The following is a 61,098-nucleotide window of genomic DNA, read 5'->3' on the forward strand; positions in this document are numbered from 1 at the left end:
AAAATCTTGACAAACCGTCTGTCTGCCTGGGACATGGTCACCATAGGACCCCCGCTTGTTGATGAGATGATGTACAACACAGATGACCACAAGTTTATTTTTTTAACACATACGTAGTCCAAGTCAGAAAGACAGCCACATTTATCTCCACAATAATTGAACCTGCTCCCATGCCATTCTCCCAATTTATCAAAAGTCCTGACAGCTACTATCATGTAAATGGGCTCTCATGGAGTAGCTTGCCTGCTGGTAAGTCTGTTTTCATCAGACAATAAAGTCAAACGCATAAAATCCAGCTTTGTCTCCATCGAAAAATATTTCTGTTCCATATCACTACTCAAAGCATTAGGATCACTTTCAATAAAAGGGGACTAATTAAATTCTCACCACATCAGTAATTACCATATAATTTTCCTGATTGTTGCCGCAGCTGAAGCAGGGACTGGTGCAGCGCACTCACAAGAGCCTTCCCTTTGAGGCAGCCCTCAAATATCTAAGGCCAATTCAGCATGACAATAAGCGGAGAATTACCATGGAAGCACTCCTGCTTCAAGCCCTTTAGGTTTCTTCCAGCAGCTTGTTTACAGTAGGGCTCGGTGAAGGTTGACCCCAGCTCTTGTCAACCTTGAGCAGGTCTCTGACTCCAGGCCTGTCCCGTCCAACGCCTCCGTCCATTTGTGGATCTTGGAGGGCTGAGGGGTCAGCTCCATTCTTACACCGTCAAGCCCCTTGCCTGGATCCTCACTCTGCCAACTCCACTTACTGTCTCCTGCCCCGTCTCCTGCTCCCTCTCCAATCTGCAGCTACCTCCGACCGACCCTGATACATAGCAGCGCACTACAAGACATGTTTCCCTCTCAGCCAGCAAGGAGGATTATGCGTTGTGTTATCTTTCACTATCTGTGCCTTTCTCCATTTTTTTTCCCCTAACTGTCTACTCACATTGCATTACAGCTGTGTGCAATAAGACTCCAAGCCATTGCAAAAGATCAGCTTCTATTAGGGCGCCTATTATCATCCCAAATCAGTCGCATTTTAGCATTTAAGTGTCGAAAGTTCACGCTGAATTTTCCAGCACCGTGCCTCAAGGTATAGAAGGCACATCAGGCAGCCGCCGATAACATGTGCTCTCTTTTTTTTTTTTTCCTCTCAAACACGCTGACTGTTTGTAAAATTACAAGGGATTTCACAGGGCCAGAGTCGGGTGTGATGAAATGCTTGCTGAAAGTGCCTGGCACTAGCAATAAATGTTCACAATGTTCAGCCAATGTTGCATTGTGCAACAAATATTAAGCTAATCATCAGTCACTTTTGTCTTCTAGGCAACACTGGAGCCCTGTTATAATCCTATTTACCATTTCCAGTGAAACCACCCCCTCCCATACCCACTGCCCACCCCCTGCATACACACACATACCCCCTGCCACCCCCCCCCCCCCCCCCAATCCCACCCCAGGCTGTTCATCTCTAATGAAAGAGAAGATAACGCACAGACAGTCGGGATCACACACTAAGATGCCTGCCCTACATAGTGCCTTTTCTTCCACCAAATACTTCACAAGATGTCACTGACATTATTTAAAGTGATTACATTTAGCAGAAGTGAATGTCATGGAACAACACAATTACTCTCATGGCAAATTTAGCCCTTTTGACAATCTCCCCTACAGGTTACCCCCACCCCGCTCCACCCATCACCACGCACATTCACGCCCACCACCTTTGGATCCCTTTTTTTACACACAGACAAACACAAAATGTCCTGTCATCCATACCATGAAAACTGTGCATCTGAAAACAAAGAAAATGCTGGCTTATGTTTCAACCCAAGAGGAAACATTTGCTGTCAGGCAGCTTCATTTCAATAAAGAATATTAGGCACTGGCTCTATCACTGCATGTTTACAGCACATTCACACTTTCAGCATCATAATAATAAGAATATTACAAAGACACAGCACAGAACAATAAAATAGTAGCCTTCATTTTTAAATATTACTTTGTGCCTGACTGCGTATATTAATCTGCATTTTTTTTTTAAAAAACTGCCTTACAGTACCTTTCACAACATAATACCATCTAGACATAATTATTTCGTGATTGGGGTAAAATCATATACAATTCCTTCAGATTAATGCTCTAAAATACATTTACTCACTATAAGTCAATGATCATGAAGCAAGTAATTATATTTCTGGAACACTAATAAGAAAATCTGTTTGGTGCATAAAATGAAAATACTAATTTTCAATGTAGAAAATCTATCTGAGGCATAGGCACGTGTACGCGTGCACACACACACACACATTCATTCTCACTCACATTTAACACACACACACACACACACACACACACACACACACACACGCACACAAATAATTGAGATTTTTCACACAAGGACATGCAGAGCCTGAAGCCAGTGCTTAATTGCACGAGCTATCATTACACGGAAAATCAACAATTTTAAAAATACACCGAACACCTTTCATCTTCACCCTCCTCTAATCGCACCAGTAAGAGCCGTCTGGAAGGGAGCTTGATGTAGTCAAACTATCTAAACAGCGCCAGCGGGTGCCTCACAATCAGCACCACTGATGCAGATACTTTTGGACACGGCAGAGTGCTGCAATGCTGCCTCGCACTGCTGCCATCCTCTCACCATCTCATCTCCAATAGGGAATCAGATGTGACCCATGTGCCATGTTTGCCTGTTTCGCCCATGGTGAACAACAGACAAATGAACCAGAATCTCAGACACCAACACAAATCTCTACCGTTCCCCACTGCGCTAGTCTCTCCTTGTTTTTGAAAAGTCATTTGGAGATTGCTGTTGAAACCAAACTGTTACTCGTCTCTGTCTTTGTGTAGCAGCGAGGATGCACTTGTCTCCTCCTTCTCAACTGAAGAGCTGGCCTCAGCCCTTAGGGAAATGATATAATGAGGATCTCTATGCCTACACTCTGTCTCATTTCAATTGTAAACGCTGCACACACCCTGCACTTTGGACCAGTGATGGTTGCATTATGGGCCGCGCTCGGAATATGACAGTCCATCATGTTCACACAATGTGCCACTTCACTTTTCACTTTTCACTGCTGTCTCGTTCAGTCTATTTTACATGGGCTCATTCTACGCTTTTGTTGTATTTTGCTTATGCTGCTTTGAGGGAGTTTGGAATTTATTAATCATTGATTGCTGGTATATCACATAGTTTTTCCTTAGATTTATGTCTTTAACTCAACATTGTGTGTGTGGTGAAACGGCCAAAATATACACATACGTGTGGTGCATATTGTGCAGTTAATAGTCTCATTCTGTTAATGAACATTAACATAAGCCAAGCTGCTTGTACCAAAAGCAGCGGCCCACCAGCAACCTATTTAGAAACAGCTTTGGACAAGAGTTCGGCCGAATGCATTCTACGGCAATTAGTAAAAACAAGGTTAGCGTATGAATGACATGATAGGTCAAAGGTCAAGTCACATTTGAGGCAAGGAACGGTGGCAAACTCCCAATTTACACACACTGGCCCAACCTCTTAGCCTTAATATTGACAAATGCATAACAGCAGTGTCAAGTGCTCAAGGGTGATCTACTTTTTTCCTGATGCGGGGCTCCCTTGAGTACGGTGCAGAAACATATTCTCTTCAAACAATCCCAATGACAGCCAAATAGCCTGCTTGTCGCTTGTAAAAAACCTTCTAATGATGCGTGTCGAGGGAGCGCCCTGCCTTCTTGTAGCAGACGACTCCCCTGTGTACGAGGAAAGCAGAGGGAAAAATAATCATGTTTCCCAAATCATTCTTCCTCATGAAACCCAACGACACCGAAGCATCCAAACAAACCTCTCCTCCTCTCAGGATTTCCAACACTTCTTTCTTCCTGCTTTTCTGATCTGCAAAGTCAACATTCATTACAATAACCATTAAATTTCCATTTTCCAACGGTTTCTCCACCTATGCGTTGACTTGAATATCTATTGGAAAAAAATTGGACATGATAGGTACAAGAGCGGAAGCAGAGAGGTCTTCCTCCTGCTATTGCATCAATGTAACACTGTAGCAACTGTTCCCCCGCATACATTTTGGATTCCCCCTATCACTTAGGCATTTGATATTATAATTAGAACCAAAAATGATAGAAAGTTGGATGTTTGGTGTCTGGGGCTTAATATTTTCTCCATGAAATATTGGGGAAAGAACACAGAATCACAACCATGTACTGCTAATGTGATGTCTTGTTAAAGACTGCACTCTCTGCCACCAGTAAACTGCATCATTTAAATCAATTTCTCGTGAGTATTACCGCCACATTATTAAATAAGTTCATTCATTTTATTTATTCAGGGAACATTATTTTATGATCTAATTTTCATGAAATGTAACTGCTGCTATATCTACATTCCATTTTGTTGCACCTAAACTAACCCCAATTAAGATAACGAGTACGTATCATGATGGTTGTTTAAGAGAAGCAGCCTAGAATTTTCTAAAACAATAATTTACCAAGCAATGGACCAGTTAATAAGATCATTAGAGAAGCAATAGAATAGTTTCTTGATCTTGAGGGACCAGGATAGTTCATTGTCGGATCACAGAGCCTCTATTAAAAACATATCTTTTTCATGTTCACTGAACAGATGACAGGGCAGCCAATGAGAGCAGGAGGCTTCGTGTCTTAATGCCAAGAAAGTGGGAGTGCTAACGGGCCCTGATTAGCTCCGTTTATCTCTAATTAATTACCTTTACCTAATTAGATGCTCTGTTTCGGCTAGACATGGAGTCAAGTAGACTAGATTATTAGTGTGCTCATCGGGCCTTTATAAAGGGCTGAAATTAATGTTACGTGCAAAAGAATCCGCCGCTTTAATTGCACAGGTGTTGCCTTATGGCAGCACTTCATCATCCACTGGCTCCCCAAGATTATTAGCAGGGTTTCATACAAAGGGACTATTCTGTGAACTGCACCGTGGCAACAGCTCATTAGTTAGGCTTGTTATTGTATTATTTATTACATTTGGCCTTCCCCCATTGCCCATATTGATTCATAGACCCTATTTTTTTTACCTCCTCTTCTCCTTGGCTGTCTGTTATTTCATATCCAGTTAGTGAGTCTAATCTCAAAGCCTGTTTTCATAGAACACCACTAGCCATAAAGAAGGAAAAGTGGAAGAGTGGGTTTTCACTTTTGCATCTCTTTTATGAAGCAAGAAAGCCCCAATACATTTTCAAATAGCCTCCCTTGATGCCATCAGATAAACATAACACAGATATTGGACAACATTCATTTAATCACTACTTAATAAAGTGAACGTTGATAAAATTACATATTTTTAAGCCCCGATGTGGGTTTTGTTGAGTATATTGTGAGTATACACATAGATTGGTGAAGGGTTGGGCTTAGGGATGGAAAACAAGCTCGTTGCATCTTCCTTATATCCTTATGACCAAAATATCAGTCTATTTTACATACATTGCAAACATAAACATACCTTTGACTGCTGCAAAATGTGTTTACAAATCATCTTTACCGTCACACTCTGTCAGTCATTGAATCAAGGACTCTGTCAATCAGCTGTGTATGAGAAAATGCCCGCTTAACATGTTTTGGCATTTGGTGGATTACATTTGGATTACAGACTGAGCCTTAAAGGTAATTATTGTCAAGCTAGTTCATGAATACGATATGAACACTAGTAAACAAAGGCATCCAAAAACATCAAGCCCACTAGCTAGTATTAATTGAAAAACTGTATCATTTGACCTACTACACTAAAGCCCTGTGCATTTGAACCCCTGTCCCCCGGAATGGAGCTTGTTCAGAATAATGAAATGTTCAGAACAGTGAAATGAACCTTATTCAAGATATGAGCCTGCATGCTCATAGATTTTGAAGCGCTCCTTTGTTTTGGGGAAAGCGGGTCTTGGCCAGCGCGCTGCAAAAAACGTCAAGAATCCATCATGTGCATAAAGAATGATATCAGAACAAGAATGATTATAAAAATTTGACAAACATATGTCAAGGTGCGCTGTCAGTTTAAAGATCTTTAAACTTACAAAATAGCCGTTTTGAGAAACAACACAACAAAAACACTGGAGCTGGTTCTGACTGCAGCATGGGGGTGGGGTATAGGGAATAGTAAAGGTAGGAAGAAGGTGCATGATACATATAGGTCCACAACAGCCACAAAGAAATCTGCCCTTGATTGGCAGTGGCAGCGGCTGAAGGTAAAACAGCTACGGTCTTTTTAGATTTGATTGCCGGGGTTTCTCTACTCATCACCCTCCAACTCCACCAGCTGTTTTTTTTCTTTTTCTCATCCAATCTCACATCTTGTTGTTCCAGGGGAAAAGCAAGGCTGACAGCTTGAGGAAGTTTGATGTCCTGGCACTTATAGCCCGGCAAAGAAGCAGATAATGCAGTGAAGTGAGGGATGCAGAGAAAGAGAGAGAGAGAGAGGGAGCGAGCGAGCAAGCGAGCGAGAGCCTGAGGGAAGCTGTCTACTGGACATGCATATGGTCCCTTCCTGGTTAGCTACTCCACCTCTTCCTCCTCACCACTTATGGCCCCTTGCAACGCTGTCTTATGGCACCTTTGCCAATAAGGATGGGCAAGACAGCTGTAACCAAGCATGCTCAAGGCCACTGACCTGGAAACGTGGCTCAACCTAACAAACCCACTCACTAGCCCCTACTGGAGCTATATGGCCGGGAGAATGCGAATCCCCCTCCCACCTAATATCACATTGCCCATAACACTCAGCTTACTGTCAGTGTTATTATTGTTCTACAATAAATGCGGAAATGCTCAATCTAAATATGTGTACGAGAATGACATGGCAGATTACAATGTCAGCGTCCTCCAACACATTCTGTCATGTTAGCGTCACGTATTTGAGCGTCGAGTGTCGAGCTGTTCTGAATGTTTCAAAGGCGTATTAAATCAAAAGTCTTGGTCTGAGGGTTTCCTTTAAAGTGCTCTTCTATAATTGTCTTTAGTTAGCTGTGATGGATATATTAAGGTACCGGTGAAGATAAAGTTTTGACTGCATCCCCCCACCGTCTTTACTTTATTTCATCACACGTCTGTAAGATATCACACAATGTGACAATTCCTTAACAAGGACCACTTCAAATTTATTCAACAATAGCCCATCACTTCAGAGCAGATGAAATTTCTCTCGGAGAAACGGGCACGCCATGTTTGTTCAATGGATCGGAATGAGTGAAATTAACAAAAATGATGTGACACTATCTGTCATCAGCCATTACAAATCAATCGGCTCTCCACCCGCCCGGCATATTCCCAATGGTTTTATTTTCTTAAAAGTACAGCAGGTATTTTAATGTGTGATGAAAGGCTCGTTTCATATCGAGCATGAAATATGAGGGACATGTGACGACTAGAATGTGACCTCCTGTCTCAGAAGCTGCTTGGAGAGATAAGAAAAGAAATCAAGCATCATTTTTGAGATGTGAAGATGGGCTTTAAACTGAAGTATCTAACTTGTGTCACGTTTAGAAACAATTAGAGTCCATTGATGTATGATGATGGGATGGGGACTGCTGATTTTAGACGTTTAGCGTTTCAAGTACACTGACATCTCCGACTGAAGAGAAAAGGGTGTATTCGACTGATAGTGCGTAATGATAGACATTGCTTTAACTTGTCTTACACCTTGTGTCGTAATAAACTTACTTCAGCATAAAACAGGTAAAGGTGACCTAAATTTGTTCTATATTGTCAATTGATGTTATTTCTTTCATTCTATTATGATACATAATACATACATATGACAACGTGGCACTGACTTGCAATCCAAGTGGGATGGTGGTGGTATAGTATGCGCGATCATTTTATTTTTGTACTGTAACTTCTTTAAAACCGATGAAAAGTTGGATAAGGGCCCTCTGCCAGACAAAGGTCACTCAGCCAAGAGCACAGAGAACATTCTCTTACTTCCCACCCCATTTCTTTAGAAGAGTGGGTGAAGTGTGGGTGGAGCATAGGGGTGTCTCTCACACTCTCTCTCCCTGACACACTCCCGCCGCACTGCTGTCCTCAGCATCTCCGTGGGGCGGTGACTAATTGCCCCCGTAAATCACTGTGCAGGCCGCGCGATCCTCCGTTTATTTTTCCTGACAGTAATTTAGTGCTTGCTCTTTTACACACTTGTCATCGCGTGTTTTTCCTCACATTAGAGGCTGGTGGAAAAAGGACGGTAATTAACGGTGCGACGCGCACTCGCCATGGCTCTTTCATCATAGTGTGATAATTGTGCTCCTTGTCTGTCACAGTAACCTCTCAGTTTCCCCTGGAACTTCCTCACCGCTATTTGTCAACCCTGAGAAATAGGAAGATCCAGGGGCCTAGCTGCAATTCGGCTCGCCTTGCTACTGGTTTTCCTATTTGTATCGAGACTAGGTCATTTATATCTCACACAAAACTTGTCAAAAATATTAGCCTTATCCTGCACAAGAAGATAAAAGATACATGGTAAACACACCTGAGTGCTTGATAGCTGAGGAGTTGCACGCCCCCCTCCCCTTTATATTTCCTTATTCTTTTTTATTCTTGAAAGGAGGGGAGGTCGCAAAGGAGTTGGCAGGGACAGCCTAATAAACAGTGCCTCCATTCATAGTGCTGAGATGCAAAAGCCGGGACAGTGGGGATGCACAGAACAGCTGAGACCATAGAAAATCCATTCAATGAACTAATCTATTTACAGGAAAGCCCAGTTCACTCATCTCTTTAGAATTTACAGTGGAATAATACAGTGTATATGCTGTAGAGCATGTCATATTCTATTTTTATCAGCTGTGGGCAGGTGATTCACTGTCTACCTTGTTATCCTCTGCTGTTCCATGCTGGGGATGCACAGTATCCATCACCCATAACCTGCACCCCAGAGGTTAAGTCATCAATAACTTTGCTGCTGAAAATATTGCAGAGGACTTCAGGTTTGCGTAAGGTCCTTTGACTGGCTGTCCACGTCCCTCTCTGTGTCCCCCTGCTCCTGTGCACCCCCTCTCCAAGTTCTCCTGGATTTTTAATATCTTTATTCTCCTGTCACAGACAGGGGCTAATGGGATGTGTGGTCAAGATTTCAGGATCCATCACTGGCTTGCTGAAGAATTAGCATGGGCCCCATGCATCACCTGCCAGAGCTGTCAGGCCTGCCGTCTACCGCGCTTCATTATAGCACTGGCACTGTGCTGCCTGTCTCCCCTCTGCGCTTGCTTCTCCCCAGCCAGAAACCGCGGCTGAAAAAAGGCCCTACCACGCCCCTCAATGTCAGCCCTGGTCACCAGCCACTAAATTAGGATACACTGTCGCGCTTTTAGAAATTAGGGAGTGGAGCGGACATACCTTCTGTCTGCCGAGGATGCTCTCGGAGACAAGCGGTTCTCCCTCCCTCCTCTTATCCTTTCACTCCTCCTTCTCTCAGCGACATAGCTCTAAGTGAGTGTTTTTTTTATCAGGAGTAAAAGTCTTTAAAAACTATTAGGGTAATTAAGCAGCATTTGGCCCCTGTCGTGCTAGAGGAACTATTTGATTACTCATGTCCCTCTGGTTGGGAGTAGGGGGTATTGCTCTCATTTTTGGTGGCTAACCCCCATGTGCCTCATTCAGAGCCTGGACCCAGAAACCCCCTCGAGAGCCATTCTTTATGTCTCCTCTGCAGCACAGATTAGACCAGCAGTGCTAAGAAGGTCACAGTGAAAATGAAGAGAGCAAAGCAGGACTACAGCTGGGGACCCTGCCCCGGTCCTTTCCCTCTCCCTCTTATTAGCAAATCAAAGCTGCCTCCAGAAAGATTCACACTCCTCACCTGATTTTGTCCTTTTCCGCTAATCACATAGCCACTTTGCCTTGACTGACAGTTTTCTTTATAATTGGCCCATGATCTGGCAAGGATCTAATAACCAGAAAATCCCCTCTGAGGGTCCGACGGGCTTGGGCGACCTGTCTACACACACTCCCTCCACCAGCCCCACCATCCCCCTAACACCATCTGCAAGGGCCGTTGCCATGCCACACTGTTTGTGCACGGCAGCGGCAAGCTAATCTTAACGTTCAATAATGGTGTGAATATTCAATGAGCAGCCTAGGCAGAGGATCCACAGTAGCAGACTCTAATTACTGTTCATTTGCCAGAGTATCAAAGCCTAATTACTGTTCATTTTAATGCTCTAGAGGAAAGGGGGGAGAGTCAAGGCAGGGTTAGAGGAAGACGCCCTCGAGAGATCAGTCAGTCAGTCTTTATCCGTCTCTGTCTCTCTTTCACTCTCTCTCTCTCCACTACAGCAGGTTCATTGTCTATGTGTGTGTGTGCGTGCGCGTGTGTACGTCAGCATGTAATTGTATGTCTGTGTCTGTGTATTTTATTGTGCAAGCAAACATTCAAAATTTCTTCAAACAAACACGTTAATCAATCTCAGAGACAGCTTAGAAGGGAGAAAAAAGAGAAGACATGAGAGCACCAGAGGAAAGCAAGAGACAGGGTCCATAATCCCAAGCTTATTGTTTCTTTTCTCTTCTTTGTCTTTTTAATGTGTTTTGGGTAAATATCAGACAAGGGAAGGGAGGGGACTGCCGTCATTTTTTCCTTGCCTTCACTAGAAGAAAGCTCTTTTTTTCTCTCACCTAATCCTGACAGAAGCCACCACAATCACTATCTGCCACCCATTTGACAGTTTCTGTCACCAATTAGCAGCTAAATCAGCATCACCCCAAACAAGAAAACGAAGCAATTTATATGTCTATTATTTAGCGCTTGTCTAAGTGGGTTTTCTTCTCTTTTCCTTCACACTCTTACTCCTTCACATTAGGAAACAGAGGGCTGCAATGAATTTGGCTGCTCACTGGTCTTCTCAGATCTTCAGGCTCCCTGCAACAGAGCAGGAGGCCCCTATGGGCGGGGAATAAACCCTGTCTTCCCCTATCAGGAAGTTTGTCTTGTGAATTTTCTGCTCCATGCTCTGCAAAATTTACAAGGCATCGACAACCCCTTTAATGAGGCACGCCAAGCTGTTCGCCGGCTTTCCCCATGATAGGATGCTAAATGAAAAGCTGCATGCAACATGCGCGGTTTGTTATCATTCAATCTGCTTGAGACCGCAAACTGGTCATTATCCAGCCATTATTTTCCTTGATTTACAATCGCAGGTGGAGGAGGCGATTGCCGTGGCTTGTTCTCCCCTCAGTGGGACGGATGGGAACCAGCTTGAAAATTTGCATTTACACGATCCGGCTGAGCAGCTTATTAGATCTGGATATTTATTTTCCACTTAAACCGATGTTTGATTACACTTTAATAAAGAACAGGAAAACCACTGAGCTGGCTGAGACTAACTGATCCTGCCCAGTGGTTTCTTTGGGATTTTTTTGTAATGAAATGAGAGAGACAAAAGATAAGAAAGCTTAGGCGCTTTATAACAGAGACGCAGTTGAAGATGATTTGCAGGACAAGAACATGGGGATACGGGGGGAAGACCCTGTAAGAAATCATCTCTATTCCCTCAACACGACTAAACTATGCTTGTCAGAGAAAAGGCAATCATACAGGATAACAAAGAGACCCAAAAACAACATTCAGATCAGATAAAAATACTACTTCAGGATGCAGTACAACAAGGGGACAGGTTGAGCCTGCTGTTAGGAAGAAAATACAAAACATCCACCTCGTAAAACATGTCATGATCTACATCAGTGGCAAACAATCAACACTGCAATGGTGTCTCTGTGCAGCACTACAGCCTACAGACAAATCCAAGAGAAACCAGAAGTCAAATCCAAGAGAAACCAAAAGTCAAATCCAAGAGAAACCAAAGGTCCACACCAAGACCAAAGGGAGGTCAAATCCAAGTCAAGAATAAGACCAGGGCATGTTAAAACAACGGCTAAATTTTTCAAGCTCAGTACTCAGTAGTCTGTTTCAGTGGAACACAGCAAATTACACAGAGAATAATGGAGATGGTGCATCTTGGTTCACATATTTCTTTTGGAAATATTTGTGTCAATCTTGGAAATATGTGATCTAATATAGAGATATTGTGGGGAAAAAGACAAACTGTGTCTGAGTTCAACACAAGGCAGAATATGGTCTTGAGATTGGCTGTAAACCCACAACAGGACTCGCGTGTTGCGTACCTGTTTTTATGTCCACAACTTCAAACTTCTGGATATTTTCGGAGTTATTGTACAGTTATTTACACTGCATGAAAAGGAATCATGTCCCGCCTGACAGGACTTATGGGAATATAAAACAAATGAGTATGTCAGCCAAAGCAAAAATGGAAAATACAGAGTACAGGCGGTAATTGATTATGGACATTCGCTTTAAGCCAAGTGATGTTACACTTGAGTTAATCAATATTTGCCTTAAGAAGTCATTTGTAACCCAGTGACAGTTGATGAATATGCTGCAATAGTAGCTTGTATCTCTAGTGTACAGCAAAAGGTCGTGATCCATGATGGGGGCGGGGTGAGGATGCAGGTGAGGATTGTTTCATGAATACACCTTGTCGTTTTTGTGCTTACAGATGCTGCATGTGATATAAATAATATTTTCGTCAGATACACTATAAGCAGTAGGTCTACACCTCATAGGCAGGCGATACCAAATGTGAATGATAATGACTAAAGGTTGATATCTGGGTCTTTCTGAAACCATAAGTAAACTTGAGTTAGAACTTAACTACAATGGACTAAATAACACCTCCTCTCTTCCCACACACACAAACACACACATAATTCCTCTCTCCCAGTTCCTGTAACTAGAAAGCCGGTTGGTGAACTATTTCTCCTGCTTGTTGTCCAAGGAACAGCACAAGCACAGAGAGAAAATGCAGAGGTGAGCCCTTGGCCTGGAGTGCCCCTCATTTAAGACGATCGACAAAATCAATAAAGTGAAGTATGTTTCCTCGCTCTTTTGGCTCCGTCCCCTCTCCTGAAGCATTCCCTCAAGTAACCTACTCCAGCTGAATTCTATTACTGCAGCTCTTGCCCCAAGTGTATACATCCTCAACCACTCTGTCTTCCCCTCAGCAAATGAAGCTCCACCAGCACAAACTATATGGTGTTCCCTTAATGGTTAACACAGCAGTGAAAAACAAGTGAAGTCTCAACACAAATACCAGGGAATGATCTCAAAAGCTTCTTTTTTAGGCTGCAGCACTGTGCCATTACACGGTGCCGACGTGAACTTTGGAAGTTCTTGCTTAATAAACTTCCACAAGTCTAACAAAAAGCTAATGGTAACACCTCAGTTTCAGTAGAGAAAAAAAATTACCTCAGGAAATAATGAGGACCTCTATTTAAGAAAATATTTCTACTATTAGCTACTGATTCCCTACTGGTGTATAAATGGCCAGTCTATCCACTGAGAGAAATCAAGACAAAACATGTAGCTAAAAAATATTCTAATTCAGCTCATGACTTATATGTATGACCATTCATTGTTTATTGAATTAAACAATACTACTATCCATTGTTTTCACTGCTTCTGTTTTCTGTGGGGGCCATTTTGCATCCCTCTTAATAAAGATTTGGTTTAATTCAATTGGGAACACAAAATGACACAAGTGAAAGCAATCCAAACTCAAAGGCAGGGTTTTAGAAGTAAAAAAAAAAATAAAATCATCAATACAAGCGCAGCATCTCTGTCTGTCTATGTGGGTGCTTTGTGGCTCAGCAGACTTAAGTTCATAACATGTGCTAATGGTCCCGTGAGTTTTTGTCACACTCAAAAGCTATGTTGTATGTCATTCCCCCTCTCTCTAGACACATTGTTTTCTGTACTTCTCTCCTGTAAACTAAAATGCCATAAACTGAAAAGCAGAAATGCCATAAAAATAATCTTTAAAACGAATGATGTTTCAGTACAAAGCTTTCTTCACGCACCCCGAAGAAAGCTTTGTGCTGAAACATCAGCAGTTTCAATAAATGTCACATAAGAGAAAAAGGTGCTGCTTTTTCTCTTTTTATTCTCAGTATGCCCAATTAGCTAGTACCTTGCTGGGTGTGCACTCTTTCCATTGGTTACTGTGCAGTGGGAGGGGGATTAAGTAAATCTTGGGATTTGAAGTCCTTGAATGACACTGATATCCACGGGCATAAACATACAAGTAACACAGTAGCAAAACATACGAGGCATTAAATAAGTTCTTCAGCTTTGATAGCTTTTTTTGTCAGTGAAATACTATTTAATTCTGATTGATTTTTATAAGATCATTACCCGCAATATAGTAGTTCATGAGTAACTATGCTGCATAAATAAATAACTATTGCAATGTGTTACCTACTGAATTCTTCTTCTATTAACTATATAATATACTATATTTAGTATACACTATACTATACTATATATATTTATATGATATATACCTGGATGGATACTTGATGGCAGATGAAGGAGGATGAAGCTCCAGTGGTAACGGAAGACTCCTTCCCAAATGATTTCCACTGTCCTGCCCCATGACCTGCATGCCAAAGCAAAAATGTGCATGCTGTTATTTTAGTTAGTATATTAGTTAGTTCTAGATTCACTCTCAAGTAACTAGTCATATTCATCAGTGCAAAACAGTTAATTCGGTCTGAAACAGGGATTATGATTATTGATTGATGGAGCAGAGTTAATCACTGAGCGTATTCAGTAGAACAATAGACCTACTGTTTATGTATTGCTTCCTGACAAAATAGATCTGCTTGATGGAAATCTTGTTTTTTTATTCATCCAATGACATCCAGTGGACATTTTACCATCTGTGTGTAAAAAAAAGACTTTAAAAACGGCTCTGCTGACTTTAAAATATCTGTACTCCATGTTCTAATAAGCGCTCTTTAAGGTGTAAGAGAAGAGGGGGGAAACAAAGCTCGAGTCTGCAAGGTCAAATCTTTGGGTTCATAGACCCTGAGGAGGTAAATTGATTGTTGAGTGTTAGGGGAGGGGTAGGAGGTAAGCATTTAACTGCTGACAGACAAACTCTGGCCCTGCAGGGGAGAGCAGGCAGCACATTGCTTGACATCATTTCCACAGGCCTGTGTTCCACAATCCTCTTCTGTTCAATGGGGCAAGACCCTGTGCTTTTGTTACAATTAACCTATTAGGAAAAGCCTTTCATTCGCAGGTGATTCCATACTCCCTTGCGTGCCTCTATAACACTATTTTGATCTGAAGGACTATGGCCTACAGACATTTGCCGGATAAATTCTCTTCAAAAGTAAAAAATCTTTCATCAAAAATGATAGGTAAGTACTAGCACTATTCCATCAAAACTTAACTACATTTTGTTGAAATAAACAACATTAACTGCACTTTATATCCCTTGTTCTTCAGAATAAACGCATTATTTCTGCAGTGTACATGTAGTATATGGCCTGCAATAAAAACAAATGACTCTTACCCTCGGTGTAAAACATAAAAGTATTTAAAAATTGACCCCTAGGGTCTGCTTTGTCCGTGGCTGGAGGCATTATTATACCCTGGTTGTCACAAAGTACCCCCTCAGGTCATTACTCCCGGGCAGCCGCGGACCCCTTGGCAGACAGAAGCAGAGCTCCATTATCTGGGACGCAGAGAGGGGCTGAGCGGAGCAAAGAGGAGAGGGGGGAACGCACTGGCCCTGGATCTGAGGGAAGGGAGATGTAGTGGGAGACGGAACTGTTCTGATGTGACGTTTTCTGGGGCCTCGCCCAGGCCTGGAAGCCACCCATTTGGGACAGGTTCTAGTAGTAGCTGGCATGTGCTGGCAGAGAAATACTTAACCCAATCAAGGACATAATTGCATATTTTTTCATCTGTTTTTCATTTGATGCATATATTCTCTTTAGTTAAATTATTTCTATCTCTCAAGTTCCAGCCCATTGGAGTGCAGATGAGAGTGGTATGTTTATTTGTGTATTAAATCAAAGCAAAAGCCCATTGAAAAAGATGCAGGCATTACCATTCTGTGACCAAACAAAGTAATGAAATATGTGTCAAGCAACACAAGTATCATAATGCTCAGTGCAAAACTAAACCAATACATTACATTAACTCTTTAAAATCCAAAACAGGAAAACAAGTATGTATCTACAGTATGTATCCATATCTACCATCTGAGGCTGAATGCTGCCTGAACTCCATCAGATTAGGACAAATACACAGGTACAATGGCAATACGCATGAAGAACGGCTGTCAATACTTCTGCAATTGTGTGGGTCTTGCCTGTTTATTGATAGAAGCAATTACTTTCAATTATAAATGTGTCAAAACACGATTTCATAATGTAAACATGCTTGATGTTACAAGGTACATGTTAGAGTTAGCAATTGTGAAATGTAACTTAAAGCAGTGATTCTCAACCTTTTCCATATAAAGAACCCCTAGTTCAGTACACATTAGATCCACGGACCCCCATTTGATGAGATTTTGTCTCTCGGACCCAAATCTGAGAATATTTTGTATTGTTAGATATGATCTTGTCCAGAATTCCATGACTATCTGTATTGTAGGTAGAGAGATAACAGTGAGACTATGATCAAAACAGTCATTCTTCTACATTCTCTAATTGTGTTAACTTCTTGTAAATGAAATAATGGTGAAGTTTAACAATTCATCAATTTGCTGGGGGACCCCCTGGAACCCCCTCAAGGACTGGAGGTCCCCGGACCCCACGTTGAGAACCACTGACTTAAAGGATAAGGCCGGTGTTTTTTAATGCATTGCTTACCGTCAACAAATCCTATGAAAATAACAAAATCAGCATTGATTTTGTTTTGCCAACAAGTCTCTTCCATGTAGCCGGTGCCCAATGAAGCCATGTCCCAGCAGCTCCATTGTATAAAAAAAAACGATTAAAAACACATCAAAGAGCCATGCTGCTGCTCTGGGCAGCATATTTCATCATCACGATGCACCGGGCCGGCCGACTTTTTCCTCAAACAACTTAATAAGCTGGCTGTAAACACGTTTGCGATCTCAGGAAAGTAGTTCCGTAGCACCGAAAATAGTCCCCGGCGTAATGAAGAATTTGTTCCCATTTGAATTTGATTTGGTAATAACTACAACAGCCTGACTTTTCGTGGTAACAGTTAGCGATTTTTAAAATTGAAACTATGTCTTTGTGAGCTGTATTTCAAGGTTTTTAGCTTACAATTGGAGCCAATGACTTCCGGTTTGACGGTACGTGGGAAGTCAGAAAGTAACGGGAGTAGAGCAAACACATTGTTGATTTTGTTATTTTCATAGGATTTGTTGACGGTAAGCAATGCATTAAAAAACACCGGCCTTATCCTTTAATACTTAATTGTGCTCCAGGGGGCTTTGCAGTCTGTAGCATACTTGGCCGACCCAAACAGAAAGGTGATGAGGCCATGCTGTTCCAGAAAAAAAGTTTCTATTTTACATGATAGAGGCAATGTGGAGGTTTTTGAAAATATTCTGTTACTAGTATAGGCACAGATTTTTACTACTGTTTTGAGTTTCAAAGCCAAAAATGTAAAACACATATTTTTGTGATTGTCATAAATGCAACATGTCACAGTACAAGCTATTTTTATTAAAGTTGTATTTAAATATACAAATAGGAATTCATGCAATTTTCTCTGCATGAACTGTGACAGATATCATGTGGGGAATTTGTAGAGTGTTGTTGATTTTCATGCAATTACTCATTCATTACATCTTTGGTTTGAAGAAAGCAGAACCATGTACTGTGTTCTCATTGAATCTCTTTTTTCCCTCTTTCAGGGCATCACAAGTGCATGTCAGACCGTCAATCAAACATGACAGCTATTTACACTCACTGGGTGAGATGAAAGGTTCTGGGCCTATCACTCAGGCCGCGTTCACCTAAGAGAATGGGAGAGAAGACAGACAAAGCGGGAAAGGCCTGTAAATTTTTATATTCTGGCTGTCTCGGATGCTTTCCTATGGCAGACACACCAATGCACACACAGACTCACATCAGCACGTACAGATGTGTGCGAGTGCGTGCACACCCGCGGCACACACACACACACACGCACGCACACGCACGCACACGCACGCACACACACTGTTACTAATACTCTGGTGCATGTCTTTGATGTTCAAGGTGCCGTATCTGTTGTGCATGTCTGTCCTCTCAAATCATTTCCAGCACTGGGAGTAAAACATGGAAACAAAGACAAAGAACACATTCAAAAGTGTCAAACGACACATCTGGCGCTTCATGTTGGGTGGATTATAGTGACATGGCAGCAACTTTATTCAGTATGATGCAGGACAGGCTAATTGACACTGGCTGCTGCAGGAGGGTTAGAGAGACAATGCTGTGACTGGAAGGTGCCGGTTCGGTCCCAACAACAGTCAGTATCCATCGCTGTCATGAACTAGTCCTTCAGCAAAACAAATTCTGATTACACTGTGTATAAAATGGTGATTGAGTGCTCCAAAGTTAGTTAAAAAAAAGAGGATTGAGACTCAGACGGGACAGTGGTGTCCAACCTTGTGTCCAGCCATGTGTATGCAGGTTTTCATTCCAACCAAATACTACAGCAGCTGATTTCACTGTTTATTTCCTCCTCTCTGGCTGAAGGTGCGCTAATCAGTGAAATCAGCTGCTGTAGTGTTTGGTTGGAATGAAAACCTGCAAACACATGGAAAAATGGCACATGGTTAGAGACGACTGGCAGGACAAAGAAAATAATTTTGACTCATACTGGTCAAGCAAGGTGATGTTATTCTTACTCAAATCAAGATTACGGGCCGTTTCACAGCATTCTCAAAGGGATAGTTTGTCATTTTGAACTTTGAACATTTTTTCTTCACCAGGAACTTTTCACAACATGGAGGAAGAGATTTTGTAATGACACTTCAATTAACCATAAACTGGACAGTTGGTTACATTTCTTACTGAAACCAAAGGTTAACTTTGGCCACAAGCTAACGAGCTAGATGCACCCATCGGTTAACATGAGACGCGTAAACAGTACTAACAAGCCATTATGGGGGCTGCTGAGAGATAAACGCTGAATTTTTTGTCCAATAATTTGTCCAGCATGTGGTTTAAAAAGACATGTACAGATTCGGTACAGTCCCATGGCACATTGGTAGTGATGACACAGAGCTAATTACCTCCGCCAAGGAGGTTATGTTTTCGGTGCCGTTTGTTTGTTGTCTGTTAGCAGGATTACGGAAACACTACTGGCCCGATTTTCATGAAACTTCGTGGAAGGGTGTAGCATGGGCCAAGGAAGAACCCATAGAATTTTGGAGCGGATCCGGATCCGACTCACAAACAAGCAATAATAGCACGAACTTCGGCGGAGGTCTGCGCTCTCCGAGTGCCCTTCTAGTTAACCCTCTAGACCCCAGTAGAATTCTAGAATGTTGCTGCAGTTCACTGGGAATTCTCACTTATATCAGCATTTTCTTGCTCATTCCAAACAAACAGCTATATCTCAAAAATAAAAAGAAATTGACAATCACAAGTTTTTCCATTTAAAAAAACACAACTTTCCCTTTAATTTGGTACCAAATACATTGCAAGGCGATTCAGGGCGTCTCCTTCAGTGTCATTCAAAGTATGACAACAAAACAGATCCTTCCTATCTTGGCTAACGATAAGCTTTCAAAATCCATACAAAACCTCCAGCGCCTCAACCCACACAGTAATAAGGTCAGACAGTAATAGTCGCCAAACAAATATGGAAAAAGTTGCCAAACTTATATGGATAAAAGTCGCCGCAACCCGGCCAGTCCTCCTACCGACTCTTCGGCGCACTGCCTCCCGGAAAACAGCGTCCATCTCCGGCGGCGAGAGCCAGGTAGGTCCCGCTGTTAGTGAAAGTGATCTTGTGTCTTGTTTTATTGAGCAAGAACAAGCGATTTCGATCAAAAGACTTTAACTCACAATGTCTTCGTAACTTTCCACTACATACGGCGGGTCAGGTTCTGTCTCACAGCACAATCTGACAGCTTCCAGAAGGTTTTAAAAGCGTGACGCTTAGCCGGCGAAGCCATTTTTACCGGTGGAGGACGACTAAACCCGGGGAAAATCAAACGTCTGTGTCACCAGCTAAATTTTCCAGTTCCGGTTCATCGATGACAACTTGAAGTATATATAAAACAAAGCTGATAACTTGATTTTTTGATTTTTTTCTTGAGTTTTTGGTACATTTTAAACGATTTAAAAATGACGGGCGCTCTTGGGCGCTATGGGGTCTAGAGGGTTTTAATTAGTAGTTTACTTGAGTTGGATCTCAGCTCTCTGGCACGTTGATCAGCTGCCTGAATCTCTTCTATGCAGAAAACCTTAACATTTGCCGACTTGACTTGATAGTTAAAATTAGAAACTGAACATTAGCAAACAGCTTATAGCATATTACATACATACACAGAAGCAAAGCTTATACAGCAAGGTGATTTATTATAAAATGCCAGAATATGTGTTGTATTAAAAAGATTTTAGTATATATTTATACTACCAAACATCACTGTATCTTGAAGACCATGAGGTAACAGACTGAAATGCCATGGTATCCCATAAGCACAAAGTAAACCCTAAAACAGATTCTATGTTATTCCAAATATCAATTCCTAGAAACCAGACGACCAATGCTCTAATCTGTGATCATCAAGCCACTTTCTAGAGCAAACACAAATTTGGTGTCTTATTTATTGGAAATGGAGTATCTACAGCAAGTGTGATGACATCAATGATTACAGTCTTGATCTTCATTACAGGTTCCCTTCTTTCTAAATGTGAGCGAGGCTTGTTCATGTTTACAAATCTAGGCTATGTCCAAGATCTGAGGAATAGTGTGAATTTGAATGTGAATTCTGTTTTAGGGTAGATTCTCACTCTGTCTTGTCTCAGCTTCTTGACCTGAGAGTCGTCCAGATGAAATCACTATTGCTGATGAAAGTTCATTCATTTTTTACATTGATGAAAGAATCATTGTCTTTATTAAATATCATGAGATCTCCAACCCAAATGCTATTCAAATGCCATTCAAATACACTCCTTCTTAGTTCTTACAAAATTATGTCTCACAGAAATCAGAATACCTTTATACTGGTTGTAGATTAAAACCAAATAGGGTTAGTGTTGGGGTTAGGATGTCCATGACATGAGACATGACCCTTGACCTGCTGGTTAAAGCAATGTGAGCTCCTAAATAAAAGTAAAGGCTCATAACCAACTTTTTTTTGTTTTGAACTGCAAACCTTGGCAGTATAGATTAATTGCCAAAGTTTGCATTGACTTAAACTGCAGTGACATTACTGACTGGCCTGTCTGGAAGTTATCAAGGAACATTAAAGCATTGTATCTTCACACAGATGTCAACCTAGTTAAGTCTGGGTGTGACATGGCTTACAAACATTTACTTTCTAAACAAACATTGGCTGAAACTGGATATTTTAAGCACTTGCCAACCTGTGCGTTAGTACTGTCCTGCCATACACAGACTAGCAAGCATACTCCATTTCTTTAAGCCAACTGCATTTCTTCATTTTCACTGCCATTCTGACTTCAAATCTAAACAATAAGAAATTGTCAGGCCTGGCCATATTTCAAGCACAAGGTTGATTAGCCAATCAGTGTAAGGTATATAAACAAACCTAGAAACAAAATAGTTAATGACTGCCTGTGACTGGAGAAACATAACTGATGATGCTATCAGTGACAAGAAGCAACTACTCGCTGCTAAATAAAAGCTATGACTATCAGGCTGGAGGAATACCTCAAGTACCACAAGTGTAGGCTAGAGCAATATCTGCTCAACTCTCTGCACACTGTTAGGGACAAAAGGTACAACTCTGTACCTTGTTTTCTGAGAGTGTAAGACAACCCAGGGGCTTCCAACTCATGCCATGTGCCAATCACTAGCTTCAAAAGTGATGATGAAATGACTCTGAAAGGTGTGGGGGGAAAAACAGCTATATGTGTTTTATAAATCATTTCAGAAAAAAGTAATTGGTGCTGAAATAAATTTGATAATTATTGGCTGAGGGAAACAAAATATACAGGTTTATGGTAAGTCATATCACTTGGCAGTGGATCATTATGATCACTACTGGATTATCCCGGAAGGTGGCATATTTATTAGTATGCAACAGATGGGACCATGCGTTTTCCTTGCTAAGGCCTCTGAAATTGGTCTTTTGGTAGCAGTATAAATATGATGAACGGTAGCCTATAACAGGCACTGGATCCCACGCAAGGACAAAACGTCCAAATGTGCAGCAAAAGTCATGTTGTATCTGCTTCACAATGGTGCCATCAATGATTGATCTACACCCTGCTGAGCCACTACAGGAAACGAAGTATAGAGCCTATAATTTAGATAGGAAACAATGCATGAGCCCGTCAGGTTGCGCATCCATTTCAGCACAAGCATTCCCTGGCGAAGATAGATCATTAGACTACCAGGCGCTTTGCAATATGGTCTAGTCAATGTCACTGAAAAGATGGGACAATAAAGTGAGGTAGGGGGTTGCAACAGCAGGGAGAGAGCACGGAGATGTATTAATGTCACATAGGCTTTAGCCTGCCTCCTTAAGCCCTGCAAAGAGTCACCCAAGCCAATTTCCATTATCATATTGATTGAAATAGTTCATCATAGTGTAATTTTAGGTTTATCACCAGCGGGTTGGGAATAAGACCAAAGCATTATCTAACAAAAGCTATTGTTCCAGGGGACGTTTCGCTGTTCCAGTTCATTGATGGAGTTGATTAAGTTTAAATGAAGCAGACACTGGATAAAAGTGAGGGTATTGACCAGCGAGCGGTGTGCTGTGCTTGAAAAAGCCTGATACATGCGGAAAAGCAAGATTTGCTAAATGCTCTAATCTTCAATCAAATCTAACATCAATACAGACAAAGTTTGGTAATGAGAGATTCAATGAAGCATGCAGTAGAGAGAATTAATCCCCCTCGCCTAAACTGGGTTCAACTTTGAAGCTTGCTCCTCAGGATAGATAGTTATCTAAATGCTAAATAAGAAACGTATTGTACTTTTCACAGCATACTAATCATTTGTTCATTTTGTCTCCATTATTTGTTCTCTCATATATTCCAGTTGTTGATCTGGTGATTAGATCAACCTTGGATCGTGGACGAGGATGGAATACTGAACCTGATGCTCGCCAGCCCATAATGTTGAAGCCTATAAGGAGGCTGCTGCTGTGGACTTTTACAGTTCACAGTGGGGGAAATTGGGCAAAAAAATAAATGGCATTTTAACTAGTAGTTGTATTCAAGCGGATTACTCCACACTGGCCTACAGGTTATGAGGAAAGCATACTGAATATTAGGAGAGTTTAATTGTGCTTAATTGAGGTGCAGAAAAGATCACTTTTCCATGCTTACTTTAGAAATGCTCACATTTTCTTGTATTTTATTAAATCAGATAGTGAATTTGTGTGTAATGGAATAAAAATGTTATGTGTTATAGTGTTGTCTCCCAGACTAGCTAATCAACAAACAGCCTTGTAGCCTTGTTCAGAGTGAACAGATCATAGTAACACAGAAATCCCCCCTATAAGGATATGTTGTATGCATAATGTTTGTTGCTATAATAAATCCAATTTAGCTCAATAGGTTAAACCTTCAAAGTGGTAACAGGAGTGTCCCAGGTTCCAGAGAGGAGTGACTATATGGGTTGTGTCTTCAGATTGGTGCAGTGTATAGAGTTGCAGTACCTTCTGCTGATCAGATGCCTCCATTCAGTTTGATGCTCCTATCAAATTTCCCCATTGATAAACAACCTTGCCCATCTAAACCCATAACCCATCAATGCAAACTTGAGCAGTTTCCGTGTTATTTGCAAATAGCTTTCTCGTAACTTTCAGGCAGTAACTTTGCAAACTGACAGGATGTTTTTGGATAATTAGTGTTAGAATCAATTTGCTCAGCCGTAATAATGTAGTTTGCTCAGGAGCTGCGACAGCTCTCAACTTGTGTTTTACGCGCGCGCTCCTGTCTGTCAACACGCCGCTCGCCCGTGTTTCCTGGATGTAAACGACCTCATGTGATCAAGCGTCACATGACCTTTTAAACTGTGTCAATTAAAAAGGACTTGCCTCAAATTATAACAGAGCTGTGACCAGAAAAACGCCCTATGAATAATGTGAAGTAGAAGGGAATTAGGAAGGGATCGGACAGATATGATTTGTAATATTTTGTTTTGGGATTTTCTTTGTTGTATTTCTTTTTTGCTAGTAGTTAGGACCGTGCATGTGATGTGACGCCTGAAAACGCATCTATTAGTGATGAGCTACAAGAAGAAGAAGAAGAAGAATAGAAAGTGCTATATTACGATTTTGATTTTGAATGGACGACTAAATAGCCTGACAGAGATTAGGCTATCTGATTTGATGTGCAATGTATAGGCTACATCAATACAGCTTGTCTTTGTTTTCTTTACCTTCTGTTTTACAAAAAGTCAAAATCGACTTCCCACTGCTGTATTATGGCAGTCAGTCAGTGATGTAGTGGAAAAACTATAACCTCTATACAGTCGGTGACCATCACAAGGCAAATAACCCAATATATATTTAACAATTATATTTTCATTAACAACATTAATTGATGTTTCCCCATCCTTAAAATACCCTATCTTCATATAACTGACATACTACTTATATTGAAACTATGATGTCATTTCTGTCTGCTCACAAAGGGAGGTAAAGTGTATTAATAAAAGTGTATGAGTGTGTAAATAAAGAGGTGCATGGGTGAAATGAGTTTAGCTACATCCCTGCAGTCAATAAGACGCTGTATTATGGCAGTCAAATGCAGTCGAGCAGCATCATGGAAGCAGAGTGAGTGCAAGCTGTAAGCCTGTGGTGGTGACATGTAGTAAGTACCACATAGCAGGTGACAACTCCCAGCACTTGAAGTAAATGTTATACAAGCCTTGTGAGGTTTAAATCTTTTTTTTTTCTTTCTACAACCTAGAAAAGGAATACCAGAATGCTTATAGGCTACCTGCTGGCTAAGACCAAATCCAATGAACGTCACTGTAAATATTGTTGACTATACATAGATCTTATTTTTATATTTTTATTTTCATTAAAAAAAACAACAACAAAAAAAACAAGAAATGTAGTAGAATAAATCATTGGTGAAATCATAAAATAGACACCTCCCTTCATTGTGCACCAAATCCAGGAGAATTGTAATACATTTTATTTCTGTTTGATTTAGGTTTAGTTCTATTCTTGCAACATTTTAAATAAATATTTTTTTGGGCCAACCGTCTTGGGTCTTTAACGGACCAGGATTGTTATCAGTCTGACTTAACTTCCACTGCTTCTTATTTATTTATTTACAGATGCCACCTCATTATTTGCATTTACTTTTTGTAGAATGACGGTAAGTGTTGTCAACCGTGCTGAGTGGATTTTTTACCCTCTTTTTCATTGTTGATATACGAGCTGTGGGACATGAAGTCTGAGCTGTGTTGTCAAAATCCCATCTAATCTGCATGTTTGTTTCTTAAACAGGGCATGTTCGCTTATCCCCCCTTTTTTTCAGCAAATCGACAGGAGATGCAACCCGGGAGAAGTGCAATAAAACAAACTCTGCTCTCAAAGGTATGTGTGACTTTGTACTGGTGCGTTTTGCCTGTTAGCTGCACATCCTCTGTCTTTTCATCTGTCAGTTATTCCCCTCTATGTTTTGTCATTTTGCTCTATATATTCATTTGTCGCCTGGTACTTTTCAATGCCTGTATACACCCTGGTTGTAATTAAATTTCTCTACCAAATGCACAAAAAAAGACCTAAAGCAGTATTTTCCTCTAAAATCTGTTTGATTATTTCTGTGATGTTGGAACAATCTGTGCCATTCCTACAGACCTTGCACGTCCTGAGACCATGCAGGCTGGCGGAATGTGATCATCCTCAGTGGCCACAGCAGCTTGATAATGGGTGGGGGAATGACACAAAAAAGGGTGTTTAGACATTAAAAGCGGTCTGAAAGGCAGCTTGTTTGCTGCGTCAATAAAACCCATGCTTGGAGCGCGCGGTCCTTGAGGCTGCGAGGGGGGAAAATCCATTCAGGCCAAGATGAACTGCAGTCTGCACAGATACCTGGAAAGTTACCTTGACAGATCATTTCAGCAATTTAGGCTACGAGCGGTCTGAAATATCTAAAAACAACATCACAATAAACCGAGAAGGAAATGTTCAGACAGGTTGAATTAAAATCATTCAAGTTACAGCAGAATAAAAAAAAAAAAAAAAAAACTTTACATTCTGTTGTGCGTTTAAAGCTGCAGCCACGAACTTGATTGGAGTTAATTGAAATTAATTTAGTCTAACGTTATTGGGGCGATACTTCTAAATATTATACAATTAGTGCTGAAATTACCGCAATAGCCCATTAATTAGATTTTTTTTTCCTTTTTGTAAATTTCAAGGTATTAACACTTTGTGAAGCCCAGGTGATTTGTTTTCCCTACTGGCTTTAACTACAGTGTCTCAGAACGAAAGGAGCAGCGTCCCCTACCGTCCAATGGGGACACTGCACGATGTGATGTGAGGCTGCGTATCAAACATCATACATAAAAGCTTATGGGCCTGCAACTGCAATGGTTAGTAAACAGTTTTTATCCCGTAGACCCGTTTCACACCACTCCAAGTGACTATTTAAGAGGATATCACCACTATTGTAAATATCCGCTTATTGTGTGAATAATTGCGGAATAAAAAAAAAAACAACAACACATATAGGCCATGTTCTTCCTCTTTATGCGGAATAGGCAATCCTACAATAAAGGCACCAGGATGGACAAAATGTGATTAAATCAGTGTCGATGTACATCTTCAACCTCCATACATAAGGCGAAGCGTTGCAATAGTCCGGCTATAATATGATGGATGAGTGCAGACACTTCTTCCCCCAAAAACAGACACGTTAAGATGTGGACGTGTTTTTGTGGCTGCGACATATTTATTCTTGTTGGCTACCCGAAATCCTGTCTGACTCGTCATTTCTGGCTCATATTCTACATTTCTCCCCACATCCAAATCAAATCTCTTTCGTTTTATGGCTTGTCAAGCCTCCAGTTTAGTGATGTAAAAAAACGAGGTCAGCTCGAGCCCAGCGGGATGAAGGGCAGCTGCTCTCTGACCAGTTCCCCGTCACACCTATCTTCATTTCCACAGGCATTTTGCTGGCGAGTAATTAATAGGAAATAATGATGTTACCAAAGGTGCGGCATCGCTAGCGAGGATGTCAAGACTGGGCATATTGTAGGCGACATTATTATTTTCCTTACTGTAAATGACACATTGCTGCTGCAACGCAACCATGTTTATGTTTCGTGATAGCAGCCCGTCAGCTGAAATTGATAGAAATTTTGAATAGCCTATCAATAAAAGCATAAAATATTCTATATACTGTTAAGTAGCCTATTCAGGCTTGTTGTGGCTTGTGTGTATTTTTTTCTGGCGCATTTCGGCCTCATTGTTACAATTTAAGGCAAGAAGATAACCTAAATAAAATTCAGCCATCAGCTCTGTCAGTCAGGCTATCAGCCAGAAAGACCGTTTGTTTTCAGTTATTGCAGTTAGCACATCATGGAACAAGGCCACAGACAGAAGAGAAAGCAAAACCCCCGCTATTCTCAACACTGTCAGTTTTGGAAATGACGGTATTGTTGTTTTTTTCCTTTCAGAAAATCATCTGAGTCAGGTGATTATTACACATAATGTAATCGCACCATAACGCACTTGTCTGCCCAATTAGCTGAAACAATTATTGTAACTCTGACTTTAATTACGTCTCAATTTGACGCCGGCACACTAGTCTATAATTCAGTAATTAAAATCCTCTTTGCCCCAGTGCCTTTAGGGCAGCGCATGATTAGGACCTGTCAGCTGCTGAAGTGAACGGAGCCAGCCATGCGTGTTGTGCAACATGACCCGCTATTGTTAAACCTTGTCAACATATTAACCTGAATTCCCCAGTCATTATGTGCTGAATTGCCTACATAAGAAAAAAACGTACACAAGTGATGGGTAGTGTGTCTAATTGAAAAACTGTTAGTATGTTATTGTAATAATAAAAGTTTGTTGTTTTATCAAAAAGCACATTACCAAGGATTTTGGTGTCAGATTATGTCCCAAAGCCTGGGTTAGATCAAACTGTAAGCCTTGTAAATGAAAGCCTTTAGTTGTAAGCCTTTAGTTAAGGTGTCAAAGACACATATTATGATTTCTTTGTTTATGCTGCTTTAATCAGTGCTCTATGACTGTTGTTCTCTGGTAATATACACTGAAGCTGTTATACAGAGAGGAGTTGAAACTGATGTTCATGAAGTGATCTTGCTCAAAGTGATCTCAAAAAGTCATGAGTCACGGGATATGCGGTCATTAAATCTAGATAACAAAGAGATTTGACAAGGGGTGAAGCGCTGTTTTGGGAGGGCCAAAAGGTTCATCCAAAGCACTTTTGATCCTTGTCAAAATATATTGATTTATGTTCTTTCATGAGACAGTTGATGTCTTCCTTACTCAATTTCTGACTGGCCATCAGGAGTGGCTGATTCAAATAGGATGAGGGAAAACTTGTATTTATTTATTTTATCGGGAAAGAAGGTTATCTGTGAAAAACTTAAGTCGACTGTGAATATGATCATTTCGCATAAGTTCTCGATATCACAAATATCCCTGCATGAATGTGCAAAAGAAAAGGGTCAGCAATGCGTCATCATGACTGGCACAAATTACGATTGCATGCACTGGAATTTTCATGAATAATCCCATTTATATGCCTAACGCGTATTACATAGGATAGGATTTGCAGAACTTTCCGGCAGGCAGCGGCTGGGCAGGGGAGGGAGAGACGGGGTGGGCAGTAGAGGTTTCATGAATTTCCCCTCAGCCACAATCAGTGCACCTGAGTTTCCTTTGGTGTATCCAGAGGTAAATAATTGATGGGAGGATAAAAGCATTTGTGGTAGAGAGCTAGACAGTCAGACAGTAGAATCCAGCCCCCTCCGCCCCCCTCCGCCCCAGCCGAGCTCGCCCCTTGCCGTGTGGTGGCCTTGCACGATGCCTCCTCGGACGGCTGCTTGAAGTGCAAATCTGTGTTCCAACTTGTTCCTGGTGGCTGTCAGCATGTTTTCCTCTTGTCAGCAGCGATTGAGTGTGGGCCGGTGTCACCCTTGTACCACCGCTATAACAGGATCATTGACAGGCCAGTGACACTGCCCAACCAGATAATGGAAACCTATTGATTTTTCTTCTTCTTCTTTTTTTTTTTTTTTTTTTTTTTTCACACAGAGGCAGTCTCTGGCACTTCAGAATAACTGGCCAAAGGAGAGGTCATGATCAATGGTCCTGATCTCTGGATCACTGCTGCCACATACAGTGAGTGAAAAAAACAAGACTACCTGACAAAAAAGTGCTATTTAGTCGATGAACACTTTCTCAGGATGCAGCCTTTGGAACACCTCAGTCACACACATCATCATCATCAAAACACAATAAACTTTTTCAAGTCTTTACACATCTCTTTAGCCTCACACCAATACAAGTAAAAGCACACTTTAGTGCAAAGAGTATTTTTTTATTAATACCTAAATACCTCTCTTAAGATGAAATTACTTAGTTTATATTATGCTTAATTGACCTATAATTACCAAATAACAAAGTAATTCAAGGTTAGCATAGTTTTTTTATTTGCTAATTCAATAGCTATTGTTAGTCCTGAATTAAATGCAGGTTTTCTTTCTGCTCTGTGAGTACAGGGGTTGACGTTTGCAGTTTTAATGGAGCAATCTCCAGAGAGGAGGCCCATTGATACCCATGGCTAATGATAAGCATGCATTGGCTGCCTACCATTGGACCCCCATGGCAGATGGTGAGTGCGGGTCCTACGACAACACATTTCTTTATGTCAGCCTTGTCCCTCTCTCTCTCTCCAGCCAGTGGAATAATGAAAAGCCCAATTCTGGTCATGGCTAACTCAATCTCATTATAATCTCTCTTTTTTATTCATTCGGCCCCTTGGGATGCTGTCTGCCAGCGATGTGGCTTTCAACCTCCAGAGAGAACATCTTTTGAAACAGCCAGGAGACCTAATGAAGTCACAGAGTGGCACAATTATTTCCCAAAGAAGGAGCATTAATGTACTTCAAAATTCCCTCCGGAGAAGCATGATGACAATTGGTTTGTACAGCTTTGATCGCTGCTTTAAATACTGCCCAAGATAAACTGCAGGGTTAGCCCCCTTTGCCACTGGTAAGTAGCAGACCCAGAAGTGGCTATCAAGCATTGGATACGTCAAATACTCAGCCTAAAAAGCTGAAAACAAGAGCTGAAAATGGCAGATAGCCCTAAATTACTGTTTCTATGGGGAATAATGGTACAAGATGACACTGAATTCTGCACAAAAGAACAGTAAAGGAAATGTTTCTTCCAACGAATTACAGCACAGTTCAGTGAAACAACAAGTAAACTGTCTTGTGTGCTGTGGGCACAGGATGGTGCAATATCACTGCATCACCACATAACACACCTTTTGATAGCTGAAAGGGACAAATCCTGCTGGCACTATAAGTTGTGTCAGTGTTCTCTCTGCAAATCAAAGAAAGAATAGTTTATTAAGTACTTTACATTATAATTTTACATTGAACTTTGCATTGATTTTCACCCAAAATACTACTGTATTGCTAGAGTTTCATTTTGCTTGTTTGTAAAAGTCAGCAATGAGACATAAGACAGAATTCAGGCAAACATTATGAACTCCTCCACTCACAGTTGTGAAGTTATGGTTACAACTGTGGGCAGTGGTGCACAATAAGCATAGAGAGGAACAGATGATGTGATTAGCATTAGATAATAACATTACATTAGATAAACATGTTTATGTTCTGTTTAAAGTGATAATCTGTGAGATGTGTTTCATTTTTAATTTTTTATTATGGCGACATCTTTGGTGCTATGAGGTCATCGCTGTGATGTTTCTGCACTGAGCTTCCCAGAGATCACCTGTCAATCAAACAGTGTGTCCACTACTGTGACGTCTTTTTCCTTGGATTTTCTGTTGATACAGTTTGAGTTTCTGTAGGTATCTGTCTTTTCTTTGTCTGTTCAGCCATGGTGGCTACCGCTACTCATGCTAACTACCCAGATCTTCTTCTGTTTATACCAAACAAACTGCTGCTGCTGCTGTCGGAAACGTAAATCACTTTGTGTGCGGCAGAGGATTTTTCCCATGAAAGACCTATTTAGACCGGTTTCGAACAGCAAATGTTTCATGAACTGGTTATAGGTTGAATCACTATTGTGTTATATCAGTCGGCGATAGAGAGCAGCAAAATGAACATTTATTAACATGAAAATGTCATGGATTATTAAAGCAGTGATTGAGTACATAACTGGAAAAGTATACTGTGACAGTCATTGTTACAGTACTAACCCTGGAATTATCATTATCTGGAAAACTAAACAGGGTGGGCACTAATATGCATTTTCTATATCAATGCAAAATAGTTTTTGATGCATTATTAGTTTATCAGTTCAATATCAGTTTATGATTTATACTACCATTTCCTAGGCAGATACACTCAACAGCAGTTAGAGGGCTACATATGGTTACATGTAACTAGTAGCACATGGTGCTTTTCCTCATCTAATACTATTGACTAAGAATCCATTTTCATCCTTATCCTGTATAATTGTCAACTCACTATAATGTCATTTCACCTGACCTCGAAACTCCACAGACATTTCACCCATCTCCTTCTCCTTTAACAGCCCCTAATCTGATAAACACCATTCGCTTGCAAATCCAGTATTTTGTTCTACCTAGATCTCAGGCAGCTTGTCCACTCCAGTCAGACCCTTTGTCCTCTCAATAAAAATGTCTAGTGCAGTTGGGATTGTAAGCAATTTCAGCAGAATTACCAGCTAGTCAGATGCATGCTCTCAATATATTCTCTTACATGTGCTAAAGATGTGGTGTGAAGGTGGCATAACCAATGTGGCAATATCCCCGTCCCATATTAATAGTAACCTCAACCAGTAGTGACCTCATATGGGAATGGTGCCCACCACTAATAAATGCTTCAGTGTATTTGGCTCTTTAAGTACAATTCACTAAATGGTGACTAACTTATAAGTAGTTTCAGAATATCTCTTGAAGTTTGTTAGCAGTGGCACTTCATCTTCATTATCATGCAAATTGTTTATTGTCACTGAATTCTGTACAAATCTTTACCTACAAAAGTTTAATTATAATGTGACTTATCCTCAAGGCAAAATACTAATAAGTCTAAAAACTGTCTAGCTTGAAAAGGGAAGTCATATATATATATATATATAAATTATTTGATAAACAACTTGTAATGGCAAAACTTTCAATTGTAGGTTAGGGAGTGCTACATGTCTACAATTTTAAAATCTCCAGTGTATCAAGTTGAATATTTCAAGAAAAATAAACAATATTGAGATTTTCTGGTTATAAAACCACTGAAAACGTCTCTTTGATTAAGCTATATACCTACAGTTTTATACTTTTTTCTTACATATATATAGTAGTTTACTTTTAATACAATGCAAAAAACTAAGATGGGACATAAAAGCATTACTGAAAGCAGTACACACATTTGAAAATATTCATAATAATATTGATCCCATATATTAATAACTTTTTTCTAATTTTGAACTTTAAAAATGGATAAAGTATTCATCAGAATAGTGAGGTGTGAGTTGTCTCTTTTGGCAATGAGTTCAATCAGACCAGACCACATATGTGTAAAGAAGGAGGTGAAGACAAAATGTGGCTGTGCTTTAAAAACAAACAAAAAAAACCCAAAAAAACATGGATGATGTGAAAATGTGCTTGAACATTAGAGCAAACATTTAAAATGTCTTGGACAAAAGGCAAAACACTACCTTTCCAGTAATACTTGGACTCTGGGGGTAAACTGACATGTCATTATCCACCTTCATGAGTCAGCAACAGAAATTTACTTATTAAAAAAAAGTGATTTTTGTTCATTTAAGTGCACCATCAATTCAAAATGATATGTCAACTTTGCACATTGCATAGCCCGTTTTCCTGTCTGAAAATATTGAACTGCATGTGTTGCATGGCAAAGTAGAGCATTGCACATAAGGTTAGAGAAGTTTGGATAAAACAATATGGATAACATACAGTATATACCAGTGGTTTTTCAGCATGGAGCCCTAAGGTAGTAAACAAAGTAAATGTAATGTCACTCAGAATTTTGGGCTAATTACAACACATTATTACTCATATGAGAACCAGAAGCCAAAAGAAACTGGATCACAACCCATTTTGGGTCCCAGCCTATAGTCAAGAACTGTTTTATCCTGTTGCTGTTCAGACTGCAACTGTCCTTGTTAGCATTTTGCATAACTTATACAGTTAATAAAGATAAATCTTATATGAGCTCTATTAGCTAAGCTGATAAGGCAAATAAAGCATCTGCGTTAGAATATTCCATAATACAGGCTATAAAGTTTTTGATGATACATATATTAAATATTAAGTATTAAGGATGAATGACTATATACTTCTATAAACATGTGCAGGATTAATCTTAAGTGAAGTGGTGAATGTGTAAACAGTGCAGAACTTCACGAGGCAACGGGAAGTTCCAGAGAGGATGTGGTCTGCTCAAGGTCTGGGTGCTCATGAGACATGCTATTGATTTCCTGATGAAGACCCAAAACCTCTACCATCCCTGTCCCTGAGTGGGGGACGCTGGTGTGCATAAGGTGCCTCTGTAAATGCTTGATCCAGTCCTCCTGGACAGACAGGGGGCCTTGGAAGACGAGGTCACAGAATCTGCACAACATAGAAAAGAGGAAAAAATCAGTCACTATTTCGTGAGTGAAACGCACAACTATTTTAGTCCATTGTGAAATGAAAGCTGCTCTATGTACCTGCAGGTGAGTCTGTATATCTCAGCATTCAAGGAGGGAAAAACCTTCTTTTTTAACCCAGGTCTTGATCTCGGCTTCTTTTGTTTATAATCATAGCCTAAAAAGACAAAACAACTCACTGATATGCATTACTTAACTTATTAAGGTATCGCTGAAGGAATGCCTGAATAGAGAATTCCAAAGTAAAAGTCAATTCTAATCCACATCCATTGTGTTTTTTGATGGAAAAGGTATGGAGTCATGGACTCTTTCATGGCATGTCTAACAATGCAGCATTTATCACAAATATTCAGTTTTGCTCTTACTTTGATGTTTTAACTTGATGATTGTACAGGTAGAGCAACTTGTTTACTGTTAGTCATACTTTCACTGTAACCACAAATTGGCTTACATGAAGGTGGCACATTAAACATGTAGTTGTTGACAATTTTTCCACTTGCCTGTTGTCTGAAACTTACTTGTTCCTTCTAAAATGGCGATCCTCTTCCTGCGTGCATAAGCTCGAAGATGATTGGACAGGCTCACAGCACTGGGGAAGGTGGTGTTACAGTGGATGCAAAACTTATTTGAGTCGCATTCCTCTGAAAGACAGGACATTGAAATGGAAATTAAACACCAAAAGAGAGCTAAGCACATGGATCAAAACTTTTAGGTTTTAATTTTTTCATTACATTTTTCATTTGCTTTAAGCAATATTCCACTTAGTTTTGCCGAATAACCCCCATCTTAAAACTAAGTGGAATATTGCTTATAAGCTTTCGGCTTAATTAGAAAACTTAATTGGATGTTGTCCATTTTAACAGTTTAACTGATACTTTAAATGAGAGTTTAGGGTCATCAGAAACTATGTAGTATTTTACCGTGAAAAAAGTAGGAGTTTATATTGTAATTTATACAGAGTTAAGTGATTATCAAGCAATACTGTTACTTCCTGTGTGCTTCCTTCACCTGGTCTCAAATTCTAAGGATCTGTTTTGCACTCCGTATGAAGTGTTACTGATGTAGTTTGACACAATCTCAAGTCTTCAGGGGGCCTATTTTCACTTACACCACCCTCATGAAAGTCATGGAGGATTCTAACTTAAAAATCACAGATCTTTCTTATGATTTTAAAGCATAGTGGAGCTGCCAACAGCACAGCAGTACTATTGCCCATTAATGAATATTTGTGCTGGTTATCACAAAAAGTATTTTAAGGTCAACTAAAGCAGCTTGACCAGACCACATTATTGATATGATAAAAATAATGTGATCACAAAAGCAACTGATATTACTTAGTAAATTAAAGCGATAAAAAACTGTCCCATTGATATAGTTATGAGTTTTCTTGACATTTAGTTACAAACAAAAAAGGGGACACTAATCCACTGTGAACCAAACACAGTGATAAAAATGTATTATTATTATCATATAAATGGTTTATTTTAATCTCAATCTGATTTCTGTGTAGGATCCATGATGCGAACATCTTTGGCAGGACAGTACTGCAGCCACTGTAGCACCATAAGAACGATCAGTGCCAGTCACATGGTTTAACATGGAGTACAACAAAACAGCATTTTGGGTTTAAATCTTTATCAGCATCTTTCTCTGTACCTGACTGAAAGTTAGATTTGGACAGACATTAAACAAAAGTGTGTAGACACAGATGATGTGCTTCCAGATCAACATCAAAAGGATCTCATGATTTTTTAATATCAACTTCAAAGGCACTTTGGTGACATTCATTTTATATGTGTTAGGGCAACTCAACTGATTGTGAACTTTTCTCTCATTGTGTTACTGGCTTCTACGTGTATATCTGTACTGAAATATATCATAGACGTATAGTGGAGCATTGATTGATTGAAATTAGGGGACTCAACATTAGTGTCTATACAATTAGTACTGGACTTCTCTGCAATCGAGCAAAGAGACCAAATGCTCCCCTAATATTAAATTAGAGGGAACAAAGCCAGGTTTTCCACCTCCTCTTATTTCTGCATTGTGAACTGTGAGATAAACATCACAGTTTTTATGGTGATGTCAAAAACTGCTGTCTCAAAATAGTGTTGTAGACCTGAACACATAACAGTATGGCTGTGCTATATAACTCAAATTAAACATTGGAACCAGCAGATAATATGTGATCACATGGTACTAAACTAGCTACTGTAGGTAAAGATGCAGTCTTGCTTAACTTTTAAGTCAAACCATACAAAAATGGGAAAAAATATTGTGGTCATCTCCTACGGGCTCGTATCACTTAAATTCAATTCAATTTCCGCCCTGCCAGTCCTGCCAGCAGGACCATCATGCCTGTTAAGTGGCCAAGCTTTGTTCAAACCCAGAGAACTTTATTTTAAATTCTAGTCAAGACCCCAAGGTTTCCAGAGATACCAAATATGTCATGCTGAATTACAGGGAAATGTGTAAAATGATGCACAAGACAAATAGATTTTTTCCATTTGATGTAATGGTGCAGCCATTAAAAAAAAATGGCATCTTGGGTTTGAATATTTCACTCCATATAAGCAGCTATAGCTTCAATGAAGCGTTGGAACGAGCAGATACAGAATATGTATGTGACACTGTTGTACAGTATGGAAACAATGTTTTTTACTTAAGGGGATATTTAAGGGGGAAATCGTGGTGCAAGGGGCTAATGGAAATGGTAGTGTCTCATCATGCCATGTTTTGCTTCCTCTACATAGTAAAAGCCCACAACATGCAGCTTTTTTTTTTATCCCCCTTTGATATTTAAGAGTATAATAAGAGAAGGAAGAGGATAATGCAGCTATTAAGAGTTAATGCTACAGCATGTTAGCATACTGACGCTGAATGGTGTTATTCCTATGCCATGGACAGCGCAGTTTCTATTGGTGGACACTGCCAATACACATACAGCTCGATAGAGAATCAACTGAACAAGATAGAAAAAGCCACTATGACCAAACCCATGATGATTTGTATGAGATAGGGGTCTATCTGTTGATGAGAACTAATGACAGCGTTATACTATAAAGCTCATTTGAATACAATAGTCTGGACAAACATTTTGTGAGCTCCCCAAAAAATCTGTTTCCCACTACTATGAGCAGAGCAGCTACCAGAGATTAGAGTTTTACTTATCTGGTTTCTAGATTTGCGATAGATTTGTTAATGTTCACTGCCTATGTACACAGGAATAACACATGAATTACTAAACTGGGTAGTATTTCACTTTAAAGGTAATGGGTGAGGAACACATTTTGAAACAGCTAAAAGACGGCTTTAACATGAAATTATGATCAAGCCCAAAGCGTGAGCCTCCATACCATGAGCCCAGTTTGATTCCACACTGGCCACCTGGGTCTCCTCCATGCCCTCTTTGGTCATATTAAAGTGCTTCCTGGTTGCGTAAGAGCCGTTTCTCTCCTTAAGCTCCATGTCTTTCTGTCTCGCCTTGAGCAGCTCTACTAAAGTGCTTGATGGGGGCTCACTGGATCTTTGTGCCTCTACCTGTGGCTTCTTCTCCTCCACCTCCTGTTTTGGTGCCCAGCTGCCCAGCGGAGTAGGACTCCTCATGCCGTATTGGATTTTCACAGGGATCCCAGCGCGCATCAGGAACAGGCCGTTGCTGCTGATGAACTTCTGAGAGACAAACGGACGTGAGGGGAACTGGTTCTTGTTGAAGATCTGGAGGATGTTCTGATGTTCCTTCTTGTCCTGTAGCAGTTCATTGAGGATGCACACAGGGGATTTGTTGTTGCTGGTAACAGTCCTGCCTATTCGTTTCAGGTGGCCCCTCACGTGGTTGGAGAGGCCAGTTTTAGTGTCAAACCAACCCCAGCACAGGGGGCATGTGTGTTCTCCTTGTGACTCGGGCTTCTCAGCTGTAATACAAGTTCAGAAGAATGTCACAATACTCGTCAACAAAAAAGCGAGGAGACAAAAATCAGACTACTTTCTGTTCAATTAGCTGAAGCTGGTGCTTTAAATTCTATTATATTACTAATATAACCAATTGACCAATACTGCAAAACACTTCAGCTGAGTGTGCTTCTCAAATTCTGTAGTAACCACAGCTGTAAGTATAAAGAGTCTTTGAGGAAACATTGCTGCAGGAGAGTTTGCTGGCAGCCAACTCTATTTCCACCCAAGTGACTTTTAACCCTCATGGTTACATTGTTTTTTTATGCAGGCCAGTACTCATATCAGGGCATGTGTAAACTGAAAAAAAGCTTTAAAAAAAAAAAGAAAAGAAAAAAAGACTATAATTGACATTGACTTTTCAGCGACTTCAACTAAAAATTGCTTGAAATGTTTAAATCATGATACAAAATGATATATACTGTATATTAGTCAGAAGACTTCAACAAAATCTAAAATGCTGCAAAGTTCACATTCAATTCTGACTGAGATTAAAGTCAGAATTCTGAGATAAATTCAGAATTCTGATTCTGAATTCTAACTTTATTATCTTGTAATCTCTTGTAATCTCAGAACTCAAATACATTTTTCACATGTGGCCCTAATCCTCTTCCGCGGGAATGAAAGCTGCTCCAACGAGTAAAATGTTTGGATGACTAGAAAGCAGTGACATAAAAGGTCAAAATTCATGCATGCACATACAGTATATTCCAAAACAACAACTATTGTAGTTGAAAGGTTAAATTACATGCATTAGTAAAGAAATTCCAACAGCCATGCACAAATGATATAATATATTTGTGCATCTCTGCACAATTCATTCATGATGGCCATTTGAAATTTGGATCAAGAGGTTTCTACTGTAATTGAATATTGGGCCATTCCAAAACACAATAAACTGGTATAGTGGTGACTTTGTGTATGCTGAGTCTCTTCTTTATCTTTTGGATGGTTTTCATAGTTCAACAGGCCTTTTCATATCTACTTTGTTAAAAATGTAACTATTGTGTTGTGTAGATACTTAGCAGTGCTGGTAACAAGAAGTGAATAAATACTGTCACCTTTTTTGAGTCTCCTCATGCCAGAGGGGATCCTCTTGCGGATTCGTGGCTGACGGTCCTGCAACGCCACTTGCTCTGGTGAAACCATGTGACGAGCATTATAACTCAACCCAACTCGGTGAAGGTGTCCTCGCACGTGATTGGACAGACCCACTCCAGACTCAAACACAGCAGGGCAGTATGGACAGGGCTTATGCTCTACCCCTGATGCAGGGAAAACGTCAAAGGGGTCACTCGTAGGCATAGAAGGCGACTCCGGGGAATCATCACACACTGCACTTTCTATATACTCCTCCTTGATTATGAGTTGCTCTATGTCACTGCAGTCATCATCTTCATTGTCATTGTCATCATCTTCAGTAACTTGGTCTACAAGGGAACTTTTCTCTTTGACTGAAAACCTCTGCCTCTGTTTGAAATAGCTCCGGGCATAGGGGTTCCTTTCATTCTCCCTGCTATCCAGGAAGTTGGCTGACGCTTCACTGGGGGAGTCGCTGAAGTCGTCGCTGTCCTCATAGCCTTCCTCTAAGTCCTCAGTCTGGTTCTTAAGCCTTTGGCTAAGCTTTGGTAATACATTATCATTCATCTTGTCAATAGTGTTGTGCAAGGATGTTGACATTTTTCTCTTTGATGGAGACTTTTGGGTTGCTTGTTCTTGTGAACTCTTGCTTGCCAAATCGTTTTTGCTTCGCTGACAGAACATCTGGTCTAATTTAACATTCTCCGATGTGAGTAAAATATCAATAGTTGAAGGACAGTTTGTCTGTTCTAAGCTGCCTGAAACCTTATGGTCATTGTTTTGATCGTCTTCTGCTGCATAGGTGAGACCGGTTGTCACATCTATTTTTTCTACTGGCTGCAGAGATAATTTTCCATGCTTGTCGATCTTCCACAAAGATGGCGGCAGCATGTTTGTTGTGCAGCCGACACTGCACTTGAACTGTGAGGGGTTGAAACTTGTATATGCATTCAGTGCGTCTTTTTTACTGGACCAATAGGTCAAGTCAGCTCTTTCCCAAAAAGGTGGCTGCTTGTAACATAAATTTGGCTTAAACAACATTGGTTTTGAACCAGTAGTTTTGGGCTGGTCAGCTAACTTTGGCTTTCCGTAATCATCGTGAAATGATTGCTGATGCTGTAGCTCAGAATGTCTTTCTAATATCTGTTTGTCTCCGCAAGTGAAAGAACAGAATTTACACTGAAACTGAGCGTGGTCCAGTTCCTCCGCAACATTAGTATGACTCATTCTCCAGTATTTAGGCTGGTGTGTGTTGAGGTGTACAGCGTGTAAGTGTGCTTCAAGTGCCTGCTGTGTCAGTGTAATGTAGTTACACTCCTCACAGAAGTAGTAGTGCTTTAGATTATCATGTGTTTTGGCATGCTGGACAAAAGTTTTAGGGCAATTACATCCAAACACACACTGAGGGCATTGTAATGTGTTGCCCCTGTCTTCATTTTCAAGTTTTTTGAGACCTTTGATTTCTTCCATAAGTTTTTCGAGCCTGTCTTGGTGAATAATGATGTGCTTCATAAGGGAGTTGCTATCACAGAACAAACGCCCACACTCCCTGCATATAAAGGGCTGTGGAACATTCTCATAGTGCACCTGATTATGCCTGTCTAAATGATACATCATATGTCTATGCAAATGCCTTTTTTCCTTGAAATTAACATTGCATATTGTGCACGGAAAGAACAGTGGATCTTGTTCAGGTTGTTCTGTTTTCAACTGTTCCAGTTTTGCACTAAAATTGTCTTCATCTTCAGGGTCATTTTCCTCATTACAACCTTTCTCTGCTGTGCTATAAATATGTTGCTCAGTGTCTAAAGCTGTGCTCCTGGAATGATCTTTGAATGGCACAACAGAATATTTCAAATCAGACTTTGTACCCAAAGAAACATGTTTGCTGGCAAAGTCAAAATCGTCAACATCATTACCAGTACAGAAACGTTTGTATGTGTGATTTAAGCTGTTAACCTTTTCCGGAGAGCCCGGCATGCCAATTGCATGTGTATTGTGCTTCCTCTCTCTTTGGCTCATTAAATGAGGCATCACTTTGGTCTTTTTCTCCGGCCTTCTGTCAACAGCGTGGTCATCCCACAAGGAGTGCCTGAGCTCTTGCAGTGAATCCCATCTGATCACTTCCGTATCGTCATAATCATCTGAGGAGCTCTCGGACCATTCTGTTCTTAAGTCCCGTGGAGATCTTGTTTTTATTGTCTTGTTTGTCAAGGATGAGCTAATGTGCATTTGGTCTGAACCGTCACCTGACAGTGTGGAATAGGGCAGTTTAGACTCATTCTCTTCAGAGTCAGACGGTGGCGTGTTGACACCTGGCTGTGTGACCGGTGTTTTTAGGACAAGCCCTGCTGTGTTCTTCCAAGCGTCTGATTGAAGCTCACTAGGTGGTGGTAACACCTGAGGGCTCGTGTCCTTCTCTGGTTGCCACTCGGTATCCAGGACATTGTTGGATAAAACACTGCCTTTGTTCAGGACACAGCGTACCTCTGAGGTGGGGTGTGAACCAGGTCCATTAACAAGTGCTCCTGAAGGCAATGAATTGCCTGCATGGGGAACAGCAGGGACACTGCTGTATACAAATGGATTCGGCTGGGTTCCATTTAAAGGGTTTTCATGTTCATCTGAGGACAGACCTGCAGCATTGTTCTTCAGGGAGGATGTGTGACTCTGTAATGGCTCCTGAGTAGGACCTGGGCTGTCAGACACTGATTCCACGTCTTTGTCCTCTTGTGCATTTGGCTTCAGATCAGACATAGTAGCAATACTTTCTGGAATATCACAAGAATATCACACAATTATTAAGCGTTCTTCATATTATAAATCAATTTCAAGACGTCAAGACAAGTCAATATGACGAGTCAATATGACGAGTCAATATGACAATCATATTCACTTTTATTCATCCAGTGCATTACACCAACATGTAAAGGTAATTTTCCAAAAGAAATAATTCAGATGCAAAATTACTATATATAGGACAATGTTCCACAACCAGTGTAATAAAATATAGCACTTTTTTTCTTACTCACACTGACAATGGGTTGCTGTTAAAAAAATAGTTTTTGGTGTATTCCCACCGCTCCATAAAATGAGAGTGGTATTATTCTGTGCTGCATTATGATTTTCCAACACCCTCTTTCACCACCTCTATTCACAACAAACCCTGCTGTTAGCCCTGAATACCCTGGCGAGGATGCTTAATTATGTGAGCACACCTCTGGGATACAACCTTCCTGCTTCTCCCCCTAAAGTTCTCAGTCGTCTGCTAAAATTGACCAATTTCCATGGGAACAAAGTACACTTCCAATGAGATCATATTCCGTCTTATCACTCTGTGATGGTGCCAACACAGATCCCAGCATGAGACTGTTGTTACTTGAATCCTGACAAATTGGCAGGCACACACTCTCTTGTCTAAAACACACACAAACACAGACCCACACAAAGAAACGTACACCTATGCGCACACACACATACACACATGCACAGGCACACTAATTCATTTAAGGAAGGTTGAATGCAAGTCACGTTCAATTGTTTTTTGGTTATGACGTTATTAACACAGTCCACTAAAATGTATGTAAATAAGGTAATAAATATCATTATAACCAGCATCAGAAAATTTGACAAAGCAACACGTGTATGCTGCAGTTTAGAACAGATTATGTGCACAGAGTTGATTTAGTCTAAAATGTATGCTCAGTGGATTTGACATCCAGTGCTGGTTGCTCTCTACAGGAAGCTGCGTTGCTAACGAAGTGGTAAATTCAGTGTTAATGAGTGGCTTCACTGTTACCACCTCTGAGGTAAAACCTTCCGAGCTCCATATTCTCCCCATCTGTTGTGGTGTTAGAGGTTCGAAGGGAGAACAGACGCTCTACATTTAAAGCGAACTTCACTGCTACCCCCAAACAGCAGGGTGGCAAAGCCATCAAAATATCTAGCTTCAGAATTTACAAGCCTCATTAGCAGCCAACTCACACAACTCGGTTCCATATATATAGCGAATAGGGTTCAACAGAAATGCAATTTTTAAAAATTTATTTGCTTCTATTTACTTCATTTAGTCAATGTTAAAAGGCTGACTTTGCCTTGCCTGAAGATATTTACAGGGATTATGAGCTTTAATACATTTAAGCTGTATGCACAGATCGATCTGCTATGAGCTTTTACTAACCCTGCCTGGTATTTTCCCCAAGATATTCGCCATTTTCTACAGCTTGGTAAATGAGATTTAGTAGGAGCATCATTGTGAGACAACAGAGCACATACTATAACACCTCTCAGTTATGTATGGAAGGGCCTTTTTTCTTTCTTTGATTTAATTTTTTTGTCTTTTAGCACCTGCAGCAACACTCTTTTACACCTCATCTCGAGGTTACTGTGGAAAAACAGTCAGGTAATATTTGCATATTATCCTAATTATGCTGTAGATCCTATAGATAAACCTTTCTCTCATACATAACAATCAGCTGGCCTGATTTACTCTTTTTTATCATAACTCACAAATATTAAAAACCTATTTCAAAAGTTTTTCTTGAACGTGACCAACAGCAACAAGAGAAATCATCTTATCAAAGTGTTAAAGTAAAAAAGTGATCTCATGCTCTGTGTCTGAGCCTGGCTCATAACCTTAGCGCATGTCATGCCCTCTTCTCTTTCATCTCTCCTGTCATTCTCCACCGTGCACAATCTAATTTAATAGAAATGCCATAACATTAACCTGCAAAAAATGATATTCTGGGTCATTTGCAGCAAGTCTGAATCAAAGTAACTGAGTATGTAGTTGAAGTAATTTTACATGTGTCCATTTGTGGAGATGTTGCTAAAACTGTGGGTGCAAACCGCTAACCGTCTAACACTGTCCATAAAACAGTAGAGAAGCCGAAGTCAACAGTCTGCTTCCATCACATTGAAAGTGAGAGCAAAGGTCAGGCATTATATAACAAATGAGTGGAGAAGGAAGGGTTTGGTGCTGTAGGCTTATAAGGGTAGGAGTGTCTGAGCAAATTCCTTCTTCCAGTTGGACTGAAGACCCAGGCTGGCAGCACAGTGGAGACAGTGCTAAAGACCAACTGGGACCAGTCAGCCAAACCATTTCAACTGCTGGAGCTGTCTGTATGGATCAACAGCCATCCCCACATCCCTCCGCCATCGCCTTTGCTAGAGAAATGTCTAAACAAGGGGGGCCACGGCCCCTCAAGTACTGCACTACACAACTTCCTCAGCTAATGGGATCTATTGATTTATTTGACACAATGTGAATTTATGAAGCTGCCTCTTTAGTGTGAGAGTATCAAAGCATGGCTCAAAACAAACAGACAGAGATTCAGCTTGACACTCCAGTAATCCCAAGGTGAGTATGTTCTCTCAGTGCCACAGAGAAAAAAAGGCGCTGTTTAGTTCTTCTTCTGGTATCTTAGCCCTGCAGTTACCCACACAGAATCAAACACCAGAGAAGCAGGAGGAAATTAGCAATATACTACAAGCCAAATCATACAGTCATCAATGTGACTTCCTAGCCTGTAGAACAACTCTGTAAAAAAAATTAGAACCAGCAGTAACGGCTTCATAAAACACCCAACGTTTCTTAAGTTTGCACGGGAGAAAATAAAGAGGGTGGTTTCACACAATGTCTTTGGCTGGATTACATACTCTTTTATCCCCCTGAATTCTTGTCACCCAAAGGTCATTTCCATAATAATGGTCTCCATTCTCCCTAATGGGATTTTGGCTGTGATTATGTATGCCGGTGTCTTGAGCAGACACTATCAGCCCTGTCATCCTGAATTGTGCAAATGTAATTACACAAAGCCTTTGATAACTAAACAATGTAATTTACTGCTTGAATAACGAGATACACTGGATTTATCTGACTCAAATTACATACTAAAAGGAAATATATGAGTACCATAGGTATATCTTGCGCAGAATTTTTTATTTTTTTATGTTAAGAACAAACTTAAACAACAAATTAAATGCTAATGCATAATTTAATAAGAAGAAATGACATACTTTTAAGTGATTCAAGAATAAAATGCTCACAAATAAGTAACTTAACTAGTCAGATGCTAACATACAAATTATGTGTTGGAAAAATCACTGTAAGAATACTTTGGGTGTGTGGGTGTGTGTGGGGGGGTAATAGAGGGTATACAGAGTTCATTTCATGAACACGTGCACATCCAGCGCTTTCCAAAGGAGATACAAACTACAAAAAGACATGCGGAGGGCAAAACCAGTGTAAAGTTCAGCGAATGAGGACATGGGTTAAACTGGTCAGAGTAGTGCCTTGAACCACAGGTAAGAGTCTGTCTGAATCTCACAAAACAAAACAATACATCCTGATCAAACCCTTTGTCCGAGGTTCGTCACGCGTAATTAAAAAATCTTCCACCACACCCCACACCACAAACCTCTCCTTGCCCCCCTCTCCTAAAAAAAAGAGGGGAATAAATGAAATGGCTGTGATGGTAGATTTACTGATGAAAAAAGGTGAAGCGAGAACATTCGGAGTGATAAAAGGGGACAGGGAGCGAGTGACAGTTGGGTTAAGACAGAAGTCATGTTCAATAGCAGGTAGAAACATCAAACAGCGAGTTCACAGGAAGCCTATGCAACCTTGTCTTGAAGGAGGATTTTCTGTTGTGTGGAGTAGATTATATCTGTTCAAGCTGCTGACATGGCCTCATTTGCTGCCCGTAGTGTTGGAGGGGGATTAAACGATATAAACTTTAAAGCTTTAAACAATACCTTTCAAAATTAAATGGATTAAGGGAGGGATGTCTGATGGGGATTTCCCAAGGCTTTGTTAGTTTTAAACTCTATACTCCTTTTAAGGAAAAAAAAAACAGCAGACAGAAATTTCTCAGGCATGTGACCGTTTTAATGAGGCTGCTCTCACGTTGAGGAGGGCAGTGGGCACAGGAGGGCTGCCAAGCAGATGGCTCTCATAAACATCATATCTGCTCTGTTTAGATACATGCATTCTCATCTCCCAACACTGAAAGGAAAACAAGCCAAACCATCACCAGAAGCACTATCCACTTGCCTGCTTTTGGCAAGCCGTGCACGCTCGTTGAAATGGCACATTTCCATTTCCTGCGTTTTCCCCTTCATCGCAATATGCATGAGCTGTGCAATTGATATACATAACCTCTAATCTGTTATAAGTATGCAGAGAAGATGCAGTGATTGCAGTGGTGGGTATTTTTGTTTAGTGGTAGTTAGGATGTTGACTTTTATTAAATGTTATTATTACCATATAACTTAGAGTATATAAATACACAGAGACTATGCAAGACAGAAGTTGTTGCTATGATTAGGCGTGCTCAGATGCTTTCCTCTCCGGTTGAGATGGAAAATAAAAAAAAATCCAACTTTGTTGCCGCCGCTTTGCTGTAGACATGTGACCAATCAGATGAAAGGGAGTCGATGTCAAACTCCTCTCCAAATTGAGGACAGGCTCTACATTGCCGAGCAGACATCAATGAGCTTAAATTTGGAGACATGTCAAGCATCGCAGATATTAGGATGAAATCTCTCATTATCTTTCTTTAAAACATAATATGAGTGCATGGCAGGAATAGAGGGGAAAGCAGGGAACAGGGCCCTCACAGTCACTAAGTATGTGGCAACCAAAGACTAACTGATTCCTCAATAGTCACCATGAATTCTATTATTAGACCGGGACAAACAACTCTAAACAGGTACTGGATTATATGTGTCATTTGCAGCCTCTGATTGAGTTTAGAGTTCTAAAACTGGGCAACATTACCAGCACCATGACCACATGGGGTCAAAGATGCACAACCACTGACATTACTAGCACAACATATACTGAATAGAGAACTAGCAATTCTCTTTTAAGGCAATATGCCAAACTGTAGCTGTCCAAAAAGCCACAAAAGAATGCAGAGGCTAACAAAAGCCTATTTATCTAACTCTATCAGGAATCAGAAAACTGGACAGCTTGAGCACACTAGCCTTGACAGCACTGGGATTCCCTCTTGTCATTTCCCAAGGTCCACACACACACACACACACACACACACACGGATGCATGTAAGACGATTATTCAGTACTGCTTGTCAATTGTACCTTTTCAACCTGGATCAATGAGTTGTCTTGCACCAGGGGCCTGCATCAGCGCCAGTCATTAACATGTGAGTGCCACTCTATCAGCTCCAGCTCCAAATAAATCAAAGGGTCGGCCAAAGAAGAAAAGGGGCTAATATTTCCTCAATAACCCCAGAGAGACACCATGGAGAGATGCAAATTGCCTCCCAGGAGACCCCGGGGGATGTGAAGGAGAAACTCGCTGGGAGGCAACGGGAAGCTAATGAGTATAATGGTAAATGTATACAAGGAGAGAGAGAAAAGCCTTCTCTATTCATACCAATTAATACAATCTTATCAATGGAGGGATACCGTAGAGAGAGAGCCGACGTCTAACCCTTGCCACTCATCACAGGCCCTCCTCCCCACTTCCACCTTGTGAGCGTCTGTATTATTCAACATAGGCGAGGCTACGGTCATTAGCCCTGTGGGAGGCTGGGCCCGGCCTGGGGAGTTAAGGAGATTTTAAAAACCACTCACTCCTCACATCAAAACAAATCGGGGCAAATCAAAGGGGTTCAAAAATGTCCTTTTTTTTTGAGGAGTAAGGGAGCTGCCATTATTTTGATACCCTGTTTTCTTGCAATGTTGATGCACAAATGCTGCAAATGCACAAAAAATACCAGGTACTCCAGTAAAACTTCTGTCTGTGATTTAGTAGATTTTTGAATCATGCTCCATTTAAGATAAAAGGATTACTTGATAGTATCCCACCGTGATGTGAAATACTACAAATAGTACTAACTGCTAAACTTATATGCATAATACCTGGAAAATGATGGCATCAATACATTTAATTAATTACATGGTACTTAATAATTATGTGAGATTTCATTCCTTTCACAGCATTGTTCTTTCTTATTTCCATATCATTATGAATAAGATTTTGTTTTAGATTTCTCTCTTGTTAGTAGGGAACACTTGCAATGAACTTACAATGAACACATTATTTCAAACCCCCCAACGTACCTTCAACTATTCTATCACTGAAATCATGCCAAAATTGAACAAATAAATAAACATATGCGCGTGCACACACACACACAAACACCCACATAAATGCATGCATGTACACACACGGCTCTATATCTCCTCTCCTGGTTTCCATGGTTTTCTTGTGTCTAAACAAGCATCTGACCATATCTACATCAAGCAGCAACTTGTGTATGTAACTGTGCTTTACCTTGAAGGAGAAATGAAGCCAAATAATGAATACATTTGGTTTCATTTGGCTTGATTTTCCCCTCCAACCACAAACTGAGAGGTGGAATGCCGTAGAAAAATCAATATATACATATATATTTTATTTCTGTTTTCATTTGGAGTTTGTTAGGTCCTCAAAATTTTTCTCCTGCAAATCATTGCTGTAACATACCAAACGCCTTCCAGTTCCAAATATCACCAACAGATGGCACCTGCAGCCACATTTGAAACTAGCTCAAAACACAAAAGACTGGCACAACTACCAAGGCACAAGATAAACTTCTGTGACAAACAAGATGTACGTTATCTATGATGACCCTACTTCAGTCATCATTATCTTATGTGATTGGTTAATAAGGTAATAAAACATATTCACTGCGTAACATCACAGCACAGTGATAAGATTCCAAATTGTGATAGACATGGTGATAAGATACCATTGGATTAGTAGGGGCCTTAGCACTGTTAGGAACCGAAGAGTGAAACTCAAGATAGGATGTAGTTTAACGAAGCATTTGAACTGCCTGAAAGGGCAAACAAATGCTTCAGAAGCATAAGATGAAAGAATGCCCCTGATCTATCATTTTGAAGGTCATTTATCAAGGTGGAGAAATATGCCTGACAGTAGCTGATTGGAGGATTTGCCTCCCAGAGATCACTGAGGGGACTGAAATGAAGGTTAATCACTATGTAACTTTCTACATGTATAAGCCTATACTCCAGATTTCATTGAGCACATCTATAAAAGCCCACCGTCAGCATAATTGCACCTAACCCGTGCCCCACATGCTCAAATCTCTAAAATATCACATCCGACTCTGAGAATAAATGGAAAATTAATGAGGAAAGTGCTGAGCTCAACCTTAGATAGGTATCACAGAAAGGTTTAGCTGCCTCAAAGCTAATGTACAATAGAACCTCACTTATCCAAACCCTTCAAGGATGGAGGTTGTTTGAACTTGTGAAATGTTCAGAGGGCCAAACACAAGACCGGTCTGGTCTTACAGTCTTCTCTAGACGTGGCTGCACCTGCATCCATGCTAAAATATGCCGCAAAATTCACTTTGCACCTGTCTGTTTTTATTGTTCTGCTAACACAGTTAAGATTGTATTAAATTAAGGCAGGGTGTTTGCTGCGTGAAGAATAAAAGCACAAATAACTATAACTATAATATTCACCTAATGCATATAAAATAGAATTTCATCCTGTATAGAACAATATGCACTCAGAAATGACTTATATTATCATTATACATCAATAAATGCTCTATTCAGAATTGTATGGAATTAAGACTGACAGACTTTTTCTGATATGGAAACATTTTGTACCTTTGTACATTCTGTGCTCTTGATGTAATGACAACAAATTTTGCAACAGTAAGCCACTATTTATGTTCATCCATTTATTATTATCCTCATTATTCTCACCAACTATTCAGTGCGGTTACAGTGGCCACATTAGCCAATATAGTTTTTAATGTATCATTCCTTTGAGTGTGGGATTAGAGTATCAGTGATCATATTCTGCCCCTTAGTGGAGGAAATGGTCCATAACCTGACTAAAACGGGATAATAGGGAGGCTTGATCTGTAGAGATTGAGCAGCAGGCTGGGAGCCTGGACATCTGCAGCTTGTGACTTAGTGCTTCATCCAGCCTTTGATGGGGCACAGCAATCTCACCTGCTGGTCCTGATGAAGATTTAAGCAGCTGAAGCCTGGCTCTCCCTTAAACCAAATTCCTTTTCCAGGAATTCAGATGGAGCCGCTCCCATGGCTCATTTAAAGGGGAATGCCACTCAATTTAAGAATTCACACGTCATTCCTACAGCCATAGGCAGTCTGTTCAATATCTGTGAACATGAACAAAAATACCCAGAGCTAGAAACTCGAAAACTGGAAATCCACTTTTGGATGTCATCGAGATGAAGAGTCGGGAATTGCCACATTGATAAAGGATAAGAGACTCACTTTGTGGCCTCATGGGCTGCTTTGTTGAGGTTTTATATTCAAATGAGCTTTTTTATACAGTCAGACTGTATCATGTGTTCTGAATCAGAGAACGTTTCCTTATCCCCAGAAATTCATCCAAAATCATCTCAATGGAGCTGACATCACAGATTAAGGGAGTGGATACATTTAGCTTTCTCATATCTTCATATGGGAGACGATAGTGAAAGTTCACTAATATGAATTGAACCGTCTTCGGGAAGAGGAAAAACAAATGAAGGTTGAAATTCTGAACTTAAAGATGCACTTTATAAGACCTAAACCAAAGAAAATGTTATCATGAATCAGAAGGGATCAATAATGAAGCTCTTCTTTGAAAAGGCCATCAGAACACCAATTTGCTCCACTAGAGTGCTTTTAAACTACTGTATGGTATCTTGATCAGACACCAAAAAGACACTATTTTGTTTAGTAAGAAGATGGTCAGCAGGTGGCTAGCAACAATGTTGGAAACAATAAGAGCTAATAATTATTCGTTAGAGTTTGCACTTTCCTAAAATTTTACAAAGTGCATTTTTTATTTAGGGATGAACATATGGCAGACTCTCATGGGCCTTAAATAATAAGACTTAAATTAATTGATTTATAATGATGATACAATTTCAATGTGGTGGCAATTTAAACATCAAAATTAGCTAAAAATGCCACTTAAATATAAAGAAAAATAACAAAGACTACACTAACGCAAATACTAGTTTGTGTCAGTTATTCTGTTTCACGCTGGAAAATAATCAGGGTTTCGACAGCAAACTTGTCACTCCCTGCAACCTGCCAAGTGTAGGAGTGGAAGCACTGACACATGTAACTGACATCTCAGATTTAATTTGACTGGTAATCACACCCAGCCATAGTTTCAGAGCATTTCACACATGTGAGCTACAGTTTCAGGTGTTAAGACGGTATGTAGACACACAACTGTGCCTCTGAATCATAACACCTCTTCAGAGACGGTCACATTTCAGTTTATGCTTATAATAATTATAATAATAATAATAATACTACAGCACACATAACACACACACATCGCTCCTTTTAATTTAAAATGCAATCAACACTCATTTCAAGTTCAGCTTTACCCAACTGAAACATTAATTTCAGTTCAATAGCCATTTGAAACAAATTATGAACGCATGCTGCATCACTCCATATGACCTTGTGATTCTTGTACCAATCATGTACCAGTGCTGACAACATTACGGCTAATAAGAGACAATATGTTACTAATAACACATGAATATGTCAACCTGAGGAAGTTGATTGCATGCAGTATGTTTAAAACGATACAGCAATTGTGTTGTTTGATTGAAGTAATCAGCATGTACTTACCAGTTTATTTTGAAACACTGATTCCACCACATGATCCTTTGAAAACCCACCTATAACAGAGAGGTAAATACCAAATTATTGCATTGAATGTTCTGTAACTGTATTAATAAAGGTCTTACATAATGTGTTTGTTATTATTCTGATGATTCTTATTCTATTCTATCCATTTGCAAGTATTGAAGGATCTAGAACAAGTAGGACACTACACAGGTCACTGTTAAAGAAAATGGTGAAACTTTGTTTTTGTTTTGTTTTTACTTCAATACGAGTTCATGAACAGTTAACCTCTGACATTAGGTGCAACAGGGAAACTATCCCTCCCAGTCCAGCCTTTTTGTCTGACTGTTGTGATCAATAACCCAAAGAAGGCAACATTAGGACACAGAAAAAAATGCTTTATAGGCCATGGAAACATTTTTTTTTTATCAGGGTCACATTACCGTAGTTTGTATGTTAGCAGTATAATTTGTTAGCCCACATATTGAAAATGATGGCAATGAGCAGCATCACATAAGGATATCAGGGCCAGCCAACAGCGGTAGTTGGCTGTTCATGAATTCATGGGGGAATGAATGTTGAAAATGGAAAATGTTCCACCAAAGTGAAGTAGTGCTTTAAGGTCCACTATGCAAAGGTAAACAGTTTGGGAAATGCTGTTTTCATCTTAAACAGCAAAATGAGAAAGTGCTGCAGAATAAAAAACACTGACAGCTACAGTCTGTTCATCTTCAAGAGAAACAACTGTAATAGTAAGCTGGCAATTAAAAGAAGATGATTTAGTTATGGACATTTGCAGAAGCTTGAATGGTTTGAACAGTGATTCTGTCAATTTGAATCTCGGAAAAGACGCTGCCCTGATTTCTTCACCACTGATATATTTCTGCAGACCTCAATGTTCTTGGTAGATCCACCTGATTACTAAAATATCTCATCTCTGCAGCTGTACCTCAGCTGAGTTGCTAATTCAGGCCAGTGTACTCCCATTTAAGTAGTCCAGGCATCTTCATTTATAGCTGTGTAAGCGGCCAGCCAGGCCAACAGAGAACGCATGACTGTTTGCTATGCTGAGCATTCAGGGACTACAGGCATCTTGGTTAAAATATTTGACCTTGTTAAGTGACACATAATCAATTTGTGGATAACATGCCTCAACCATCTGATTTATTTAGCTGAGCAGTTGACTCTCTTACTCTCTGTGGTATACTAATGCTGTAAAACCTACACTAGGCTATTAAGCTGCAAGTGACTTCTTCCTACAGCCACGTAAGCTCGTCCTTAGACACCTGCAGAGAGAGATGGACTCACTTATGTAGGTCTACACTTAGATTCTATAAAATCCCCATTCCTGAACTGCTAAGAGAGCTATGATGCAGACCAGTTGTCTGCAATAGACACATGATACACACATATAGTCCTAACTTTGCATCAGTGCACATTGTCAATGCTTTGAATTCTGTTGTACTGTATTTGGTGCTTCATAATTGCCTAAGAAGATTACATATTTGCACAAATATAGAAGGGAAGGTCATTATTTTTCACTGATTACTAATATAATGATTCTGAGTGATCTGACTCTATTTCAGCTGCCAATTTAGAATCTCCATTAAAAGCTCAGTTAAGATCATATGTGACTGTTGAGCAGGGCCTGCCATATGACTAACATTACTGCCATACTTTTCCCAGTCCATGAAGCTCCTATAATATAACCAACAACTCAGAGTAATGAGGACGTTGACTCTGCTCTGACTGAAGCACCATCTTTTTGAATGAAGTGGGTCATGTTTGCTGATATTTCTTTGCTGTCACTCCCACTCATGAAAAGGGCTAGACACAAACTGCCAATGTCTCAATTCACATTATTTACCAGCCAATAAGTAATACCATTCAGGCTATAACTGAATTTTGTTCAGTAATGTGTCAAAATCCTCCTTTGTGACCAACACCGGAGGTTGTTCATGTGATTTTAGGAATAGCTTATTTCAATTCCATCAAATGTTCTCAGTCATCATGTTATCTATAGAGTGACAGGTTTAAGTCCACATGTGCCATGCTCCTGCATGGCCATAACCTATAGCTGTATATTATATTCTATATGCAATATTTTATAACCTATGACAATTTTATAAACTTGCATGACAATTGCTCCCCTCTAACACCTGGGTGGTTCCACAGAAATGGTTCAACTTGCAGTTCCCACTAATAAATACTTTTTTTTTCTTTAGTCACACACATGCCTTGCAGATATTAAGTGCTGTAGAGTTTTCTACAGATAAATGAAACCAAATCAGAAATGCTCCTTTTTGGCCAACCTAGCTCAATTAAATTAATTGACAATGAACTAGGTATTCTGTCTGCCAATGTAAGCCAGAAATATTGTAATTTTCATTTGAGCTTTGACAAGCAGGTTAAGAGAGTTAAGAGTGAGGAATATTTCCATTGAGCAGTTTATATCCTTGAGTGATCTGGAGAAAGTCACCCATGCTTTTATCTCTTCTCACTTACACTACTGCAACTCTCTGTACTCCTGCCTCAGCCAAAAGTCTCTCTTTTGTCTCCAACTTGTACAAAACACAGGAGCTGTGATTCTTGCTGGAACAAGACCAGATCACATGACCCCAAATTAAGCATCTTTACATCGGCTACCTGTTAGTTTCAGAATTGATTTTAAGATTTTATTGAGCACATTTAAGGCACAGATGGGCCTGGTACCAAGCTATATCTTGGTATTTGCCTTTAAGTATTCACTCCAAAAAATCAAAATAAGCAGTCAAAGTTTCAATGCTAAGAGGAAAATCTATGGCAAACTCACAACATGTCATGGATTTACAGTGGGCACTAATTCATAGCGATCATAGTGGTTGCACAAAGTATAGACAAGTGAAAACTAGCTTAGTGCTAGTTACATGCTTGTCAGCTGTGAGTGTCTTGGCAAGTAATGTCAAAATAATTATGTTTCATGACTATCATGGATACAGACAGCTCCTCTAATCTTTTAGCAATACCTTTTATTGAGAGGACAAAGGGTTTGGACTAGAAATATGTTACATGACATTAACATACAGTCTAATTGGATGAAGCTATTTTTGTCCAGTGACTATATGGTATCTATCGAGGAAACAGAAAACAAAGACAACATTGCTATCATATTCAAGTTCTTATCTTATCAGAAAATCCAAAGCACATTTGCACTCTCTCTCAACTACTACTGCTGGGAACGGAAAAACAAGAAGCCAATCCAACAAAATTCTCCAATTAACACCATGATTCCTTGCAGACATCAAGTACTGGAATAAAGATAACTCCTCTATATTTTTATCATGAGATCATGCAAATAAAATGCCAAACATTTATTATCAAAAGACATTGATCAATCCATTGTTATACATTACCATCTTAACACACCATGAAAACTATTCCTACACAGAAAGACAGGTAAAGCTTGCACAGAGACAGCTATTACAATACTAGGGGGTGCTATTATACCAATAGTAGCTTATATAAAGCCAAAGTAATCAATTACTGCCATCTGCAGTAGGTGTTACCTTCAAGCATGAGAGTTGGCCTATAAAGTTTCCTACCACAGTCAACCACTCATGCTCACCAGTACTACTGCCAAGTATAACAAGTAAACATGTCGTCCCACACAAATGATGCAGAGCTGCAGTGCAAACTATGTTACCTCGTGTTTCTTGACTGTATGTGGCAGGGAAAGGGGAAGACGAGGCACCATTCATTGGAGTCCAAGGTATTGTGCGTGACATACAGACAATTAAACGCTGTGGCGCCCCCCTTAGGCCAATCAGTGCAATTTTGAAAACAGCAGAGCACAGCAATGAGATGCATCATTCAACTTAGTTTCGTCAAAACGTGATCAGTGGCGTTCAAGATACTGTGCGTGACATAAAGACAATTGAACAAACGCAGTGGCTCCCCCCTTAGGCTAATCAGGGTAATAGATACGCCATGAGATGCATCATTCACTTAAGTTTTGTGACAATCCAATCAGACAACGGACAACAAAACGAACGGACAAACTGATGTAATCATCACTTTTTGGTATGAAATGGTCCAGAGACGAGGGATAGTTCAGAGGACAAGTTGTAGTTAAAATGTGTGCGTTTTGTTCAGTCCTCCAGGTGGAAGACGTTGAGTGAGTATACCTTAAACTGAATTTGAGTTTAAGGTATATTTATAACGACTGGATTCCAAGAACAGTATTTATCTTTGTTCTAACTTTGATGTTTTTTTCTGTTCAGCAAATAAAAAGGGATGAACAATAGTATTTCTGGTAGTTTCTGTGATATGGTGTAGGGCTATACTGGTGATATGACTGTCTTAAAGTGGCAATATGTGAGATCCTTGTTTTTGTTTTTGTTTTGGTGACATCTTTGGTGATAAGTGGTTATTGCTGTGTGTTGTTGCACTGCACTTCCCAGAGATCACAAGCAGTGTTGCCAGTACTGCAACATCTTTTTCCTTGTACAGTATTTTCTGTCGATGCAGTTTCAGTTTCTGTAGGTGGCGCTCTTTCTTTCAGCCATGGTGGCTATTGCTTCTCATGTTAACTACTCAGTTCTCATTCTATTTATTCCAAACAAATCGCTGTTGCTGCAGCCTAAAATTTAAAGCAGATCACTTCCTGTGTGCCAGAGGATTTTATTCTGAGAAAGACCTACCAGACACCGGGTGTTCAGAACAGCAAATGTAGCAAATGTCAAAGGTTTCATGGGTTCTAGGTTGATTCAGTATTATGTTATACTGTATCAATCAGCAATAGAGAGTAGCAACCATTTATTCATAAGAAAATATCACAGATTACTTTAATAGGAGGTAGTTATAAAAAAAATCTAATTTTCTAGTATCTTTTTAGTGCCTCTTTAATACAATTTTCCCTTGACTTGTGATTTTTACCAACGCTTACCAAGGCTAATATTTTGCAAGTTGCATAGCAATTTTGGAGAAACCAACCCTAAAATCAAGCATTTTTGGTTGCAATAATCAATCAATAATCTCCTGGAGGGACTAGGTAGGCCAACTGCAAGAAAGTATGACTTTCTATTTTTCAACTCCCATTTGAACCAGTTTGGTGGACTCGCCCTTCTCACCCTTCCAAATGTGATGTAGGCTAGGTCTACTATTTCGCCCCACAGCAGACAACATGTTTTTAGCCTGTCTGTCCTTGGCAATGCTCTCTTAAATCTGAGATAGATGGCAGAGGCTGAGATAAGACATGGAGCAAGTTAAGAAAGAGTGCAACCATGCCAGCAAATAGCTGCATCAATAAGTTATGGATTCGCATGTACTACAAACACACTGGTATTGTAAATCCATAAACGGTTATCTCTTTTCTTCCAGATCCAGGGAAAACAGCTCCTACACGCGTTGGCGTAACTTACTATGACTGGCACATTTTTATTCCATTCAACTAGATAAAGCTCAGCTCCGCTAAAAGCTGTGACTTATCATCTTTTTTTTTTTTGGCAGGCTATGCGACATTAACGACACCTCTCCTCCGGCCAGGGGGTGAGGTAATGAGCCGGACTGATGCGGAGGAACCACATACTGTATAAGCAATGCCTTTGAGAAAGGAGCATGACGGCGGAGTTAACGTTGCAATACATAGCCTAAATTGAGTCTAATAGTCTGAAGTTGTGGAGTGGGAGTGTATCTGCACGTCCACAGCCCACCAGTCATTGCAGTGTGTCCGAGGCGAGTAGGAGCCACTGTGTTTTCATACCTTCATGTCATGTCGACCTAGGACTACGACACCTCGCTGACAAATACCTGGCTGCAATGTATCCCTGCGCATATTAAATATGAGGCTGTAAAACCTACCTCCCGGACGCAGGAAAACGGGTCATGTTGATAAGTTTGTCATTGCACTTGAAACTGTTTCTCGTCTTCCATCTATTAGACTGTCGCCATTTTGCTTAAAATCACGCAGGTTAAACTATGGTCCTGGGAAAGAGGGATGTTCAGGGCTGAGATAGAGGAATGTGAGCGTCACCTAAATAGCACACCGACCCCTTATGTCCATTTTAGTTCCTCGCCGGTGCTTGATAACAGCGGATGTGGACGGTGCGTTTGAACAGAGAAAGCCTTGATAGCCCTACTTTGTGGCAGTGTCAAAAACGCCAAGTGTCCCCTGCTTAAAAATTGGAGGATCCCAGAATATATGACAACAAAATTATTGTTTAGGTTGTGTTTACAGAATGACAGATGGTCTGTAGCCTGACCCTGTAGTGTCCTTGAATCGGGAGGATGCATACCTGGACTACATTAGATTAAGAACCTATATGTTATTAACTATGTGTCCCACACAGTCTCAGTCTCTCTCTCTCTCTCTCTCTCTCTCTCTCTCTCTCACACACACACACACACACACACACACACACAGGCTAATAAGTGGACTTATTCAGCCAATGTCTGGTTGGGATGTGTTGGGAGGGTAAACCCACATAAACGCAATTTACCCACATTTTTAGCCTGCCATAAATCTTCATGATGTAAATTTATATTGATCACAGTCAGTAGTATCAAAGTGATGGAAGTTACATGAAGATAGGGAAGATAGTTTGCCTTATGATGATCACCAACTTCAGGTCATATAGTTTACCCACCATTTTATTTACCACTAGATCACTGGGTTGTCACTGTAGTATACAGATTGTAGGCTACAATGTACACAAGTGCCTGTAGGACTGCGTCAGGTCTCAATGTGCAAAAAATACAGTGTTGTTCTCATCTCATTTGGGTCTAATGAGCTACAACAGTCTTGTTTGTAGTGTAAGGACAACTTGGACTGGATATGGGCCAGTCGCTCCCCAGTCCCATGCCATTACAGCATGGCTGGACAGAAAGGGGTTAAATTTGTCTAATGTGGCTATATCAACTGAATTCAAAATTGTTCTAATGAAATTTTTACTGGTGAAAATATGCTGCTGTTGTATATTTAATGCCTCATTGCTCCCATACAAGTAAAGCAGCCAGCTTTAACCCTCATTTAAATTGTATAATAATGATAACATGCTGAAAATGCATTATTGATGCTATCTCATGATTATTTGGCCAAGTATCCCATGTTTGTTTTTTTCCATGTTTCCACGGGAAACCTATTCAGCATTTCAACCCTCTTGTGTCAATGTGTTGTGTTTCTTCATAGAAAAGTTAGTTTTAACACAGAGACCGAAAAACAGTTTTAAAGTGGTCATTGAGCACTGTGTTTTTGTTAACACATATTATTCATAGACATGTCAATTTAGTTTTGTATATTCCTTTTAAAGTACTTAATCCTAATATTTGTCTTTGTATAATTGCTTTGACTCACTTCACATGATTCTCATCAAGCTATTTGGCAATACAAGCTTCAAGCACCAATATCCAGAACTTCATATCCAATTACCCCCAATATTATGAAGAAAATATCTTGTTTACCTTCAGTTCCCTCCATATTATTAAGTGACATGGATACGAATGTTGAATGTTTATCAAAGGATGGATTAAAAGTTAAGAGTGAACCGACATGGAAACCCATCCAGCACATTGCATTACATTGTGACTGTGAGTTTCTTCTGTAATCATTCATTTAACTCTACTGTTATGCTTCTGTAGACTCGCTCTGAAAATGTTTAGATAAAGCAAAAGAAAATAAAGATGAAACTCACTGCATTTATGGCCAGAGCATCATTCTTTATACTGCCATACACACAATGGTGTAAAAAAAAAACAACAAAAAAAACCTAGCCTTTTATTCTGTAAAACATTACTGTGTGTTTGACCTATCTGTTGTGAAAAAATAGTCTCAGTGTTGTGTCCACAGTGGTTGATTGGAGCAATAATTCTCACATTCATAAACTTATGAAATATTAATTGGATAAAGCAAACAACTCACAACATCTTTGAATGTACATTGCTCCAGTGACTGCTATTATCAACAAGAAACAGTCTGCAGACAACTGAAATCTCTGCAAATGTCTTGAATATTTATAAAATGGGCAAAATATTATTTATTTAGTTTCAGTAAATTATTAAATGTGTGGAATGCAGATCATTAATCATTAATATTGATATATTGAGAAACTGTAAGACATAAATATTTGTGCATAAATATTTATCCACTCTATGTCAGTTTATATTAACTTTAGGCATGGCTCCTTATTCAACAGTGATCTGTTACTATGAAGCTATTTTCTAGTCAGTTATTTGTGCTTGCCTAACTGTGATCTGTGCTTGTCACTGTGCCTACCTAGATGCTAGAAAACACAAAGCGATTCCATGGAGTGTGTTGTCTTTTTGTGTGAGATATAGGGATTGACACAAGCCCTCTGTTTTCAGAGCATGAAGTAATTCTTTTAATGGCCTGCCAACTGTGCGTTCCAAAGTTTGATTTTGCCCTGCAAAATGAGAGCAAAAATCTCTAACAATTTATTATGCTGTTTGTGCCTCGCTCCACTAGTTATCGTCTGCAATTTATTTCCTACCTTGGGGTACTGCAAGCCATTTTTCTCCATTTTCAGTGGCTCACTTTTTTCTTGATCCTGCACGCTGCTGACTAAACTCCTGCCTCCAGCCATACTGTTGGAACATCACAGAAAACTACATCATTATACTGAAGCTAGTTAACAAAGAGAGGCAGAGAACCAGTTTAAATCACAGGGCACAAGACAGAGTATATGAGATTACAGAGATCACCAGCTCACCGGAGGAGGTTTAGCTGTATGTGTATGTGTTGCAGAGAGGGGATGCTGCGTCTTTCTCCAGTTGCAGAGGTGAACTAACTCACTAATGAAAGCTGCTTCAGACCTCAGCGCATGCTTGAATTCAAGGTCACCACCTGACTGGCGTTCAATATTTTGAATTCATTTGGTTTCATTATTAATCAAGCTTTAGTCCAAAAATGTGTCCAATGATGGCTTTAGTTGAGCCTTCACCAGACATGACCTTTGATGCATCATTTGATGTTTCCCGGTATAACTGTACTCACACCTTCTCTCTGATGTAGAATATTTATTTTTCGAATGCAATTGCCTTCACTGCACTCCTACATTTTAAGCATTTATAAAAAATAAACTTTAATTGTGTAGCACTTTTCCAGACACTGCTTAAAAACAGATATAAAGAAGAATAAAACAACAGCCGAATACAATGAGAGTTAAAAAAAAATGATATAAAAGATCTTCTGTAAAAATAATGTTTTTGTAATATGAAAGATAACACCAATTTTGCCAGCCAACAGTCTTCAAGCAGGTAATCCCAAAGTCTAGGTGCCTGAATGGTAAATGTACGATTGTCTTTTGTTCTTTAGCCCAGACTCTGACTGGCCGGCGGAGTCCTGCCTGAGGCGGCACACAGGCACATAAGATGTACTGTAGCTGGGTGCCAGAACTACTTTTAAAAGTAATCGGTGAAATCTTAAAATCAATTCTAAGACTGACAAGCAACCAGTGTAGAGATGTTGAAATATGAGCAGTATGATCCATTGACATGTATTTAGTCTTTTTCAATAAACTGGCAGCAAAATTCTGCACAATCCAAGCCAGTCCAAGCTGTGCCACAGCTTGTCAACTGAG

General features: G+C 40.0%; 2 protein-coding genes across 2 annotated transcripts; both read right to left on the reverse strand.

Annotated features, from left to right (window-relative positions):
- Window positions 1-33,592: 33,592 nt before the first annotated feature.
- Window positions 33,593-39,439, reverse strand: LOC139932451 (zinc finger protein 644-like). The gene is made up of 5 exons (XM_071926239.1): window positions 38,854-39,439; window positions 37,198-37,755; window positions 34,360-34,482; window positions 33,902-33,998; window positions 33,593-33,803 (listed from the first exon to the last, which is right to left on the reverse strand). The coding sequence occupies exons 1-5, from the start codon at window positions 39,437-39,439 to the stop codon at window positions 33,593-33,595; spliced, it is 1,575 nt and encodes a 524-aa protein (XP_071782340.1).
- Window positions 39,440-39,443: 4 nt separating this feature from the next.
- Window positions 39,444-41,629, reverse strand: LOC139932452 (zinc finger protein 644-like). Its single transcript, XM_071926240.2, has 4 exons — window positions 41,509-41,629; window positions 41,122-41,418; window positions 39,925-40,701; window positions 39,444-39,544 (listed from the first exon to the last, which is right to left on the reverse strand). Exons 1-4 carry the CDS (start codon window positions 41,627-41,629, stop codon window positions 39,444-39,446), a joined length of 1,296 nt encoding a protein of 431 aa, XP_071782341.2.
- Between the last annotated feature and the right edge of the window lie 19,469 nt (window positions 41,630-61,098).

Source organism: Centroberyx gerrardi, chromosome 9, assembly GCF_048128805.1.
Source record: "Centroberyx gerrardi isolate f3 chromosome 9, fCenGer3.hap1.cur.20231027, whole genome shotgun sequence".
Lineage (NCBI taxonomy): Eukaryota > Metazoa > Chordata > Actinopteri > Beryciformes > Berycidae > Centroberyx > Centroberyx gerrardi.

Bases quoted from the DNA above. Each gene is read 5' to 3' on its own strand.
- LOC139932451 (XM_071926239.1), bottom strand. From the start codon at position 39,439: ATGAATGATAATGTATTACCAAAGCTTAGCCAAAGGCTTAAGAACCAG. The intron at 37,756-38,853 runs GTGACAGTATTT...CTTGTATTACAG, and splicing joins CATGAGGAGACTCAAAAAAG to CTGAGAAGCCCGAGTCACAA. The intron at 33,999-34,359 runs GTAAGTTTCAGA...TTGTCTTTTTAG, and splicing joins CGCCATTTTAGAAGGAACAA to GCTATGATTATAAACAAAAG.
- LOC139932452 (XM_071926240.2), bottom strand. From the start codon at position 41,629: ATGTCTGATCTGAAGCCAAATGCACAAGAGGACAAAGACGTGGAATCA. The intron at 41,419-41,508 runs GTCTGTCCTCAG...TTCCCCATGCAG, and splicing joins CCTGAAGAACAATGCTGCAG to GCAATTCATTGCCTTCAGGA. The intron at 40,702-41,121 runs GTGACGGTTCAG...TGCCATTCAAAG, and splicing joins GCCCTATTCCACACTGTCAG to ATCATTCCAGGAGCACAGCT.